The sequence below is a fragment of the Felis catus genome, chromosome D1, assembly GCF_018350175.1.
Source record: "Felis catus isolate Fca126 chromosome D1, F.catus_Fca126_mat1.0, whole genome shotgun sequence".
NCBI lineage: Eukaryota > Metazoa > Chordata > Mammalia > Carnivora > Felidae > Felis > Felis catus.
This window is the reverse complement of record NC_058377.1, coordinates 40415833-40487921: the sequence shown is the minus strand read 5'-3', so window position 1 is coordinate 40487921 and position 72089 is coordinate 40415833. Positions and strand designations below refer to the sequence as shown.

The following is a 72089-nucleotide window of genomic DNA, read 5'->3' as shown; positions in this document are numbered from 1 at the left end:
GAGCCGAAGTCGGACGCTTAACCGACTGAGCCACCCAGGCGCCCTCTTTTGCTTTTTCTAATAAATAATTCCCTTCGTAACGGTTTTTAAGTAGTGTAAGCGGAGAAAGGAAGAGTAACAGCCAAAACAAACCCTCCAAAGCAACACAACTAAACAACTTCAGGAGGGGAAGAGAGGGCCCGTCACCTTGAAGAACTGCTCGGCCAAGGTCAAAGCCACTCTTGGGCCTTCTGAGGGTGCTCTGACCCCTTCTTGGTCTGGAGGGACACTTCTGATCATCTGGCTGGTGCAATGGGAGCCAAATGAGGGTCCCCTCCCTGCTCCCACCCAATAACTACTACAGAAGGAGGCAGCCCTCAGCACTGTGGCTCCTCCTGCTTCCTGTGGAGCAGCCGGGAGGACTTATCATAGGCCATGACCCTGGGAGCAGGATGACGCAAGATGATGCTGGGGCCCTAATTTAAAGCTGAAGACATGGGGCACCTGGGTGTCTCAGTTGGTTGAGCATCTGACTTTGGCTCAGATCATGATCTCATGACTCTTGAGTTCGAGCCCCACGTTGGGCTCTGTGCTGACAGCTAGGAACCTGGAGCCTGCTTCGGATTCTGTGTCTCCCTCTCTCTCTGCCCCTCTCCCACTCTCTCTCTGTCTCTCTCTCTCTCAAAAATAAACACACACACAAAAAAAGCTGAAGACAATCAGGGTTCTTGCGGGGATCATTAAAACAGGTTTTGTGTATGTGTGTGAGGACCGAAGTGTTGAAGCTCCTTCTCCCCACTCTCTTTTCCTAAATCTCACTAAACTAACAATCTGATCAACCCTAATGATAGCTACTCTTCCTCCCTACATTTAGTGATCACTGTCTTTGTGCCAGGCACAGTTAAGTCATTTCCTTACATTAATTCATTTTGTCATCATAACGACTTTGTGAGGTGGGTATCATTATCTTTATTTCTCATATAATAATGCTAGCCTACATGTATCTGAATCTTCCCATCTGCCAGGCACTGTGCAAAGGACGCGTGTTATACATCTCACTCGCCATAACACAAAGGAGGAAACATACTCAGAGAAGTGAAGTACCTTCTCCCAGGTCTTACAAGCATCCGGATCGGGCCTGAGATGTCCAGCAGGTTCCCTGGAAAGGCTCACATCCTGGGACTTCTCGGCCATCGCAGGCCAAAATGAAGGTGCCCAGGAGGCCTCCCCATGGGCATTTTCCTCATGGGCTTTGTGCAAATATAACTCACATATCATCGATTTCATCCACTGACAGCATACGATTCCAAGGCTGTGAGTATATTCACAGAGTGATGAAACCATCCGTTCAGTCAATTTTAGAGCATTTGCATTTCCCCAAAATAAACCTCTCATACCTTAGTCATCGTCCCCCCCCCCCTCCCCCTGCCCAGGGTTCTCCATCCCCACAAATCAGGGCAACTGCTACTTTCTTTTCTGTGAGTTTGCCTGTCCTGGATACTTCATACTAGAGGAAATCATACAATATGTGACTTTTTATAAATAGCGACAAATGGTAACGAACAATGACAAAAGTTTAGGCACCAAAGAACAAGACATCCTTAATGTTTGCAGAACTGACATGAATTTTTATTTTAAATCCCATTTTACCAAAGCTGGCTGAAAACTTTCATCAACCTAAAAAAAAATTGTTTTTTACATTTATTCATTTTTGAGAGACAGAGAGAGACAGAGCACAAGCCGGGGAGGGGCAGAGAGAGAGGGAGACAGAATCTGAAGCAGGCTCCAGGCTCCGAGCTGTCAGCACAGAGCCCGAAGCGGGGCTAGAACTCACAAACCGCAAGATCATGACCTGAGCCACCCAGACGCCCCGCTTTCATCAACTTTAAAGTACACACCCTTCACGTGGAAATCTTGTTAAAATGAAGATTCCAATTCAGTAGATCTGGGGCGGAACCTGAGATTCCGCATTTCTAGTAAGCTCTCAGGCGATGCTGCCGTGACGGCTGGCCCACAGCTGGAGATGTGAGGACCCACAGGGGTTCTGGTCTCAGATGACTAGCCCTGAATCCATTTTCTCCACAGACACCGCAGTCTACACCTATTATAGAGCAAGGACTCCAGAGAAGAACTGAGGGCTGACCAAACAGCTTCTGCACAACAAAAGACAGAGACCACATAGAGAAGGGAGAAAGAGACGTGCCAGGTGAGGAAGAGAACCAGCCCCTGACACGCTAACTGCAGTGGAAAAAGATAGTACTGAGGGTCTGGGAGTAGATTCGTCCATCCTCAAAAAAAGATGAGCTTTGAAAGGGCAACTAGAATACAAAGAACCGGCTCCCCCAAACAGTGGGGGGCCTGCTAGAACTCTCTATAGGGCAGGAGGGGCTGGCGAGCGCCAGGTTTCTGCTCCCTTTCGACCTTAAAACATGAATTGGAGCAGGGTTCCAGGGCCCCTCACCCCGGAACCAGCCCTGATGCCCTGGGGCACAGAAAAAGCAACTAGGATATAGAGGAACTAGCCCCAGAATCCTGCCAGTGGCTGGGGAGCGGCTAGAACTCTCTGTGGGGTGGAGGCACCGGCGAACTCCACGGTTTACATTCCCCCTCCACCTGGAGAGCAGGACGGGAGCAGGGTTCCAGGCACCAGAGCCCCTGCTGCCTCAGTGGGCCCCAGGCCCCCGGCCCGCCCCAGCTCACCCCATGCCACCAAGGTGACTTCAGCACAGTGTACATCCGGACACCCCTGCTCAGTACTCACTACAGCTCCAGCGGTTGCACCAAGGTGACAAGTGCAAAGCACCTGCACACTCCAGGCCCACACCTCCTGGGCGCCAGCTGCCCCCACAGGGTGCCTGCCTTCTGCACAAAGCACCCTCAGGAACCCTGGTCGGTGGCTGCCACAGTTCCAGCCACCCCACAAGGGCACGCTTTCTGCTGAGCACCCCTGGCCCGCACCCACTGCAGCTTGAGCTGTCCTGCCAGGGTGCCCTCTGTGCAGAGGGGAGTCCCACACAGGCATGGGCTCCCCATTATCAACAATCGATGAACCTGCGTTGCCACATCGCCATCACACAAAGTCCATGTTTACATTACTGTTCACGCTCTGTGTTGTGCGTTCTGTGGGTTTTGCAACTGTGTAAAGGACATGTATCCGTCATTATGATATCATGCAAGGTTAAATATCCTCTGAGCTCTGCCTATTCATCTCCCCCAACCCCCAGACCCTGGCAACCACTGATCTTTTTACTGTCTCCATAGTTTGGCCTTTTCCAGAATGTCACATGGTTGAAATCCCACAGTGTATAGCCTTTCAGACTGGCTTCTTTCACTTAGTGACATGCATTTAAAGTTTCTCCATGTCTTTTCATGGCTTGACAGCTCATTTCTTTTTGTTGTTATTGTTGTTGTTGTTAAGTTTATTTATTTTGAGAGAGAGAGAGAGAGAGAGAGAGAGAGTTGGGGAGGGGCAGAGAGACAGGGAGAGAGAGAATCCCAAGAGAATCCCATTCCCAATGCAGGGCTCGAACTCATGAACCATGAGATCATGACCTGAGCCTAAGCCCAGAGCTGGACGTGTAACCAACTTACCCACCCAGGTGCCCATTTTAGTGCCAAACAATCCCCCATTGTCTGCATGTTCCACAGGTTCTTTATCTATTCCCCTACTGGCAGACATCTTGGTTGCAAGTTTTGGCATTTTTCATGTCTATAACTGTACGTGCACATCCAGAAGAGAAAGAAATACAATGGCTGCTGCTGTGGGGAGCGCTGAGAAGTGGGGAGAGGGACCCTGGGGGAGTTCCCATGGGGTATCTCTGTGCTGTCGGTGGAGTCAGAGGCACGTCTGCCTGAGAGACACAAACAGACAATTCAGTTCGGTTCTGGTCACAGGAGAGGGGGCTCCTTTTCCAGCATATCTCGTTCTTGCTCTTCCTGCTGGATGACATACCCACCCATCCCCGCCTCCCGCAAGTGACAGAAACCATGGGAAGAAGGAGGGTCCGGAGAATCAGTTCCTCACGCAGGCTGCAAGAACTTGGTCTTTACTGGCCTCCTTGACCCTCCTAGTGAGAACAACGGGTTGATGAGTAATAGTGAAGCTTTCTTCATCACAGCTGGGCTCAGTTTTCCAAAAGTAGAAATGGCTCCCCATTAGTTCCCTGGCAAGTAGGTGAGTCGTAGAGCTGTGAAGGAAAGGAGATTGTTTCTCAAAAGTTTCCCACCTCCGGGGGCCTGGGTGGCTCAGTCGGTTAAGAGTCCGACTCTTGGTTTTGGCTCAGGTCATGCTCTTGAGGCTTCATGGATTCAAGCCCCACATCAGGCTCTGTGCTGGCAGAGTGGAGCCTGCTTGAGATGCCCCCCCCCCCGGCCCACCCCCACTTGTACTGTCTCTGTCTCTTTCAAAATAAATAAATAAACTTAAAAAACGTTTCCCACCTCTCTCTCTGTTTCACCTCTTGGTACAGCTGCCTAGGACTCAGAAACCACATCTTTATCCTTCCCCAGGACCTTCTATCAAAATGTCCAATGTCTTCTGGATTTTACCTGGGTGTTAGAAAAGAATTAATTGGTTTACCAGTCATTGATGAACCTCTAAGTCCCTCTAAGAAGTTAGAGTTTTTAGAGAGGATATTTAACAATCCAGAAAAATCTTAAATGTTTTTTTTTTTTTTTCAACTTGTTATGTCTCCTTTCTTTTAGCCCTTTGGTCAACAAACATTCTGAGTACCTACCATACGCTAAGGTACTCTAGGTGCTAAGAATATACATAGGTGCATATGTAGGGGCAAGATGCAAATCTTGTCAAAACAGATCAGTCTGGAAGAGAAGGTAGTGGTGGGATTCAGGCAGTGGAAATTAAGGTGAGAAGGTTTGGAGTTCTGTTTTGGTACAATTCCACAGTTGTGGCAAAGCGAATAAACTTTTGTCTGAACTCTAAAAAGAACTTCATGTATCTTGTGACCTTGTATGTCGGGAAAGCAGGAGACGGGGCTGCTTAGATATTGATGCCTTTAGGATATCCAAGTCCAAGAAGTAAGCATTTCCCACCTCTGCCTTCCCCACTTGGCTTTCTCACCAGCTGAGCTAAAAAATTGTGCCTTGATCTTAGCCCTACAGCCCTCCCACTCATGTGTGAAGTCTAAGGAAGTTCTGCTTACAATCTTATTTAACAGTAGGATTTTTAAGAGTATTAAATGAAAGAAGATAATGCTACTTAGCATGGTTCTGGGCACATAGTAAGGGCATAAATAAAAGCTGGCTGAGCAAGCTACTGTTTGAAAATTAGGGGCCCCTGGGTTAAGGGGCACAGCGGGTTAAGTGTCTGACCTTGGTTCAGGTCATGATCTCACCATTCGTGAGTCCTAGCCCTGCATCGGGCTCTGTGCTGACAGCTCAGAGCCCAGAGCCTGCTTCAGATTCTGTGTCTCGCTCTCTCTCTGCCCCGCTCCCCACCTTCTCAAAAATAAATAAACATTAAAAATTAAAAAAAAAAAAAGAAAAGAAAATTAAAATGCATGGGACTTGCATTGCAGACATAAGAATAAATTCCTAAAGCAAGTAAGTCAACTGCATGTCAATAGTTTAAGGAAACTGCTTCTCAGACGCCCCTGAATGTCCTCTTACTCTACTTGCGTTAAACCAGACCGGCTCGCCTTCCCAGTCATCTTCCTGGGCTTCTATGGCTTGACTCACTGACATGGGAGAGCATGCTTTTTTATTACAGGGGGACATAAGTGATGGGAATAATTCATATCTTTAAAAAAAATCCCCATTTTCATTTGCTACAGTGTATGCTCTTTGTAAGCAAAACATATTTACCACATTTGCATTTCGTTAATAGTTACTGAATTTCTACTTGTTGCCTTAGATAACCAGAATGAAGTGATATTTACAATATCATCCTCATGGTTATTAAAACGTACCTGTTTTATGTGTTTAAAAAAAAAAACTAAATACAAGCTATGAAAGAGATGTGATTTCCCAGAGGGGAGTGTGGGGGAAAGATGAGTGAAATAGATAATGGGGATTAAGGAGGGCACTGGTCCTGGTGAGTATTGGGTGATGTATAGAATCGTTGAATTGTACACCTGAAACTAATATAACATTGTGTGTTACCTATACCGGAATTAAAATTAAAATGAAAGAAAGAGATGTGATTTCTTTCTGTGTACTTTCAGCAAATAGGTTCTTTATTCTGCCTTCCATAATTGTGCCAAGGCAGCATTATAGTTTTTATTACCGTATAGAAAACCTTAAGATTTTGGAAGGAGTGAGAAATTACTGAATATCCTTTCAATGAAAGGCTGAAGGCTCCAGAATTAATTCCATATAGAGGTGACTCTATCTAGGCTTTTACAACTCTGTAGAGGTAGAAGTTAACTTAGTAGCCAACTGACAGCACAGCAAAAATTCCTGTCTACAAGAATGTAAATTCATGTAAATATCCACTGGAATAAAACTGACTATTGCTCTATGCGTAAAACGAGTTTTGCAATTCATTTCAACATTTATTTGCTGCATTATAATTTGTGCATACAATGAGTTAAAATCTTTGACACATGTTCGTTTTCTCTCTGAAAGTCATGATTCCTATTAATTCTTGAAAATTACCCTTTGACGTCCCGTTTAATCTGCACAAATTTTCAGTTAGTAATTGTACTGAATTGTGAATTCAGCAAATTAGTAAGATGTGGAATAGAAATGTGACCTTTTGCCGTTTTGGTTGGCATAGTAAGACAGGCAGGAAATATTTAGAACTTGAAAGCTGGAAGATGCCGGCCTAAAATCCAACCCAAGTAGTAACAAGTTCCTTTCACCCAAATTTCCAGTTTATTTGATAGTAATTCATGGGCTTGTCTGTTCCGCCTGTTGAGAGTGGTTCACAGGTAAGTAGGCAGCAATTGTCATGGGGAGCCAGAAAGAGTTTACATAACAAAAAGCCACTCGAATGTGAGTGAGATTTCAGTGAGTAAATAAGTACAAGACGTTGTGTGGGGGGGAGGGGGGACACAAAAATCAACTATAAGGTAAGCTTGGGTAAAAAAACATTTCATGGCAAATCGCAAAATGGCTTTTACCATACAAAAAGATTTATTGCGCTTCAAAAAAGAAGACCACAAAAGGCTGACCAGGTTCTCACCAGATTTACAGCAAGCTCTACTCTGATAAGCTGATGGTGGTCAGTGTCCAGAGGAGATATTTCCTAGAGCAGTAGAGCACACTGGAGAGGTTGCCAAGCAAGGTTCAATGCAGAAATCTCGCTGTAACACAGCCCATCACAGTATGTCGGCCAGAATGAGGGAACAGGAAGTATTTATTGAATGAAGAACAAATGAACAACCTGGTGACCATCCTCAGAAGTCGGAGCCTCATGATCAGATCTGCAAGCCATGGCACGCATCGACCATGGTTTGGAAGGCTATGGGCTTCATGCATCCACCCACGTCTGCTAATTTCCAGGGTAGTGGTGATAACGCGATATGAGTTTGCTTAAAAGTGCTGAGGTTATTGTAGTGTTTTGCTATTTGCATTTTCCCTATGGATAAACGTAAGAGTATGGCGACTATAATGAGGTGGCCTCATTATAGTTTTAAAAGAGGAATGTCTTGCTCAAAAAAGTCTGATATTATTATTATTTCTTCAAATACTCTGAGCCCCACTCTTCCTCCTTTCCTTTTGGGTCTCTGTTATACAAATGTTAAATCTATTGTTCCACCAGCCTCTGAAGTTCTTGTTCACTTCTTTTCCATCTCTTTTCTTTCCATTGTGCAGATTCGTCATTTCTGTTCTATCATCACGTTCCCTGATTCTTTCCTCTGTCGTATTCATTCTGCTATTGAGTCCATCCAGTGAGTTTTCCAAACGTTAGTTATTATGTTTTTCTGTTCTAAAATTTCCATTTTGTTCCCCTGTACTTTCTATTTCTTTGCTGAGGCTGTTTTCGCTATTGTTTCAAGCATGGTCATAATTGCTTATTTTATGGCAGCTGGTTAAAAGTCCGTGTTAGCTAATGCCAACAGCTGTAATATCTCAGTGTGGCATGTGTTGACTGTCTTTTCTAACTCAAGGTGAGATGGTTCTTGGTTTGACAAGGGATTTTTGTTGCATCCGAGACAGTTTGGATATTATGTTGTGAGATCCTGGATCTGTTTTTCTTTTTTGCAGGCAGTCGTCGTGTTTAGGTGTAGCAGACAGGTCTAGATGGGGCTGGAAGTTCAGTTCCCTGTTCGGTCCCAGTAATACCTCCTGGTGAAACTGCAGCATCAACTCTCACTGCCTCATTGCCTTTGGCAAAGGGTGGAGGTTCTGCTCCCCATTGGGCCTTTCTGATGGGGGTGGGGGTGGAGGGATCTAGAATGTTAACTAGCTGTACCTTGTTGAGTCTCAGGTTCCCTGGTGGGGAAAGCAGAGTGCCTTTGGGTAAATTCTGTTATATCTCTTATTTTTTCACTTGTATTTCCCATTTTCTTATACTCTTTTGCTTCATGATCTGGGAGATTTACTTGACTTTAGCAATCCTTCTGATGAATTACTTTATTTCAGCAATAATTTTTAATTTATTTTGTTCTTTGTCATTTTCCACAACATCTTATTCTCAGTTTGTGGCAGCAGTATTTTATCAAGTCTTCCTAAATAACACTGACTAGATTTTTTTTAAGTATAATCTGTTCTCAGAATTAGGTCTATTTCTTCTGGGCTCATTCCCCCCCACCCCACCTGTTTGCTTATGTTGGCCTTCCTCTTCCATCTTGATGTTTTCCTCATTTGCCTGATGATTGGTTGTCCACTCATATTTAAGAATGATTATTGGAGGTAGATGGGGTGAGTTTCTTTGCCACTGTATAGGAGATCCATTTTTCTAATAAGTGTCTCCTTATTATTCTAATAAGTGTCTCCTGGTAGCTCTGTGTATGTGGCCAGGGCATTTGAGAAGGACAGTAACCTGAGAAATGACCTGAGAAGATTGACTTTTGGGTTCTTGGGAAAGAATCTGGCTATTTGGCTTGCTCACCAAGTACCAGAATGAAGAGGACTAGACTCGGCAACAATATCCCTTCCAGGGAGTTTCTTCTATTTATTTAAGAAAATTCTTTCTCTATCTTTCTTTCTGTGTGTGTGTCTATGCATACGTATGTGTGTGTGTGTGTGTGTGTGTGTATCCTAGATGCGGTAGCCAGATTGAAATAACATAGAAATTCTCATTGCAAAACTAACTTTGTACTCTTCTCTGGAGGTCTTAATTAGCAATAAAATGTTACAAAAATCTTAATTGTCTAAATAATCCTCGAATTTAGGGAGATGTGGGACTGTTTGGTCTTCCCTTGTTATAGCCAAAAAGATTTTCGGCATATGTTTTCAAGGATCTGAACTTTGGTTCAGAATGTCCTTAATAATGAAAACCCTTTAAGATTTTAAGAAGTAATTAACTCAATCCTCTTGCTCTGGGCTGAAATCTTTAAACCTTTTGTGGACATTTTAAGATTATGCATTCCCTCTCCCAGTAAAACATTTCCATACCTATTACACTATTGGGAATTTCTCTTTTACATCTGACCTGCTCCACTTTGAGCCTGTCTCCTTTCTTTTGTCTCTTGACATTTTTAGGGAGGGTAGAACAGCCTGGAAGCATTCACATAATTACCTAAAGAAGTTACTACTTCATTGTCTGACTTTTGAAAAATGCCAAAAGCTATTATCATTAAAGTTGAATAATGTCATAAGATGATAATTAATTTGATCCTTAACCGTTCAGTGTCATTTCCCTCCACAAAGAAGCAATCAAATATAATATGTACTATATTAGTTGGGAGCATGGGGTTTCATGTTGGTCAGACCTGGGTTTTCATCCTGGCTTCACCACTTACTAGCATTGTCTCCTGAGGTTACTCGCTTAACTGTCTTAGGACTCAGTTTCCTCTTTTGTGACGTGGGATAGTAATGCTGTCTCGCTTATATGGCTGTGAGATTTAAACACATATTGCCTATAAAAAGGGCCCCACACATAGCAGGTACCCCAAAACTATGTATTTTTCGTTTCTTAACTACAGTAGACCCATTTTATTAAAACTGAGCAATGAAATATTGTATAATTGGTAATTACCCTTATGAATTAGCTACGAGAGAATTTGTCATTCTCGTTGCTCCCCGTGGCCAAATTTGAAAGCAATAAAGGGGATTTTGCTTATATATTTATTTGAAAAAATATTTCTTTAAATCCGGAAGCAGAGAGAATGCGTTGAATGTCTCTCTAAAGTTTAAGCAATTTTTATTCTCAATTACTTCTGGCTTTGCTCATTTCACAGAAGTCAAGTGACCTTAAGTCTTACTGTGCCTCACTGTGAAAGACCTTCAGACAGTGACGCTTGTGGGGGGCAACTGTCAGCTACCATTGGCAAAATGGTTATCAGAAGTAATTTGGATAATTCTAGAATATGTTTTTCTCCGCATTGGACGTCCACTAATGGAGTCCAGTAGAGACGCAAAGTAGCTGTAGAGAGCTGGCAAGCAAGATATAAATCCAAGGGATGAGACAGCACTATAGTCAGACTGTCAAAGGACACCAATTCTCAGGGGTGAGAAGCTATTGGAAGCAAGGACGAGGCTCTCCATCTCTTTCCGCTAGTCCCACTCTGTTAGGCTACCTAGCTTGGACACCAAAGGATGACACTGGAACCTTTCAGAAATAAAGGAATATAATCGGCATAAACAAAAAGTGATCACACAATGACCTCTCACATTTGTTGTTCCTGCAATTGTGAGCAGATAACTAAGCTAAAAAGTCTACTAAAAGATTGTTAGGGGACACAAGATTATTCTAAAATTTGTATGGAAAAGTAAAGGCACTAAAATAGCTAAAACAATTTTGTACAAGAGAAATAAAGTTGTAGAAATCAGTATATCAAGTTTCAAGACGTATTCTTTTTTCTTTTTTTAAACATTTATTTATTTTTGAGAGAGCACAAGGGCAGAGAGAGGAGGAGAGAGGACCCGAAGTGGGCCCTGTGCTGACAGTCTGACAGCAGCGAGTCTAATGTAGGGCTCGAACTCATGACCCCGAGATCATGAACTGAACCAAAGTTGGACGCTCAACTGACTGAGCCACCCGGGCGCCCCTCAAGATATATTCTATAGCTGCAATAGTCAGGACAATGCGTGTGTTAGTGGAGGAATAGACTCATAGATTAGTGGAACAGAATAGAGAGCCCAGACATACACCTACAGATAACCCCAAGTGATTTTTAGCAAAGGTGCAAACGCAATTCAGTGGAGGAAATATAGGCTTTTTATGAAATGGTACCAGAGCAATTGAACATCCATGGAGGGGGGAAAGGAACCTTGACCTTAGTCACACCTTAGGCAAAAACTAACTCAACATGGATCATGGACTTAAACGTAAAATATAAAAATATGAAACTTTTTTTTTAAAGTAGGAGAACGTCCTTAGGGTTTAGGTCTAGGCAAGGAGTTCCTGGATCTGAAACCAGAAGCGTGATCTATAAAAGAAAAGATTCTTAAATAGGACTTCATCAAAATAAAAACTCTGCTCTGCAAAATACTCTGTTATAGGATGAAAAAGCAACATAGAGTCTGGGGAAAAAAATAGGTGCAAACCACCTAGGGTTAATCTGTGACTTGGTGGGGTCTGCACTCTGTTAGCTTTTTTCTTGGTTTGGTAGTTTTTTTGTTTTTACCTATTATCTCCAGAGCCTTTTATTCTCATACTGTTCTAAACTGTGCTTTTTACTTAAAAATATGAAGCCTTTGGTATTTACTTATATCATAATTACATATTTAATGCTCTTGTAATTTCAGGAAATTATTTCTCCTTAAGCAAGCATGGAGATTCAAAATGGCAAGTTTAATTATTGACTATATCTTTTTAATGAAAAATGATAGCGTGTTCCATTCAGGAGTTGTCGGTACTGCAGTATCATTCTCTACCTCTGCTCCGCCATTCACCAAATGTTTCTTACTACACTGCTGTGTTCAGAAGGGACTTTTAAAATTAGTTCAGTGGCTGCATTCCATGGATGATGCTCGCTTGGTTCTGACCCCTAAAGTTTCAAGAGAAAAGGTACATGGTAAATTTCAGAAGTGAAATATAATTCCATATTCTCCCCGTTGCTGATGTTTCTTCTCTCTTTGTGTGAATGGGAAAAGCTGAACAGACTGAATTCCTTTCACCTTTTTTATAACAGCAGTTAATCTTCCATCATTGCCTCCTTTTAGGTTCCCATGTTGAGGCCCCTCAGTCCTGATCGCAGTGCTAATGAGATCAGCAGCCCAGCTGTTTCCATGTCTCGTATGAGTCAATTATCTCCATTAAGGGAATGGGGAGGAATGTGTGAGAAGAAATTTTGTCCTAAATGTGCAGCTTGCATATGTGATTCTCTCTGATGTCGATCACCGAGCTGAAAATGACAATGTGTGGATAGCTCAGTCCAAAAACATGGCTACCAACTTCTCCATCTTCTTTACCAAGATACCTGTTAGAACAGCAGAGTGTGACTGTGCTTTCTCAGGTGTCCGCAGTTTAACCCAATTTGAAATCCTTAAACTCAGAATTGCTTGAATGCATTGTGCTGCATTTTAAAAGTTCACATGCTTTCTGGATCTTATAGCATAATTGTTTTGGTTTGTTTGTTTGTTAGTGTAAAATACTACTTTCTGTTACTCATCTCCAGCTGAGACTTGCTAGATGCTTACCAATCTCATTTCATCTTTCTGGGCATACAGAATGCCTCTACAGTAAAACCTTGGATTAAAAGTAACTTGTTCTGCAAGTGTTCCGCAAGAGAGCAAACATTTCCAATAAATTTTAACTTGATAAATGAGCGATAGCTTGCAATATGAGTAGTACGTGATGCTGAACATCACATGATCACAACTGAGCCAGTGATTCTTCTCTCTCTCTCACTGTGGGATTGTGGGTGATCGTCTCTCATGCTTAGGTCGTGGTGTTTGGCAGAAATCAGTAATTTTTCAGAATGCTGGAAGGTGCCCACAACTGGCACTAGTGTATTTTTTGTCCCTTCAAAGCACCTATGGACAGTCCTTTGCTTTTTTGTACAAGAGTAAGCTTGGGAATGCTTTGCTTTATTGTAGGTCAGACTGACTGCTGATATAGACCTTTTCCTCTGCTGCCTTATTGACAGTTACATTAAATACAGTATATGACAAGAGTTTATTAATACTGTGCTGTGGTCAACATCTATGCGAATATATACAATGGCCCCCGTGCAGAAAGAGATTCCAATGAGCCAATAGATAACAGCGATTCCATTAGTGATAGTGAAAATCGTCCTACACAATAACCCTCCTCTCTCTGGTCTCCCTCACACCAGCCATGAAGGTTTGCAAAGGTAAGTGCAGGTCAATTTGCTTATTTTTCTTTATATTTTGTATTTTCTTTATTATTTTGTATTATATTACAGTATTGTAATCATTTTTACATGAATATTTTTGGGTTGTGGAACGAATCATCTGAGTTTCCATTTTTTTTTTTGATGGGGAAATTCACTTTGATACACAAGTACTTTGGATTACAAGCATGTTTCTGGAACGAATTATGCTCTCCAATCAAGGTTTTACTGTATTTCCAAGCCTTTGCAATGAGTAACATAGGGCCAATTGATTAGGTTCTGGGCGATGGGATGTGGGTGGCAGTGATATTACGCCTCTTGTAGGCCTGGCCACAAAACTCCATACACAGTAGCCCATGCTTTTTTCTTTCCCTTCCAGGGTTACCATGGAGGTTATGTGTTTAGTACAGTAGTGACACAAGATGTAATCAGCCAGGATCCCAGTATCTCCACCTGGAGGAGAGGGGCCCAATGTACAACACTTCGTGACTTGGGCAAGAAATAAACTTTTATCATGTGAAGTCACTAAGACTTAGGGGTGGTTTGTTATAGCAGCTGTATTACTTGTACTGACTAATGCACCATCAGAGCAATATTTTCCTACTAGCTGTACTCCTCAAGATGTAGTTTCATGGACTCAATTTTGAAACGGACTGATTATCATATTTAGTATCTAGATCACCTCTCTCTTCTTTCTTGCTGTCATAATATTTCTAGACCTCAGGCTCACAAAAATATGTGGATACCAAAAATAGTTGTCCTTTTATTTTTTTTCCCCTCAAAGTTCAGTGAGCTCTATTAGGGTAATCATGAGAGAAGATGTCCAGAATACTGTCCAAAAATGCAATATCGGGGGCCCAGTTTGGGTTGAAATTTTGGCAGGCAAATCTTCCTGCCAAGAGGAAAATCTGTGTATCATTTGGCAGATTTAAAGGGTTTCTGACCTGTTGTCATCCTGCTAGTGTCTTCGTTTTTATTGAGAATGGTTACCAATGATGCAATTTATCTTACGCTAATATGATCATTTCCATACGTTATATACTTGTCCCCTCTTGTTCACGAGTTCACTTTCCAGTGTTTCAGTCACCCACAATCTAGCATGATCTGGAAGCAGGTGACCCTCCGGACATATGGTCAGAAGGTCAGAGTAGCCTAGCACTACATCACCATGCCCACGTCGCTCACCTCATCTCAACACAAAGGCATCATCACAAGAAGGGTAAGTACAGTACAATAAAATCTTTTGGGAGAGAGAGAGAACCTACATTCACATAAATTTTATTACAGTATTTTGTTGTAATTGTTCTATTTTACCATTAGTTATTGTTAATCTTTTACTGTGTCTATCTTATAAGTTAAACTTTATCATGTATGTGCACATATAGAAAAAAAAACAGTATATATAGGGTTCATTACTTTTCACGGTTTCAGGCATCCATTGGGGTCTTGCAATGTATCTTCCATGGATAAGGAGTGGGGAAACTATTGTATTTTAAGAGTCTTAAAAGATTCAATCCTCAGGGGCATCTGGGGGGCTCGGTCAGTTAAACGTCCGACTCTTGATTTCAGCCCAGGTCGGGATTTCATGGTGGTGAGATCGAGCCCCTGTTGGGCTCCGTGCTGGGTATAAAAAGCCTCCTTGGGCTCTGCCCTGCCCCTGCTTGCATGCGCACTCTCTCTTTTGCTCTCTCAAAATGCATAAGTAAACTTAAAAGAAAAAAGATCCAATCATCTCCATATTGGTCTTTATCAAATTCAAATCCTAGGATTTGTAACACTCCCTCCCTTGTACCAGTTCTCAATATTTGTTTCCAATTTTCCATGGCCTTGGCAAGAAAAAAACCCCTTGAGGATTCTCTTTTGTCACTGTCAGGCTTTACGTACCTTAGACAATTCCCTCGGCCACTCATTCTACCAACAATCTCTCACCAGAGTTTCTCAAATTTTTGTTATCCCCAAACTACTTAATGGTTTCCTCAGTGTACTCTTGGGCCATTAATTCTAAGTGAATAGAAAGACACAGAAGTATTTAAATTATAAAAGCGGAACATAATATTAATGGTAAAAATAATTGCTTCATGTCAGTGGAAGAGGGATGATCTCATTGCTAACCTTTCACTAAGCTTTGGCTCAATTAATTCAAACATTAACTTCTATATGCGGTATGTTTCTTCACTGTCTCCATTGCTACTAAATTGGAGGATTCAAATTAAAATTATAGATGATGGGGAATTTCAGCAAGTGTGTGATGGCCCCATCTGATAATTCTGGATATTCACGTCAAATATGCACCCAGAACTAATAGAGAGATTTAATAAGTGGTGCCTTGAAAACTCTTACGTCCACAGGGGCATCAAAACCTGGCAGTTTGGGTCCAGTTATGGGGAGTGACAAATAAATTCCTAATCCACTCTTTGCATTGCATTCTGTTGAACAATTCTTTATGTCTTCTTGCAGCATCCTGATGTGGCTTTTCAACATACCTAAGATTTCTTCGCTTTCTTTTTTCTAGTGAGAAAGCGACCGAGACATTTGTACCGCAGCTTGTTTTTTGTTTTAATCCTGACACTGTATCTTCATCATTGAAAACTGGCAACAATTCATCCCTGCAGTGATAGATTCAGGCTTGTCAGGATAATGGAGGATATCCCTGAAAGAGCCCACATATTTGAAATGATAGAAATAGTCATCGTTGGCATTAACGATGTCATGAAAGAATTTCCCCATCCCATAGTTCACAGCTCCTGGGAGCACATGTCCCTCTGCCAGCCAGCATTTGTCAGTAGGGAAAAGCAGTGTCTTGATTTATAGATTTATCTATTCCTTGGCAGAATGGGCTAAAAATATGCACAGGCAATAACTACAAGCTGATCATACTATAATTGTCACTATTTCCTTAAACATAAAATTGCAATCAGGAGGCTCTATGGTAGATGGCTAATTAACTTCTGAAAACCAAGCAAGGGTATGGATTTGCATTTAGAGGCCACTCTTCTAATCTTGTAAGAATCTGGGCCTCTGTCAGAATTGAGCACAATACATGTCCAGTCTATATAATGGCTCCCAAATAACTTAAAAATCCCTTCTCCTGTGTGGCTTTTCTGTATTGTAATAACCAAAAGTCACTGAGCACGTCCTTCATATAGGTACTACACAGCATTAGCTGAACGGTGAAATCGCTCCTGGAATACCTGTTTGATGAGGACCTTCCACATCATACACCACTGATATTATGTGATTTCCAACACTTTTGTTATTTACTTATTTATTTATTTACTTATTTATTTCTCTGTTTGTTTAGAGAGTGTGCAAGTGGAGGAGAGGGGCAGAGGGAGAGAGAGCATCTTAAGTAGGCTCCACACTCATACAAGCATATCCTAAAGAAGGCGACCTGAATTATATGAGAGTAATCTTGAGGCCTCTTGTCTTTTCCTAGTGGCAAAATCCATCTATTTCGTACTGAAAATTCTGATGGTAGTCCTAGAGCAGACTCTGCTTTCTGTGCAAATAATAGACATGGGTGAGGTCTCATGAAAGACACTGTATGGAACAATGGATCTTCAGTTAATTCCAATTTCCAGATAGCCATTGCTTCTTATTTTCACTTTTCATTTCTAGCTATTTCTACAAAACAATCGTCTTAACAGTCCCTTTCCCCAACACTTATAGATTCCCACTCACTTTTTTTCTTTTATTTTCAAATTTTTATTTAAATTCTAGTTAGTTAACATACAGTGCAATATTGGTTTCAGGAGTAGAATTCAGGAATTCATCACTTACATACAACACCCAGTGCTCATCAGAACAAGCACTCTCCTTAATGCCCATCGCCCATCTAGCCCATCCCCTACCCACATCTCTCCATCAACCCTGAGTTTGTTCTCAATCTTTAAGAGTCTCTTATGGTTTGTTTTCCTCTCTCTCTCTCTCTTTTTCCCTCCTCCCATATGCTCATCTGTTTTGTTTCTTAAATTCCACATGAGTGAAATCACATGGTATTTTTCCTTTGCTAACTGACTTATTTCACTTAGCGTAATACACTCTAGCTCCATCCACATTGTTACAAATGGCAAGATTTCATTATTTTGATGGCTGAGTCATATATATGCATATATATATATATATATATATATATATATATATATATGCATGCTACATCTTCTTTATCCATTCATCAGTCAATGGACATTTGGACTCTCTCCATAGTTTGGCTACTGTTGATAATGCTGCCACAAACATTGGGATGCATGAACCCCTTTGTAGATTCCCATTCTTGATTTTTACTGGGGTCTACTTATGGCATATATTGTGACGTGCTTGACAATAGATAGCTTCTCAGAATAGCCAAAGAATACTCTCCTTTGTGAGACGATCCCCAAAAACTACTGAATGCATGACTCTTCTACAAGCACGGAACTTTTAGGCATCAAAAGTTCAGGAAAGTACTCTCAGATATCAAGACTAGATGTCATACGTTAGACAGATACTTCTTTTTATACTTTTTTAGACAGAAATGGACCACTTGCATTGTAGGTCATATGTAATTTTTTAAACAATGGGTAGAAAGTGTAACCTATGATTTTTTTCCTACAAAACTCAATATGTTCATGTATAACATGAAGACATCAAAGCTTGTGGGGAAGAGTTTTCAGCTTTTTCTTTCTTATTAGACTTCACGTGGTCTACCAGGAGGTCTTGAATATGTTAAGGTTTGACAGATTCATAGGATTTTCTATAAGACACTCGGAATTGGGGGTCTTTGCTTATAATATTGCAGCCTGCTGTGTTAGCATACAGAAGAGGGTTGGCTACAGTCATTAAACAAATAGGCATGGGGTACAGGGGACAGTATAACAAGTGTGACTTTGCCCCTGTGCTTGGAGATGTTATTATGTGCCAGAGCTCTAATATGGGCTTTTTGTTGTTATTTTTTCAATTCATACATTCATTCAACAAATATTTTTTAGGCATCTACGATGTGCCCAGCCCTCCTCTAGGCACTGGATTTTCAGTAGTGAAGACAACTGACAAAATCACCTCCTTCGTGGAGCTTATCCTCTCTATGGGTGGACAGAGAAGCCAAACAATGAACATATGTAGCATCCTTGTAGAACTCCCAGTGTAGTGGAGAGACACAGAAACTGGATGGTCAAACCATGTGGAAAGTGTGATAATAAACCCAAGGTCATTTGCTAGCGTGAAAGAAGACACAACTCACTCTGAACAGGGGAGAGGAGAGGATGGAGAGGAAGGCTCGCTGATAGAAGGGATGTGTCAACTGAGCCTTACCAATAGCTAAGGGTTGCCCAGAAAAACACAGGGGTGGAAGTAGAAGGAAATCATAGCGTGATGTGATGGACTTGTGCAGGTGGAAACCGAATATGCGCTGTTTGTGGGGCAACCAGCATGTGGGCGTTACTGTAACTTGTAGGGGAGGCAGGGAGTGAGACCTGCCGGTGAGCCACGTTAAGGAGTGTGGTCTTTGTATAGCTGAGCTTGGGGAAGGAGAGAAGATTTAAAGTAGGAGAGTGGCGATATCCAATTTCCTAGTACCTATTCTTTTGCCCTTTAGAGCACTGTGAAAAGCTGGAGCTATAAAGATACAGGAGACCCTGTGGCTCTGTGATCTGAAGGCACTCCTTCTACAGTTTAGTTTTTTGTCTGCCTTCTTGTTCAGCTCTAGACCTGCTCAGCCTGATCCACACTCGACCCCCCTTTCCTCTCCGCTTAGTGCAAGTTAGGCAGGGTGTGTGTAGGGGGCAGGGTGAGTTCTGGGTCCAGTTCTCATCCTTTAGCCCAGATCAAGATCCAGGAGGGAGGGAAATGAAATTACTCCCTAATTCCTTGGCGAGACTAATGTATCAGCTTTCGTTTGAGGAGCATTCTGTCATCTGGTACCAATGAGTCCTGTGCTTCATGGCACCAGAAAACTCTGAAGACCAGAAGACCTGATTCCCTCCTACCATTTTAAGCCTTCAAACAAATCTACACTTAAAAGGAAACTTCAAATCAAACCAGTCCTTTGACATGTGAACCCCACCAATTTATGTGCAAAATTTTGAGGCCATATTGCATATGTTAGAACCACCATTCTAAATCTTTTGCATTAAAAAAAAAAAACTAAAATTAATTTTACGAAGTGGTCATATTTGATGTTTTCCTTCAGCAAGTAGCCCATGGGGCTTTTCGTTGCATTTATATCTCTCTGTACCTTGTTCTATCTCTACCGTATGTTTATTGTCTTTGTCCTGTTCCTTCTGTTGCTGGCTAAGAGCATGTACTCCTCCTAAGGTTTTACAACTTTATTCCTCTTTATTTCTCTCACAGTCCTTCCTTTACTATTCATTTTAAAATAGTAACCCATCTTTTTTCCTAACACTATGATCCCAATTTCTGTGTATCTCGTCTCAGTTCAAAAGCATTATTTTTACAGAGCTGCAATTAAAAATTAATTTTATGTATGTATTCTTTCCAAAATTATTCATCTTTGGTATGACAATAGTGTAATTAATACAATCTGCATTGTATTCTAGGTGAATATATCACAATTTATGATTTCCTTATTATTGACCATTCAGGTTGTTTCCAAGTTCTCACGACTAAAGCGTAATGCTGCTGCTGTCTCTCTTCTGATGAAATATGGCCTGCCCTTACATTAGGTTCACAAGAGCAGGATTATTATTAAAGGTATAAATATCTTCATGATCTTTGATATGGTGAGTTGGCATAATGCAAGCAAAGAGTATTAAAAGTGTGAGTGATACATATTCTTGACCTAAGAGAATGGGACATTAAACCACGGAGGCAGCATCGCCAGACTGTTCATTCTGTGTTCACTCTGTAGGAAGCTCAGGTCATGGTTTGAGTATGTTCATTTTTCATCAACTTCTGCTCTCAAACCTTGGAGGCACATAATATCAGCTTCCAACGCTGAAGATCACACATGACAAAGATTTAACCACAAAGACCGATTAAAATGTTATGAAAATACGAGCGCCATTTTCAGCTTATGACACTTGTCAATATCACTTAACCTTATAAAAGCCAAATTCATTTAAAAAGGCATTTGCAAGCAAAATAATTGTATTTTATTGAAAATTCAGAAGTTACAGTACTTAAAGACAGTTTTCTTCATATAATAAAGAAAAATAAGTTAAAAGAAAAAGAACTCAAGTGCAACGATAACTTAAAGTTTTCAAACTAACAAAATCATTTTGAAAAACAAAAATCCACAGCTTAATTTATTCACGATATAAGCATGTAATTTCCTATCTGTTATCAAGAAAACTCTAATGGAATAATTTCTGGAGTGATCTTTCAATGAATGCATTATCTTTCTGGACCCAATTTAAATGGTATATTCATATTAGTATCTAATTCACATAGATTACTGGTGTGTGTGTGTGTGTGTGTGTGTGTACATAAGGACTAGCTAATTTTAATACGAAATTTTAAGAATGAGAGTTGTCACTTATCAGAGGGCAATAAATAGCATTTCTAGTCATTTCTTAAGCATGTTTTCCTATCTTCTAGGTGGAAATCAGCCACTTTCATTAAGGCATTTAGCCGAGTGAGCACTAGTGGCATAAACAAGATAGTCCATAAGAAGGCATCACTTATTACAGTTGGCCACGTCATGTTAGGAAGTGTCTTATTCCACCTTTTAGATCAAAGTTCTCAAATTTTCTTATGAAGGAGAAGGCTAGGTAATCCAAAATGAACAAAATACTCATTAAAAAAAAAATTCATTTTACATGATCAACGGTATTTTCACCGATTTTTTTTATTTCTCAACAGAAAATAATCATTGAGCCACGGGTATGATTTTAAAATTATTTCCATTATCTTTATTCTGTACACTGTCCTTTTTAAATAAAGAACTGAGGTGAAAACCTAATGTGGCTGTATACTATCATACACAAATGTACCTCAGATGCTGGGCTGACATCTACAGTGACCAAGTGCCCCAGGTAAGCTAGAGGCAGACCTGCACTTCGCCACAGCTAGAAATGGCACTAATGTGGAACTTTAATTAATAGTCCGGTTAATATTTTTATAGTGCTTTGCGGTTAGACAGCTTTCCTGTAACTATTCTGAAAATACTGAATGAAATTAGGCCCTGTTAGGAAATTTACAACATGCACATTGCATAAAATGCCTATAAAAATGTTAATTTAAGTGCACTGCTTAGGTGGGAGGCAGAAATGGTTTTAATAAAGGAGAATCCAGCAAGGACAGAATTAAAACATGATGGGGCATGTGCTAACACATCGCACTCTTTTATTTGATAACATAATACCAATTGGTCTTTACCTAGGGAAAACAAACCCTAATTCTTATTTAATTGTGCAGAAATCTGACCATGTGGGGAAAAGAAGAGCCTCCGATACGAAAGGTCTGAAAGCCAGCGTTCTGACAAGTGGACTCTGGAGCTGGGAAAACCCTTTTGAATGTAGGGTGCTGATGATGACTGGCTTCGAGCAGAGGTCAGCAGAGGTGGGTAAAGCTCTCCTCTCTCTCCCCTGCCTCAGTGGTGGGAAGGCCTCTCAGGCACCCGACTCACTTTCAGAGAGGAGGGTTTTTTACTGCAGTGGCGGGTGAAATGCTGAAGTCGCCCTAGCCATCATGTAACGGACCTAGACATCAAGTACACAATTTGACAGGTGCAACCACTCTCATTTTTCCAGGCCCCCAAATAAAAGCAACAGCTGTTCTAATCAAAATATCTTCTCCAAAAATCTTTTGAAACGTTGTTAAGTTGTTAAACTAAATTTTCAGAGGAAAAATATGACACTGATTTTTTCGCAAAAAATATGCTTCATCAAAAATCCTTAAAGAAGAGTGCATATATCCTTTACATCTAAATAGTTTCTTGTTAAGAATTGGGACTAGTCTCTCCCTTTTTAGCCCCTCTTTCACCATCTCGACTTTCCTCTCATATTTAAAGTGTTGATCACTTAGTGAACTAAGTACTGGATGTCGATTCAGCACTCGCTACAATAAGGAAGCCTGGCTGATAATGCACTCAACATTCTGTTCATGCTAAAATTCATTTATTGCTATAATCAACTATTCGAAATTCACTGAATTTGATGAATAAGGAAAATAAACAGGTCAAAGTATAAAAATAAAATTTCATGCATAGACTAGAAATATCTGAAGATACCTGGCAAAAAGTAATAGTGCTTTCTATTAAATAATGGTTTCAAGTCATTTTATACCAAGTTATACATTTCTTTAAAAAAAAAACCCTAATTTATTCTTAGAAACACAACTCTGTAACAGTTTCAATGACGATTACTTTTCCTGTAACTTCTTCCACATTCTCTCAGTGTGACTGAAAGCTCAACATAATAGATTTGATACAAAAGTGTCACAAAAAATTATCGGTGATATCTAATGTAAATGTTTTAAAAAAGTTTGATTCTTATGAATTTGTACAAAAATAAAGCTTCTGAGACTCTGTCAGAATTGTACTTGATGACTCATTAATGATGTAAAGCAAAAAAATACTTGAGCTAAGTTCACATTTACATATAAAAATATAGAATACATATACTACAGTGATCTTGACGATATCTTGTAGTATTACAAATTACCAGCCTGATTAAAAATGTTTTAATGTATGAATTTTTAAAAAAAATCAAGATTCCTAATGTTTTAAACTTAAAAGTTTTCATCCATGTCAACTGAGCTTGTTTTCATTAATAACTGGGCTTGACAAATATGAATACAAGGTATTTCTCTGCAAGAAACCTGGAGTATCTCAATATTTAGTAGACAGTCTATTATTGCCTTGATTTTTCCTCAGTATAAATTTATGTTTTTTGTTAATTCTGCCCATTCAGACTGACAAAAGGCTCTAATCAGGAAAGCCACAGGCTGGAAATAATACACAAATCCTGTATTTTGTCAGATACCTATTTTCTGCCATTAAGAAAAACGGTGCCTACAATCCCTAGAAAGAGAAGAAATAATGAGAGTTCCAGCCATAGACAGAATGGCTGGGCACCTCCAACTCACCAGCAGTTAAACCAGAAAGTGCTTTCTGTTCTCTAAAACAAACAAACAAACAAACAAACACTTTCTTTCTCTTGTTTAGGTTTATGTACCGGTAAGGCATCCTTTTTAGAGTTCTCTGATTTTATGCTCAGGTCACATATATTACTAAAAGATCACCGGCTTTCTGAGCTTTAAAATATAATTATGTAGATGCAACACTAAAGGCTAAGCTGAACATACTTTATTTTTCTTGGATGTGATGTGAAAAATAAAAAATCTTGGACTGGGGTAAAAAGATCAGATTCTCTTGATCTCAAAGCTAAGCGGTCTTGACCAAGTTACTTACCCTTTCTGGACATCAAGGGCATTGTGTTGGATAACCCTTAAAGTCTCTTCCAAATGTGACTGAGACACTAAATCAGGATCTCCACAGCACCTCATAATTTTCATTGTGCAGGTCAACTACCATCATAGAATGATGTAGAACAATTCTGGTTTAGGGATTTCTGATGCTTACATTAGAGTTTTCTATCCTTGCAAGGGTGATTCGTAAGTATTTGGCTTTCTAATAAAAACACAATTGAGATATTTTTACATTAGACACAAAGTACACTTTGACATTCACCGAGATGGTCTGAAGATTTTTGTGAACTATGTCCTTCTCTGATTCTCTTATTGTTGGAACTTTGTTCTCTCCTCAGTTGGGTGGGGAAAGAGGAGCATGGGCGTAAAAGAGAATCTTGGTTAGAGTATTTCTGATTGAATGAAGAATAATGGAAGTCTTTTTATTCTTTAATTCTTCTACATTTTAATTTATAGTATTTTCAAAACTAACATTTTTTGAAATTATTACTAATACTCAAAACAAAGAATCCGTCATGGTTTACCACTACTGGTAAAGAATTACAGTTTACTACTGAAATGTCATTATTGTGCCCAAAGAGAGTTTGGCTCTAATTTTAGACATATGGCAATGGACTCTACCAGTTCTTATTTTAATAATTTTCAGAACTGAGACAAAAGGAGAAGACTCATAATTCTGCTTCCACTATTTCAACCCAGACATAAAGCATGTTGAATTCAAATTTAGAGGAGGACTTTGTGGAGTGCCAGCTCTAGCTTTGGGAGTAGGATAAATAATTTCTTCAACTGTTACATATGTACCTAAGAAGAAACCAACAACACCAGTGAATGCTATAGAAATATTTTTCAGGATCATCCATATATTGTAGTGTTCCTTAGAAAATGTAAGAATTTCAACCAAAGGTGGCAGGATCAGAGCCAATGTGCTGCTGCTCACAGCTCCAACGAAGGAAATCACAATGTCTAAACGAGGGATCAGAATTGCTCCAGCACCTAGAAAATGAAAATACATATTTTCTTTATTTAAATATATACTGCTTAAATGAGCACTAAATGTAGATACATAAAACCTTGGATTGCAAGTAACTTGTTCTGCGAGTGTTCTGCAAGACAAGCAAACATTTCTAGTAAATTTTAACTTGATAAACGGGCGACGTCTTGCAATACGAGTAGTACATGACACGGAATGTCACATGATCCCAACCGAGCCAATGGTTCCTCAAATTCACTTTGATATACAAGTGCTTTGGATGACAAGCATGTTTCCAGAATGCATTACGCTCGCAAACCAAGGTTTTACTGTATTTTCAATACTTCAAAATTAATGCAAGTAGGCACTAACTAAATTGCTGCCTATTGAAGACTCTGTCAAACACACAAGGAAACCAAAACAGTGAGTGACATTTCTTGAACTGTGACTTTTCAACAGATTTTCTTACGTAAACAACTTTCATAACTTTTCTACTCTACTTTCTTTTATAACTTCTCTAAATTATTTCAAAATGAAAAATGAAAACAAAATAATGTACTACTACTACTGTCGACAGGATTTTCTTCCAAACTATTGGCAAATTTCTGAAAGTTCTGATCTTGCACTTTCTTGACCTCACTTACCCTCATCATAACAAAGGTATCAACAGAAGGTCTGTAAAAACTAAGACCCCTACTCCTGCTTCAAAATGTCCTAAAATGGTTCACTGAACGGCTTGCTGAGGGTCTGGAGCAGCTAGACAACGGAGTCTGCTCACACGTACCCCGTGACAGCCACGTCAGCCCTGCCACCACGGAGGACTCCACCCCAGAGTCCCAGCCTTGAGGACCCCATCGAGGTCTGTGCCGGCTCTCCCTAACCTGTCTCCTAAAGCTACCATTTTTTTTATCCCTCTCTTTTTATTTTTAAGTTTATGTACTTTTGCTTTCCTCATTTCTAGTCTCTGTCTCCTGCCGACCTTTCTGTGGTGTGTATATAATTTAACTTGGGCTCTTTGCAATGAAGTCTTCAGGGTGCAGCCTACTAGTTTCTCCACTTCTTAATTTTTAGGTTATGGGTGTTTTTTTTTTTTCCTTCCCCTATTCTTTTTGTGGCTCTCAATGTTTTCCAGGAGGACATGGGATTAGTTTGGAACTACTAGGTTTCTCGGAAATATCTGTTATTTCCTATTTAAATTCTTTTGAAAGCTAAAACCAAAAATTATTTTGAAATTATAAACCTAGCCTCACACCTAGAGGACTGAAGTGTAGCAAAGTTTCTTAAATAAGATAAATGACTTGGAAGAAGTTGAAACTCTAAACTGGAAATGCTTCATAGAGTAGATTCCCTGTGGAACGGACGCTTGCTACATTCTCTTAACATTTTTCTCAAGGGCACTATAAGCATAACTCCCAAACACAATTAGGACCTCGCAAATTTCAGTGACTACATCCGTTTCATGGAGACACATTTCTACCTATTTATAGCAGACAGCAGTATAACAGACTGGCTGGATAAGCATGATCAGAACAGAGCCATCTGAAGAGGCTTTCTTTTTGGAATTCATCTTTCCTCATTAATGTTTTTCAATAATCCAGCTGTTACTACGAAAAATCAAGTGAAACATGGCTGAAAAAGCATGTGGATGAACACTATAGGTTTTTAAAATCTATTCAGACATTTATCAAACACTTTTGATCATGAAATTTATCAACTAGCTGAAGTCATCCTTTAAATGTTATATAATTGGGGCGCCTGGGTGGCACAGTCGGTTAAGCGTCCAACTCTTGATCTCGGCTCAGGTCATGATCTCACAGTTGGTGAGTTTAAGCCCCACATCGGGCTCTGTGCTGATGGCATAGAGCCTGCTTGGGATTCTGTCTCTCCTTCTCTCTGCCCCTCTCCGCTGGTTTGTTCCCTCCCTCTCTCTCTCAAAATAAATAAACTTAAAATAAATGTTATATGATCAGTGGATACACGCTAGTAAAAAATGGCTTGAAGTTTTATTTTATAATGCTATTAGTAGACAAGGAAGATAAATATGTACACTTTAGGCAAAATCAATATATAAACACTCAAAATCACAGAAACAAAGGATAGTCTAGAATATGGGCAATTTATTCATTACAAATATTTACTATAGGATTACTGTAAATAGGCTGCCCTATGTCCTTTATAGACAGGTATTATGAGTAGATCTATTAAAAACCAATTAAGCTTATTCACTATTTGCCAAAACTACAGTATAGAGAAAAAGAAAGTATCTTTAAGGCACAAAGTTTCCTCTCATAAAAAAAAAAAAAATCCTATTTTAAGTCCATTCTTGACAACTGTAGGGTGAAAAAAGTTGTATCAGAGAAAAAAACAAAATACTTGATATTTAACAACAAAACTGTAAGAAATATTCCAGCACATAAATTTTAATCACACAAATAATTAATGGTACTCCCCAGATACCTCCTGACTCTAAGATAGAATATGAGGTTACGAAATCGTATCTTTCCTCACCTGAAGTGGCACCTAACTTAAATGAAAGATTTTAGTGTATCTTCTCTAGTATTCTACAAATTAGTAAGATTTCTATTTTTTGGTGCTTTGTAGTCATAATCTCCTAAAACCAGAAAGCATGCTCCCAAAGCCAAAAACTTTCCAAAATAAAAATAGTAGAAAGATCAATGAATTGGATAACAAAAACAAATAGTATTTAGCATATTTTACAGATTCAAGTCAAACATGGAATCAAAACATTGGTCTCCATGTTCATTACAATTCAAAACTTAACAGGTTCTTTCTATAGATGTGCTCTTAAAGTAAAAAGTATCTGTTGTAGTCGATGGTGGCCACTGGCCAGCTTCTACTCACTCTTCTCCCTCACCTGTGAGATGCCTCTATAGCAAGTAAGGTGCCTACAGGAAACAGCTAGGATGAGTCTGACCCATCTTTCCAAGCTTTTGAGTTCCATAAGAAGATACTTTGGAATGATGCTTCAAATGCTAAATAGAGCCTTGGACAAACCAATGCAACCCAAGCTGATAAGCCCACTACTTTGAAGGCCAATCCTACAAACCCAGATTCGGTACTTGGAAAGGATTATGGAACACTGATAGGTTATTCAATTTTCAAAGCACCTCCAGCTGAGCCTCCACTCTCACTGCTAGTGGTGAACAGCCTGCTCTGTGGACACGATGAGGTCCCAACAGCTGTGTACACATTCATCAGCGAGGAGCCTGCCCCAAAAGCTTGTCAAGTGCTCTAGAGAACAGATGAAAAACAGTCCTGCCATGAATATCAACTGGCCTTTACCAGGATGTGCCTAAGACTCAAATGAAGTTCAGCGTCCAATGATGTGTCCCAATGAAGTAGAAGGGAACACTGCCTGGTCTGTGTTCTCTTTGTCCGAAGACAAATATAACCCTCATATACCGTTCAATAGCTTTCACTATTTTTAACTAAAAGACAGAAGCAGGAAAGAAAACTGGCAACTCTCTGTGCCATGAACTCAGCTCTTGAGAAAAAGCCCGTGGCTTCTGGGAATAAAGTCATGGTAGCGGATATGCAGTGTGCTCTGTGCTTCAGCAGACGGGCAGCTTCCACATAACAATGGCAGCCAATGTGCAGAAACGGATGGAGTTCTCAAAATATCAGAAGTGTTAAATCCCGTTAATGTTTTCCTCAAGCTCCTTCAAGTGAACTTCAGTAATTTTTTTTTTTTTAACGTTCATTTATTTTTGAGACAGAGAGAGGGAGACACAGAATCCAAAACAGGCTCTAGGCTCTGAGCTGTCAGCATAGGGCCCGACGCGGGGCTCGAACTCATGGACCGCGAGATCATGACCTGAGCCGAAGTCGGCCGCTTAACCGACTGAGCCACCCAGGCGCCCCGAACCTCAGTAATTTTAAAAGGAGATATACTCTCAGAACTTATAGTCTTACATCTATATTAAAAGGACTTTTACTGAAATCAGTCTTTTTACGTAGTAGTCAAAATATCAATAAAAACAATGTGTAAGAAATATTTCAAATGTCTTAAAATAATTTTTTCCTACTGAATGTTTTATTAGTCATTGGAGTAAGGGCTTACTGAATTCATTCCTCAGCGTGATTTTTGATGATTATTGTTGATACAATTCACTTAAATGATTACTTTGGAAAACAGGTTTCATCTCTTCTTCCCAGCTTTGCTTCTTCTTTACATCTAGGCATAAGATCCACCCCAAATTGCTCACTGCAATTTATAGAGTTGCCTCGAATTTCTAGCTCTCTCGTTTCTCTCACCTTGAATGGGCCAAGATGGTTTCCTTCCACAGAAAGCTGACCCATTTCTAATGGGTCATTCTAGGTCTACGCAATCCCATTAGTTAGTTCAGTGTTATGGTCATCTTATATTTGTGGTTACAATAATAATGGTGACAATAATAAATGCTGGCTACTTTATTAATATTCTTGAACTCTATAAAAATGCCATTAAGGAAATCTTATCTTCATTTCAAAGTTGAGGAAAGACGGGTTTAAAGATGCTATGTAACTTGCCTAAAGACACGAGCAGGTGAGTGGTAGGTTTCAACCATCAGATCAGTATGACCCCAAAACTCATGCTATTTCTAGTATATCACTGTACCACAATCAAGTTTCTTTTCCACAGGTCTCCATTTTTAATGCTTTCTGGTGGAGGCATTTTACATTGTGAAACCTTAATACAAGATTATATATTCCTTCAAACAATATAAATTAGCCACTGAAATAATTAAAGACCAAAAGAAAATAAAACCCATTTCTATAGGTAGTCTTAGAGAATCAAACTGTTAAATACACAAAAGTTAGTTGAAATAAAAAACCTGAGGAAAATGAAAACCAATGTAAAATGTGTATGAACAATATAATGAGTCCCTTATGCATCTGATTTAGATATATTTTAATCACCATTGATGTAGTTTTCAAAATAATAATCTGAGTAGTTCTTTTAAGTATGATAGGATCTGGTTTGTGTTTTTCTTATATAGTGGTAGAACAACAGAATTTTAACCCAAAAAGTATCTCAGCGAGGTGAATGAATTGTTTTTAACATATTAAAAAATATAACTTAAGTAGCTTAATTATAAGCAATTCAACAAGAAAAATTATGATATAAATATGTAGTAATACTTACATGTAATACTAACCAAGAGGGACCTTACTGCAAATTCACAAATTTGTTTCCATTTAGCATGAAATTTGGATGTGATCACAGGGATGATGATCTCTGCCGGAACATAGAACTGAATTGAATATGTCACAAAGATGCCAAAGGAATATAGAATTTTCACTGATTGATATAACCTGTTAAAAGAATATTTCAAAATTCAGTTGATTCTTTTCCCCTCAGATTTACTGAGGTATAAGTGACAAAACTGTAATATGTATAAAGTGTAAAACATGACTTAAGTATACATTGTGAAAAGAGTCCCGTAATTGAGTTCATCAACACATCCGTCACCTCACATGTTTGTCTTTTTTCTTTCTTTTTGGTGAGAACACTTCGGTTCTACTCAGCAAATTTCAGTTAAACGCTACAGTATTATCAACTATAGTTACCACATTATACATCAGATCCTTAGAACTTCTTCATCTTACAAGTAAAAGTTTGCACCCTTTTGTCAGACTCTTTTTCCCTATCCACCACCCCCTAGGAATCTGGCTTTCTTCCTTTTACCTTTAATGTTAGATAGGTAAGAAATTAACACAAACGTAGGCCAGTATCTTACTAATTAAATGCTTTTTTATCAAAAAAAAAAAAAGCTAGCTGATCTCTACTAAATTTCTAGATGACGTATGGACAGTTCATTTTGACAAGCCTAGAGAGCTTGAATGTGGCAATGCAAAGATTTCAGAATATTGCTGGAAATATTTCATTTTAGGCTAAGCCAATGTTTAAAAAAATTTTTTTAACATTTATTTTTGAGAGAAAGACACAGAGTGCAAGCTGGGGAGGGCCAGGGAGAGAGGGAGACACACAATCCAAAGCAGGCTCCAGGCTCTGAGCTGTCAGCACAGAGCTCGACGTGGGGCCCAAACTCCCAAACCGTGAGAACATGACCTGAGCCAAAGTCAGCCACTTAATCGACTGAGCCACCCAGGCGCCCCGAAGCCAATGTTTTAAAGGCTAGGCTGAGTCTCATGAAGAGCTAATGTCTTTTCTTAACTTTCTTTTAAAAACTGAGCATACTGTTTGTCTTTTTATTGATCTATATACAGAAGAAAAACTTCACATTGAACTTTGAGTTATGCTTCTCCTTGCTTAAAAATCTTGGTATGTATGTCATTAGTTGCAGAAATGTCATCATTCTTAGGTCCACAAGGAGGGCATCTAAATGGTTTCAACTTGCAAAGTCCTCTAGATTACACAGGAATTCCACCTATATAAAAGTTATATTAATAGGGAAATAGAGTTATTAGGCTGGGTTGACGCCCAGTGCTTCAAAACAGCACCGCAAGTTTTAGTTTTAGAAGTATCTTTAGAATTTCTACATGGTAGATGGTGTCTTGTCAAAATCAGTATACATGTCCCTATAGAGACTTTGGTTAACTACCTTTTGTCTGGACAAAGAACACTTTTTAAATGTTGATAATGGCACACAGAGAAAACTAGAATCATAGGACTCAGAACATTATAGAATCTACTCTCTTAGGTTACACATAATAAAATTATGTGTTGTGGTTTTTTGAAATTTTGAATATTTTGCAACAATTAAAATTAAAAAAAAAAAAACAATTGCTCTTGTATTCTTTAAAGAAAACAAACAAACTGGAGAGGAGACCATGGATGGAAAGTGCCGCAGCATTAACACACGTCCTCTTTAGGCAGAAACATCATTGATAGCCCCGATCTTCCCTTTAGAGCTCTGCTTTCCCACCTGCAAGGCCTATGCACAGGGAAGAGTGTTTCTTCCTTAGGAGAAAAAATACAATCATTTTAAAGGGATATAAAATATTCCACTTTTGGTACAGAAAGTCCTAAATATTAATTAGGCTTTAAGCTTATTTCTGATGTCTTAAGACTTATAGTAAAGATTATCAACAGTTCTCTAAACTGTGGCCAAGCAAGAGGGAATTCATAAGTCTCCTTCTATAATATATGCATCATAGGAAGTAAGAGGAAAGAAAAACAGCTGAGTAGGAATAGCTTTGAAAATACTGCAAACAACATAATTAAAGGAAGAAGGAACTCCTTAGGGCTAGCAACAACAAAATCTTAATATTAAATGCTTTCAGGATATATTTCTCAGCTTGAGGCTTGAGATTTAAATATAAACGGTCAAATTACTGCAATGTACAGAATAAAGACTCCTGCTTCATTTACTCTGATATATAATTATAGACAATTAAATAAATATTCTTACCAGTTTATTATTAGAACATTCCTTTTGTCTAATAATCTTTTAACTTATATGTTTTTAACAATATATTTTAAAATACATCTATGCATATAGGTATAATTACTTTTCTATTGATTTAAAACAAGTTATACAGGCTAAGGATCTGGTTATTATTAATGCCAGTCAATAATACTGATTATATGCAAATATTATCATTTGGTATTACACAGAGTACACATGGGAAGTAAAATGATATGAATCTTTTAAAGGCTAGTATACTTCCAATTATCAACCACAGAAGAGTAATACAGAAATAAGAGTGCTTGAGGGGCGCCTGGGTGGCGCAGTCGGTTAAGCGTCCGACTTCAGCCAGGTCACAATCTCGCGGTCCGTGAGTTCGAGCCCCGCGTCGGGCTCTGGGCTGATGGCTCGGAGCCTGGAGCCTGTTTCCGATTCTGTGTCTCCCTCTCTCTCTGCCCCTCCCCCGTTCATGCTCTGTCTCTCTCTGTCCCAAAAATAAATAAACGTTGAAAAAAAATTTTTTTTAAAAAAAGAAATAAGAGTGCTTAAGAAAAGCACTGCAGTCTTTTAAAATCAATTGTTCCGTTTTTACTTCTTTTCTGTTTTAAGAATCTACTAGTTTCTGTTTGACATCTATATTTTCAATCACCCTAAACTTTTTCTCTCATCATCTTTTCTACAGATATTACCAACCTTTGTTCTTAATTTGGTTGTAAGCAGGCATCTATGTACTAAGTTTTAGAAATGAAGAGTTGAAAGAACAATCTACTCTTAAACTATATGTCCAAAGGACAAAAAACTTTCTTAAAGTTATAGGAAGTCGTTTTGAAGATACAGAAGAATGTAAACAACTTTTAAATAACATTTAATGCACATTAAAAATTACCATGAAACTCACTGCCAAAGTTCTTGAAAGTTAGAGACCATGTTTTATTCTTCTCTGTATATTCTTAGCAGGTGGCAGATACTCATTAAGTAAATATTAATAGTAAAAAATGGGTATGGATAGGTAATTCTTAGAAACTATATCTATTAAATATCACAAAAATACTTCAAAGAATAAAATAATTCTTGCTTGAAAAAAACACTATACTGGTAGCAAAGAAATTTAATATCTCAGTAAAAAACATAAGTGTGTGTTTTAAATAATTACTTTGCAGTCAATATATGAAATCTATGAAATCAGATTATGGGGCAACTAAATGTTCCAATGAAAACATTAGTTTTAAAAGCACAGCATTTCAAAATTTGCAATGCTTCTACTCTTTTCCCCACATTGGCTAATAAATCAAAACTCACCCTAAATTTACAGATACGAATATCTTAAAATTTTTGAAAAGCCAACCTGGGATATAAGCTGCCAACTGACTGTCTTTCTCTCAAGGCTGACTACAAAGCTACTCCTGGGATGACTATGATAATTCACTTTCCATCCCAGACCCTTGGTGATACTCAGGTTAAGAATCTGAGCTTGGTTCTGGGGCGCCTGGGTGGCTCAGTCAGTTGAGTGTCCGACTTCGGCTCAGGTCATGGTCTCACTGTCCGTGGGTTCAAGCCCTGCATTGGACTCTGTGCTGACAGCTCAGAGTCTGGAGCCTGCTTCGGATTCTGTGTCTCCCTCTCTCTCTGTCCTTCACTCGCTTGTGTTCTGTCCCTCTCTCTGTCTCTCAAAAATAAATAAACATTAAAAAATATTAAAAAAAAAAAAAGAATCTGAGCTTAGTTCTGTTAAGAAGAGACAAGTCTGAGGACTAGCTACAACCCTTACCAAGAACCTCACCTCATGCTAAGCTGAAAACTAAGACAAGGGTTATTTACTCTTCACAACTAGATTGAATAATGTAAACCACTCAACTTTTAGAGCATATTCACTAAACTAAGTATCACGAGGAAGAGATTTTTCATCTGTTCACCACTAGTTCCTGGAACAATACCTAGTACATAAAAGGCATACAATTAAGTATCTGTGAGATGCCCTTCATTTTGAATTTAATATAATTAATAACAGTCATTCTGATGAGGAAAGTCAGAGGCAGTTTGGGCAGGCCAGGATTCCCAGTTACAGGCAACTTTAATATTGCAAAAAGATAATTAAATTTGTCACAGAATGTTGACACCCATTAAAACAAAAGTGTAATGAGGAAAAAAAAAAGAATTTGTGAGGGAGAGGTCAGAGGGATTAGTCTAGGATATATGAATCTTATTTTTCCAGTTTTCTTAAATTTATTTCTCTTACTGCTTTTTTATCGTGCCCTTTGGTGAGTCCATTCCTGCCTAAATATTTTCACTGTAGGTAACAAGCTCCTCAGAGTTCAAACCGTTGATTGCCTGGTAGGATCCATTAAGACATGGCTTGATTACCTGCCATTACTTGTCAGCTTTATTTCCCAGAATATTCATGTTCATAGCTTGGGTATGCTGCAAACATGGGCTTAGACTTGGGGTTTGTTCTGTTTGGGGAGGAAAATGAAGTACCAGTTCAATTATCTTAATAAATCAAAATGCCTGCCTTATGCCTTCCCTGTTCTTTTTTTTTTTTAATTTTTTTTTTCAACGTTTATTTATTTTTGGGACAGAGAGAGACAGAGCATGAACGGGGGAAGGGCAGAGAGAGAGGGAGACACAGAATCGGAAACAGGCTCCAGGCTCTGAGCCATCAGCCCAGAGCCCGACGCGGGGCTCGAACTCACAGACCGCGAGATCGTGACCTGGCTGAAGTCGGACGCTTAACCGACCGCACCACCCAGGCGCCCCATGCCTTCCCTGTTCTTATATGGTTCTTCTGTATTTTTTAAAAATGTTTATTTATTTAGTTTTGAGAGAGAGAGAGAGAGAGAGAGAGAACGAACATGAACAGGGGAAGGGCAGAGAGAAAGAGAGAGAGAGAATCCTAAGCAGGTTCCACTCTGTTGGCACAGAGCCTGATAAGGGGCTCGATCTCACAAACTCTGAGATCATGGCCTGAGCTGAAATCAAGAGTTGGATGATTAACCTACTGAGCCACCCAGGTGCCCCAATTATTCTTCTCTATTTTTTTAACTGAATTTTTCCTATCCAGTACATGCTTCAGAAAGAACGCCACATGCGGGACAGCAGAAGCACCTTACTGCTTCTCAATATTTGTTTGTATGAAAACCTAATACCCTTGATATTTAGTGGAAGTGCTATGTGTGCTGAATGAATAACATGTGAATTTATTCTAGGCCAGGATTTTTCAAAGTCTAATCAGGAACCATTAAAGGGGCTATGATATCAATTGGGTGAGTTGAGTTGTGAATATGTTTTTTCCTAATATATAGACTGGAATAGAGAATATCAGGGGACACTGTATGCAGAAAATATGTGTTTTTATTTAGCCTTATACTTATTTCAGTTATTTACATGTGTGTGGGTGGTGTGTACCACAAAAACGCATATACACACAGACGCACATACACTTATTTCTATGATGGTTTTTCTATAAAACATTTTCCTTTCTTACTATAGGTTCTAGTTTGAAAAGTTAAAAAGCCACCAACTGGAACCAAATAAGAAGGCACGGTAACTGTGCTGGGGAAAAAGTGAAGGGGTATGGAACAGACCTCGTGTTTCAGGCTAGTAAAAAGCAAGCAACATAACAAAAGTGAACAAAGGAAACCACAACAAAAAGAAAGATGTTTGTTCCTATTATGTATATACCATCACTCAGAAGGACACAGTAAGACAGAACCCACATAAATACTCTGTGCTATTTTAAGTCCTCTTGTGAACTTGTTCTACCACCATTGATGCTCAAATCTCCACACCTTCCCTTACAACATTGACTAGAAATCTTCACCTGATGGCTTACATTCCAGAAATTGCTATTAGAGGAGGTAGAGAAACATGTAATCTAGGAAGATTTTACAATGAATATGGCATCCATGCTCCAACATAAATACTGTTTGTCTGCCAAATTCCACATTCCAGTATTTTCTTCAGGCTAATTTCATGCACACTTTTCCTATTTAGGACCTCCTTGATGGTAAGAAGAGTCTATAAGTTAAAGTAGTACATAGCAATTTATGTCAACCCCTGGGACCACGGTGTGAAGAACAGAATCTACATAAAGTGATATGAAAAATTCTTCATATCGATCCAGACAAAAAGAAACATCCTTTTATGGCCTGTGTAATGTTATCATGGTGACTTCATTTGTATAGTGTTTTTAAATCAAAAGGTTATTTCCTCTTGGTTATTTTGCTTGCAACTGCACTGTGCCTTTGCTCTTCAGAGGACACATTCCTTCCTGGGTGGCAGTGTGCTGGGGGTTCTCAGAGGATGGGCTAAACACAGTGGGTCGCTCTGAAGTACCAGTTTCAAAGGTTTTTTTGAGGGAGAACTATTTTTACAAAAAGCAACATCAAGATTATGATTATGTAAACAGAGCAGGAGCTGATACTATGCTTGAGGCAGGCTACTTGGGCAAGTCTAGTCTCAAGACTCCCAAGGGAACACTTTTGTCTTTTCCTCTCCACTGTTAATTGGGTTACGTTAGTGGAAGTCTTGGAAATACACTGCTAAAACATCACTCAACTAGGACTAGTAGTGGTGCCTTGGTTATATTATCAGGTAACATGGGAAATGCTATTAAACCTAGATTCCTATTTAGCAATCATTTACCAAGGGCCTCTTAAATGCTGAGCAATGTGCTAGATCACGGAGATACATCATCAGCCTAAAAGATGAAGGGTTCCTGCCCTTACAGTGCTTATATTTTAGCTCAATTATCATCTCTAAGACACATTCTTTGCTTAAAAATCTAAATGCGATCCACTGAACAATACAACTCATAACTAGTTTTAAAAGATGTCACCTCAAACAATAAATAGTTAATAACCTGGAACCTCTCTAATTCATACTTTCTTTATCCCGGGGCTGCTTTCTAATGCAATATTTTCTTGTAGGAATACCCATTATGAATTCTGACAATGTTAAGTCACATGACATCAAAAGCCCTTTACAGCTCCTCATAGCTAGCAGCTACGGGTTCCCTAGGCTCTTATGACAGCCATCCGCTTTTATACCAACAGTAATGAGTACACTGCACATTCTCGGACTTCCTAGGCCTGTATCGTCCTAAGCACAGGGAAGGAAAGGAAAAGACTCATACAGAGCACAACAAGAAAAAAATCTTAGATATAATCCCATGATCATTCCGGTCCAAACTCCTCCTTTTACAGAAGACTATCACTATAACAAGACAAGCATCTCCTCAGCAGTCTTTCTCAGTCTTGGCTATTATCTTAACTGTCCCAGCTGCAGAGACCATAACGAAATGGACAGTAGGCCACACAAGGCTTAGCTCCACAAGGAGAAGGAACTACCTAACACAAGTTCTCTAAAGGTGAATAGCATATCTTCACTTGCTTTCTGTTTTCTCCCAGATCTTTGTTTCTTAGAATACGTGTAACTAGCCTTTCTTCTAAATGAAAAGTGGGTGACTTAGCTAAGCTTTCTTGAAGAGAAATGATGATGCAATGGTCCCTTTTTAATCAAGACTTGCAACTAATTCTGTTCTAAGGGTAAAGCCATAGCAATTAGGGATAAGGTGAGAGCAGGAAGGGGATGTGGAAAAAGGGAAGGATTAAATAGAACTATTGAAGGGACAGTATCGCTCCCACAGGATTTAGTGAATACCAGAAGCATTCCCTACTCATCTTTCCCACTGTTCCTTCACCATGCTCTTAACTCTCTGGGGACAGGAACATCTGAACTTGATGTGCGTGCTCCCACTTCAGTCCCTTCTCTCTGGGAAGAATTCTGAGATTGTTTCCACCTATATTTTAGTTTCAACATTGAAAGTCGCCAGTTTTATTTATAAAAATTCTTAACAGTTATTTATCTTTTTTTGAGAGAGAGAGAGCGAGCAAGCATAAGCAGGGGAGAGGCACAGAGAGGGAGACAGAAGATCTGAAGCAGGTTCTGCGCCATGAGCACAGGGCCTGATGTGAGGCTCGCACTCTCGATCATGAGACCATGACCTGAGCTGAAATCATGAGTCAACCACTTAACTGACTAAGCCACCCAGGCACCCCTGTATAAAATCATTCTTAAGATTTATTCTAAATATTATTCTAAGTGCGGAAAGATATCACTGTTTTCATTATATGGTATCTGAAAAGAGGACCTATGATACCATAATTTTTAGCCTGATTCTTATATTAAGCTGTTTAAGCTGCTAGTCCATATTAAATTGTTACAAAAAGAGGCGTATTTGGAGGAAACAAAATTATATAATCAACTATAATGTAGGTTAATGAAATAAATGCTTAAAATTATATATCTTGTTTGTAGTCCTGTCTCTAGCCTGAAACAAACGTATAACATTTGAAACAACATGCTTCCATCTTGAAATACATTTATAAAATGGGTCATGGCTAAAGCAGAACTATAATTTTAAAAAATAAACACACTGCATGTGTGTCCCTCGCGCAGCCTGGGAACTATTCTAGGTATATTCTTTCTACCACAAATGGCTTCCTATATGCATTTGGTCTTACAACATTTTCAACTCCAATAAAAATCCAGGACTTGTCTACTGAATGGTAGACAAACTCCCAAACTACAAACAGAAAGCCAGAGTATACAATATTTTAAAACATTTCGGGTTTCACAGACTTCTATCCAAGCAGCCTGAGCAGTGTGACATTAATTAAATCAGCAATTTAAAATTTATTCTTTGTATTTATCAAAACTAAGGAGTTATCTTCCATTTTATAAATAAGGGTACAGGTCTACATGGTCATCACTAGCAATAGCTTTTAAAATCTCCAGGGACCAATCTCTGGAAGAAGGAAAAATCCTACATAATTCTTCATTTTGCAGAATACAGTTCTAATATTAAGATATTAAGATGCACCATATTATATTTTTATAATGTGTCCTACTTATGCTCTGAAAGGACTTGGGGTATGTACAAGATTAAAGCTTACCAGTAAAATAGTGAGGGTCATAAGTGATGGGTTATTTTATCAGGAACCCAGAGTGTTGGATTTTTTGGCATCAAGACATGTATTACAATTTCTATTATAGTGAGTCCATATTAAAAGATCCATATTTTACTTTGATATTTTACTCAAATTTGGGATATCCTATAATTTTTAATCTTTTCAAAGAATCTCAAAAGGACCTATAAAATACTAGATGGTCTCTGAAGATTGTGAAATCACAATAAAATAAGAAATCACAAATAAGGTTATACAGATAAGGAATCACAAAAAAATTTTAAATGTTTAAACCATAAATCCAAAAATACATCTTTGTATTTATACATTTATACATACATATATATATAATTATATATATTATAATTGGTAAGCTATATTTATAGAGTATACAAGCTAGGATTAACAAAATCAGGTCTACCTACCACACATCCTGGGGAAGATTTAAAGTTATGCTGCCTTTAATTTCATCACGGAAACACATATATCCTAAAGTAGCTAATGTTACATACAAAGTTGTAACAATTCCCATGCCAATATTCAATGCTTGGGGGAAGCGTTTTGATTCTTTCATTTGATTTTCCAGTGGAAGGACCTACAAAGAGAATGTAGGTAATACAAGTCATTTAAAATGATCTGTCTTATATATACACAAGTATTCATATATACTTGTCTTATATATACACAAGTATTCTGTCTTATATATACACAAATTAATCTTTCTATAGTTTATATGCAAATTTTATTTCCTTTTAAAAAACACAAATTACTGAATATTTTTCTTGGTGTTATATATATTATTTACACTACAGATTTTTAAATCCTTAAAAAGGTCTGAAATCAGCTCTTACTAAGCAAACCTGTCAGGTTTTTGTAAGTAACTTCTTATTTTGGAATAACTTCAGATTTACAAAAAAGTTGCAAAGACAAACAAAAAACTCCCATACACCCCTGACCAGTTTCCCCTAATGTTAACATTTTATACTACATTTTATACTACATTTAAAGTACATTTGTTACAACTAAGAACCAACATTGGTACATTATTAAACTCCAAATTTTTATTTGGATTTCATTAGTTTTTCCACTAATGTCCTTTTTCTGTTCCAGGGTCCCTTCCAGGATGTCACATTGCATTTTGTCACCATATCTCCTGTCTCCTTAGTCTTCTCTTAACTGTGATGGATTCTCAATCCTTTATCATTGTTCATCATCCTGACAGTTTTGAGGAGTACTGATTAGATATTTGGTATAATTTCTCTCTACTGGGGCTTGTCTGATGTTGCCTGATGTTTGTACACTGGGATTATAGATTTTAGAATAAGATACCACAGAAGTGAAATGCCCTTCTCATCACACATACTATCAACATGATTTATCACTGGTGAAATTCACTTTGATCACTTGGTTACGGCAGTGTTTGCCAGGTTTCTCTGCTTGTAAACGTCTTTTCTTCTTTCTCATCATACTCTGCTTGTTGGAAGCTAAGTCACTAAATGCGGCCCATAATTCAGGGACTGGGGGGGATTAAGCTACACCTCCCGGAGAGGAATACCTACATAAGTGATTTGGGAATCCCTCTATGTACAAATTTACTTAATTGCTCATTTATACTAGTATGCATTCATGTATATTGTCTTATGCTTTGGGTATGAATCCAAAGCATTTATTTATTTTGTTGCTCATATTGTTCTAGCTTTGGTCATCGTGAATCCCATTAGGTTCTCGTATTCCTTGTAGTCCTCTGACATGCCTCTGTTCTTTTGTTTTTTGAGCACTTCCATACTTTTTGGCACTACAAAACGCTCCAGACTCATCTTGAATTTCCTGGTTTCAGCCCCAGAATCAGCCATTTCTCCAAAGAAATTTCGTTCTTTTGTTGTAGAATGGTACTTAGAAATCAAGATCTGGGTGCTGAGTGGGCTTGTAGTGACTGTGTATCTCTGCTAATAGGACTTCTTATCTGATGGTACTAGGAAATACATGTGTGCATACTAACCTATGTATATTCATGTCATAAATGCTTCTGTATCCATGTGTATCTACTGTGTGTCAATTTTGTGAGATGAGTAAGTTATGTTTATTATGTAAAAAAACCTTTAAAAAAAAAAGAAAAAAAAGGCTAATTGAAGAGTTAAGCTACTTTAGGCAATTCTTCAGAGGTTCTGGCCAGGTGATCTGATCATACAGTAAAAGACACTAAGAAATAATAACAGCAATTATTTACCAAGTACTTACGATTTACCATTTTTTAATTGAGATAAAATTGGCATAGAACATTATATTAGTTTCAGATGTACAACATAATAATTTGATATTTGTATACACTGCAAAATGATCACCACATGTCTAGTTATCATCCATCATCATACAAAATTACAATTTTTTTTATAATGAGAACTTTAAAGATTTATTCTCTTGGCAACTTTCAAATATGCAATAAAGTATTACTGCCTATAGTTGCCATGCAAAATTTACAAACCTTTAGCTAGACTCACCAGTTAAAAAAGAGAGCACAAATAAAATCAGAAATGAAAGAGAAGTTACAACTGATACTACAGAAATACAAAGGGTCATAAGAGACTACAATGGACAATTATATGCCAATAAACTGAAGTAGGATAAATTCCTTGAAATATATAATTCCAAGACTGAATCATGAAGACATAGAAAATCTGAATAGAAAGATTACTAATAAGGAGACTGAATCAGTAATCAAAAAAACTTCTAACAAACAAAAGTCCAGGACCAGATGACTTCACAAGCGAATTCTACCGAACATTCAAATAAGATTTAATACCTATCCTTCTCAACTTCTTCCAGAAAACTGAAGAGGAGGGAACACTTCCAAACTCACTTTACGAGGCCAGCATTACCCTAATATCAAAACTAGACAAGGACACCAAAAAAAAAAAAAAAAAAAGAAAAGAAAAGAAAAAGAAAGAAAGAAAATTATAAGCAATATCCCTGATGAACACAGATGTAAAAGTCCTCAACAAAATATCAGCAAACCAAATTCAATAATACATTAAAAGGATCATATGCCACAATCAAGTGGGATTTATTCCCGGGATGCAAGGAGGATTCAGCATCTACAAATGAATCAACATGATACACCAAATTAACAAAATGAAGGAAAAAAATCAAATGACCATCACCACAGATGCACAAAAAGCATCTATAAAATTCAATATCCATTCATGATAAAAACACTCTACAAAGTATGTACACAGGCAACATTACTCAACATAATAAAGGCCACATATGACAGGCCCACAGCTAGTACCGACTCAACAATAAAAAGCTGAAACTTCTCTTCTAAGATCAGGAAAAGTCAAGGATGGCCATGCTCACCCTTCTGTTCACTTTAAGAGCTCCTTCAATTCCAAATGACAACCCTGCCAGGTAGAGTACTCCCGGTTATAAGTTTTTGGTTTGTTTGGTTTTTTTTCCTTTCAGCACTTTGAATATATCATGCCACTACCTTCTGTTCTGCAAAGTTTCTGCTGAAAATCAGCTAACAGCCTTATGGGGGTTCCCTTGTACGTAACAAGTTGTTTTTCTCTTGCTGCTTTAAAAATTCTCTCTTTAACTTTTGACATTTTAATTACAATGTGTCTCTGTATGGGTCTCTTTGGGTTCATCTTATTTGGAACTATCTGTAGACCTGCATGTCTGTTTCCTTCTCCAGGTTAGGGAATTTTCCAGCCGTTACTTCCTTGTTATTTTTTATGCCTTTTTTCTCTCTCCTCCTTCGAGGATTCCTATAATGCAAATGTTATTCTCCCAGATGTTATCCCACAGCTTCCTTAAACTTTACGTTTTCAAAGTTGTTTTTTTTTTTTTATTTTGCCTGCTCCGTCTGGGTGAATTGCATTGCCTTGTCGTCGAGGTCACTGATGAGTTCTGCTTCATCTGGTCTGCTGCTAAACCCCTCTAGTATATTTTGCAGCTCAGTTAGCACGTTCTTCAGCTTTGTGACTTCTGTTCGGCACTTATATTTTCTCTCTTTGTTGAAGTTGTCACTGTGTCAATCCATTCTTCTCCCAAATTCCATCAGCATCTTTATGACCATGACTTTAAACTCTTACCCACTAATAGATTACTTCTATTTCAGTAAGGTCTTTTTCAGAAGTTCTGTCTTGTTCCTTCATTTGGAACACATTCCTCCATCTCATTTTTCCTGACTTTTTGTGTTTGTTTCTGTGTATTAACTGAAACAGCTACATCTCCCAGTCCTGAAGGAGTGACCTTGTGTAGGAGGTGAACTTCATCATTCAACCTTGACCTAGGTCTTGGCTGTCACCTTTGTGACTGTCTAAGCAGCCTGATTTAATCTTGAGAAGTTACAGTTGTTGAGGGCGTGCCAAGACCTGCCAGTGTTCCAGTGTGGGGATTTTAGTCAGTACTAAATTTCAGAACAGTTGAAAGCCAGATTCCTGGGCAGCAGCGTTTAAAGTATGGAAATATACAGTCTGTAGGGCTATAATTGTTAACCCTGCTGGCCTCTAGAGTAGGAGATCTGGAGGGGTCCCCTGGATAACAGTTGCAAAAATTGAGGCTTCAGACAACACTCTAAGCTCCTTTCTGGGAGGTACCACCAGGCTGTAGCAAGGCCAAGGGAGAGCACAAGACGGTGTCTCCCTGTGTTCCCTCAGAGTGCTTTGGTAGCCTCAAGATGCATGGCAAACCTGAAGCCTGTCCCTCAGGTTAAAGCTTCAGAACTTGTAAATAAGCCTTTTTTGCTGACAAACTGGAGTACATTTCAGTCAACTGTCTGTACAGCACCCTGGGCATGGCAGCCTGCCAAGAACAGTCTTTCCCATTGTTACAGTCCCATGGGGCCCTGGAACATAAAACCTCCTAGCCACCAGGGCCAGGGATCAAGGGGTGTCCCCTGTGTGGACTACACTTGCCCACAGCCTTAGTATGGCAGGGGAATAGCACTGGGGGCAGGGCACACCCACCATTGTTAGCAAGGCAGAGGGAGGCTGCTGTGTTTTTGAGTGTCCTCCTGCGCCAGCATCACAGAGGGAGCCTGCCAAAATGGTGCCCACCAGTGCCTCCATCCCCAGAGAAAGTCCCAACATGTCCCTGCCTCTCCAGAAGATTCTTTAAGATTCACAAATAAAATCTCCTCCACATACAGCCTAGGCACTTTTCAAACTGCAGCTTTTATGCTAGGTTCTGGGGCAAGTGAGTCCATATGCGAGCCCTTTAAAAAGGAGTTTCTCAGATCCTACAGTCCTCTGGATCCCACAGATGTAAGCCCCACTGGGGACTTGTCTCTGCAGTGCAGGTCTGAAGGGTTGGGATGCCTGATGTGGGTCACAAACCCCTTGCTCTTCAGATAAAAGCTCCCTATATTGGGTTGCTGCACTGGGGATGGGGTTTTTGGTGAAACCTCATCTCTGTCTCCCTCATCTGTCTTGATGGGGCCCTTTTATCCTCTGTTGTGGAGGAACTCTTCAGCTAGCATTCAGTTCTTCTTCAGGGGGATTATTCCATACGTGGCTGTTGACGTGGTGTGTCCTTGGGAAGGGGGGAGTTCCGGATCTTCCTACACTGCCATCTTGGACCAGCCCCTGCCAGGTATTTTTCTAGATGCTTTGAATGCAGCATCTCATGTGGTCCTCAAAATAACACTATGAGATAATAACTCTAGTAATATCTCCACTTTTGAGGTGATAGGTCCATATGGGAATATTAACTGGTTAACAGAAGAGAGAATAATTTGGATGCTGTAAAGATCATCCAGACCTGAAATAAAGGGCTACGGTCAAGAATGGTGCCGGTGTGGCTGGAAAAGGAGAAAGGGAAGGAAATTCACATTTAGATAGGCTCCTTCACATTAGACAGCATTTGGGTGTTTCAAATGCATTTTCATTTATGGGGAAACAGGAAAGAAAAACAGACATGCCTTCATTACTGATGGGATGGGGGAACCAGGGGCAAAGTGAAAGGAACTGTTCCAATGTTTCAAGCTTGAGCAACTCTACAAAAAAAAAAAAACCTGAAAGTAACAGGACATGAGAAAGTGAAGCTGGTTTTAGATAAGACAGTCTATGTAGTACTCTGGAGTTGCTGAACTTAAGCTGTCAGAGGAACAACTTAACTGGAAATGTCCAATAGTTAACTAGAGCTTGCTGGTTAAAGACATAAGTGAAAACCTGCAGTTATTTCTGTAACAGTTGATAAGTGGAACTGTAAGAATATGTGAGAATTCTCTAAAGGAGAATTCAGAGAGACAAGGAACGCAAGCAAAATGCTGTAAAATTGTCTTGTAGATCTATTTCATCTGTAGTTCGCATAGATGTATAAGTGGTTTTGCTCCTCTACCAAACCATCTGACAATGGAACATAAGCTGCAGAGCAGAAAGCAATCTTCTATTTTCCCCAAATCTACACATTTCAGGCTTTAAATAGACTGGAAGCATCTTGAATGGAAATATTTAAGACCTTAGAATCCTCAGGGTACTTGTATTTCTTGGTATTAGCTTTATGATATTATCATTTCTCAAAACAAATATGACATGTGCAAATCTAAAGGGAGAATTTATATTTGATTCTTCTATGTAATGGCAACTTTGTAACAATTTCAATCCACTTCAAATCATCTAGTCTATAAAATATGATGTTTGGGGCTTGTCTGAATGTAACTTGGGCTTGGCAGAGTAGATGGAATACAGATAAAACAAAGTCGGCCATGAGTTGGTTTTTAAAGCTGGGTGATGCTTATACAAGAGTTCATCATACTATTCTCAAGATTTTATATCAGGCTTGAAATTTTCCTTAATAAAACATTAAAAATCATCTAAACTAAACTATAATTCAAGTCTACCCTATCAAACTGCAAATAGTGTTCTGGTAATGAAGGAAATAGAAACAAAAAAGAAAAGTGCATTTTAAATGTAGCTTGACTACATAAATCTTTGTGTTAACTTAAAATTTTTATGAACAATAATGAAGAACAAATCCTTACCACTCCTATGCCTTCAAAAGCAAACACAGCAGTACCAAAAAAAAGTGGGTATTTTTTCCAACCAGCCACTATTGGAAGATTGTGGGGATTTGGCATATTCTGGAGAAAGAAAAAAAAAAACAAGAGAAGTTACATCTTTACTTATTTTAAACAATGTAAAACGAAAGCGTGACATCATATACTTCTGAGCTTCACAGTAACAAATTTATGTTATAAAAGTGAATAATTCTTTCAATAAACACTTTAAGCACCTATGTTAAATGTAGCCAAGCTGTTAGAATTTCACTGCCAAAAGCCATTGTTTCCCTCATGCCCACACATTCCATCTGAGCTCAATGCTCCCGATTACCTGTTTCCACCTTCAAGTCCCAGGCTGTTCACACTGGGTATGGCTCCTGGCACAACAGGAAATAACATAAGCAAACTCAGTCTGAACTGAGTGCCATATAGTCAGTTATCAACCACTGCTCACGGTGTCCAGTGAAATTCATTTTCTACTCTGTTTTGCTCTTTCCATCTCCAAGTCACCTGGTTCCTGATTTTGGCTTTCTACCTCATAACTCTGCTGCTTCCTCGTAAAGGTCTCCTTGATGCAGTGTCTTACACTTTAACCAGCCAGTTGCCATTACTCTTATTATTCGTACATACTCCTTGACCCTGGCTTTGATTACTCAGCCCCGACCCACAGCCTTGTTCCAACTTTTGCCATCCGGAGACTCACAAACTGTACATCTTGTTCAAGATCTCTGGTTCCACAACGACTATATCTTCCAGCTATCCCAAGTCTGCTTCCTACTCTGTTTACCACCCTGTGTTCTCTGCCCTCCTTAATTGGAAGTGGAATTCAAGGTCAAGAAAAGAGGATGAAAAAAATAACCTGAAGTGTAAAAGCACATGGATAATTTGGGTAATAAAGAGGTCTAGAATATCAGAAGCGTAGGGAGACTTGTGTGAAATAATGGTTATCCATGATGGAAAATACAAGTTATGGTCAAAATGAAAGGGATATTTAAGTGTTTGGGTCATCTGAGAATACCTGTTATTCAAGACTCACACTGTTCCCTCTACCTAAGGAACTACCTTTTCTGCTCCACTAATTCTTACATGTTCAGGTAAGGGGTCGTGAACTACAGCCTTATGAGATGTTCCTGCCTGTTCCCTTCCATCTTATGTACAATAAGAAAATGTCTACAGGTTTTAGAATTCAGGGCAGGGGGAATGAAACAGACCCATCATAACAGAGTTTGTGACAAACTGCCAATGGAGGTTTTAGGACAATTGCAACAGCAATATACAAAATGGATTGGCTCAGGAAAGACTAGAGCAGGCATTCTTGACCTTTTCTGAGTCCTCAGCCCCTTAGAGATGAAAGCTATACACTGCTCAGTAGAATAATGCATATATACATACAGAGATGCTAAATCTTGCAAATAATTTTAAGGGATTTGCAGATCCCCTGAATCCCATCAACCAATGTTTTTTTAAGGATAGTCCTTGTAGGGTTAGGATCCTCAGACTTCAGACAATGAAATCAGCTGAGGTTGCATACTTCAGACAGACAGACTACAGATTAGTAGAGTGGCAGTGAATGGAAGTGGTGGCAGCAAAAACAGGTTCAGAAGTCAAAGAAAATTATAAAACTACATCTCGAGACTGGTTCAAATCTTATAAGAATAAAGAAAACACTAGTGAGTTCTTTGTTCCCTGTTACACAGTGTACTGAGGCACTCCTAAATCTTACAACTCAATAGGGTAGGTATCACTATCTTCTGCAGCAGTGTCACAAAGCCCAGAAACAGATTTACCAAGATTCAAAACCAAGCCTGAAGACAAAGCCTGCGCTCTGTGTCACACACTTTGCCAGCTGAGCAGGAGCCCCAAGTTTACTGATTATCTCCTGTGTGCCACATGACGAAGTAGGGGTCTTCACACATCATTACTTTTACCTCCAAAGTGAACAAAGAATTAGTTATAAGAACCACAGGTTAAAAACGGTTAAAAACATGTTATACTTACCCTAACGACATACTGATAAATTATCACAAGACTGACAGCCATGGAAAGGTTGGCGAGGAATGAAAGCACAAACAGATTCTTTAGCTCACGAATGAAGACCAAAAGAATTATAAATGGAAGAAAGCAAAGCATATATATCCTTAGGTCAATACTTCTTCTCTCACATGGATTTGATGAATTGGTACTATTCAAAAGTAACACTTTACTCTCCAGGAATCCTTCATGAACCTACATAGGATTACCAGGAGAATAAGGAAGAGGGGGAGAAAAAAACTTTCATCAACTTATAAGTGACAAAATATCAAGAAATTACCTATACACTCTATGATAATTCCTTTACAATAAATGTTTATATTTTTTCAAGATATTGTAGCTTCCTAGAAATACATATTTATCAAATTTAAGGATAATTAAAATAGGATAATTCTTCTTTGCAAAACAACTTCTTTTATCATACTGTAATAATAAAGTTCACTAGAAAATTATGAGGATGAATTTACCAATTTATTTTGAAGCTTTGTGCTCATGATTCCAGCAAAGGCTCAACCTGCTTCTGAGATAATCAAAAGTGGATGTATACTTGCCTAGAATGACCATATTCTACTCCAGATATCCTACTCTGACTTACTCTCTTCAGAGAAGGTAACAAGCTCATATACCTCTTAGAAATGTACAGTAGTCAAGATAAAGTTTAGAAATCATAGCCTAACTTTAAAGCTGTTTTATAAAACAACTGTTTATAAATTATCATCACTATCAAAGGGTTGCCTGGCTGGCTCAGGCAGTTAGAGCGTGTGACTCTTGATCTTGGGGTTGAGTTCAGGTTCCATGTTGGGTATAGAGATTACTTAAAAATAAAATCTTTTAAATAAATAAATAATCATCACTATCAATACATGCATGGCCATGTGCTAGATGTAGATAAATTTTTGCTAGAGCAAAAAACTTCAATAAATCAACTTTACCTTCAAATTAATTCAGCCACTTCTATATACCAACATTCAGTGTTCAAGAGTTACAGTAATTTGTAGGTTCCACATATTAAAACTTGTCTCATTCAATTAATCACATAATCCAACTTACTAAAACAAAAATGAAATTATACAGGACTCTACAAACACTCTTACAAACTCACAGCAGAGGTATATAATATTATAATTTAAATGCTAGGGAAAATCTATTTGCCCACAAACACTCTACACCCTCCTTTGAACACAATGACATTATCAAGTCTCTAGATACTTAAATTCTTAAGAACAAGATCCTATAATAATAATAGGGAACATTTTTTGAGTACTGAACTAAATATATACAACATCTCATCTAATCCTCAAAACAACTGTCTGAGATGGGTAGTAGTATTAATGTCAACTTATAGTTGAGGAAACTGAGGTTTAAAGAAGGGCCTTAAAAAAAACCTTACATAATATCAAGCCAGTAAGTGGTAGTTCTAGGATCCAAACCCGGCGGGAGACACTAGAATTTAGCTTATGACCACTGCATGTTAACTGGACCAAAATACTGCAATTTGGAAAGGGGAGGCCCCTTGCTCAACTAGCCACCTGCCCTCTACTTTGACATCTCTCTCTCTAAATATAATAAGTATTCAGAGGCCCATAAGTCAGAAGTTTAGAACAAAATTATAATATGATTAACAATTCAACTGTTTCCTATATACTATATAGAAACAAAATTATATAGAAGTATAATTCTATACTTCTAATTTGTGATAAACAATGTTTAGTATCACTACAAATGTACACATCACCTTAAACTGCAGGCAATGTATTTACTAGTTTTAAGTTAGATAGGCAATTTGTAACTTGTACTGGACTAACAAACTCTCAGGTTATACCATGAACCATTTAAGAAATGCATACCTCACATTTATCTTGTAATTGGCCATCAAAACTTTGTATTTTAATTTTTTTTTTTTTTTTTTTTGAGAGAGACAGAGAGAGAGAGAGAGAGAGCGCGCAAGCAGGGGAGGAGCAGAGAGAGAGGGAGACACAGAACCCAAAACAGGCTCTAGGCTCTGAGCTGTCAGCACAGAACGTGATGCGGGCCTCAAACCCACAAACCATGAGACCATGACCTGACCCAAAGTCAGTCGCTCAATCAACTGAGCCACCCAGGCGCCCCCACAACTTTCTATTTGAGGATCTGAAATTAGAAGCAAAATTGGTAATTCACATTACTTGGCTTTTAAAAACATATTTTATTTGTTGACTCGTTTTCCCAGTAACAAAATTATTTATAGCCAAATGCTTCTGTATCAAAGAAGTACCACCCATAATCAGATTAGATAATGATCAACATTAAGCTCTAACAAGGATACCTGGCAAGAGAAAATCAGTTATATAACCAATTTTAAAAAGGGTTGTTTGAATGGTGAGATGGTTGGGAACATGAAATTAATTCTACCACAAATATCTCATAATAATTTAGTATTCTTTGCCAGAAAAATGATTATAAAAATCATCAGGATTAAAAAATAAAATAAAGTGTAGATACATACCCAGAGCAAGATTCAGGTAAACATTTGAGTCCTTTGGTGCCCTCTAGAGACAGATATTGGCTATCTAATAGGACTTCCTATGATCTCACATGTTTACCAAAATGCAAAACACTGAAATAAATATTATAAAATAAAATTACTAAATTCAGTTGTTTCCATTTAAAGCTTAAATTTACTAAAATCTACTACTTATTAATTTTCAATGATTCAGTAATTTAATGGTTAAAATTCCAAAGGTAGATTATGTTCTTCAGCAAAGTTAAAATACAAAATTAAAAAGCCTTAACACCCTATATTCGTATACTGCTTTACATTTTGCAAAGGCTTTCACAAACCTTTTGTCACCTGAGCCTCATGATAAGTTTAGGAGGAACAATGGGAGATTTTGTTATTATTCCCATTTTACATATAAGGAAACTGAGGCTTGACCAGGGATAAGGAGATCTTGCCCAATGTGTGATTTAAAACTGAGAGAGAAGCAATTTGAATGTGGATATTCTGTCTTTAAAATACACGGTCTTAAGTATCACTCTATCTTTTTTTCTCTTAATATCCCTTCCTCACTCTTCATTCCCAAAAACACTACTTTATCTACCTGAAATGTTCTAGAGTATCTTTGAGTAGGAACAGAGGGGAGCTACAATAACCACGACGGATTAAATCATTGGAGGCACTATCCATTCATTTTCTCCTGCCAATTGTCCACAATGACTTAATGGGACCAAAAAAAGTCCTGTGGCAGTCAGAGTAGGAGGTTCACACATCTGTATGGCAACTAACCCCTTACTTCTCTGATCTGTTAAAATATTGCAACTTTGATTTTATGTAGATTAATGTGGTAATAAACTTACAGTTTTTAACTCTAACAATAGTAATTGGTAACGTATAATCAACCAGTGTGTCTACTCTTGGAGACTGCTATAAAATGTGAGAGAACAGATCTGCAGAGAGTGAAAATCTCTGATGCTACTGTCTCAATAACCATCTGTCTGCTCTGCTGAGGTGAAGTGTTCACCATTGCTTTCAACTTTTCTCAAGTCTGCGTATCTTTTACCATGTTGCTTTTTATAACTCAAAGGACTTTCATTGTTCCATCTATAGCAGGCATTCTTCTCCCAGAGAGTCACTTTTTCTGCCTGGTCTTCTTAGAACATGTACAAATGAGTTAAATTCTTCCATTCAACTTTGGAAGCAACTGATAATATTTCATAGGAGAAAGTCACCAACCCTAAGCTTATAGACATTTATTGTATGCATTTACATACTCTATGTCATATGCACACACACGCACAACTAAAATCAGACAAGGTCCTGTCCAGTGATGAACAATTAATGTAATGGGTGGCACCAGTGTGTCATAGACCTAGTTCTCAGTTTAATCTGCATGACTTAGGGCACACTGCTCATGCTTTTTGAGATTTAGTTTACACATTCAAAAAATGAGCATTGTACATGACAGAGTAGTGGTAAAAACTAAATGAAAAACTAAATGAAAAATGCAATACTTTATTAATATAAGATTATTAGGCATTGCTAGCATTATTCTTAAATTCACATCAAGTTTGTGGTGGCTCTCTTAGAACATAAAAGAAAAGATACATGACTACCACATTGTATAATCCTGGAAAAGGATCATTTTTCATCATATTCTACATAAATGACTGGTAAGATGGTATGTCTTATCAGTTCTTGACAACAGATAGTCTCTTGACTGAGTTAGTAGTCAAAAGAATATGCAACTTGTGGAATTAAATACTTGTAAGTCAAAAGCACACTGTCTATAATGAGTAATGCTAACGAAAGCATCTACTCTCCTATTTGTAAGGAAGGGTTGACTCCGTGAGCCTTTCCAACATTAAAAATCTAAGCTAGGGGCTTTAGCAAATTATGGCCCAAACACCAGATCCAGCCTACCACCTAAATTCTTGAAATAAAGTTTTATTGGAATATTGCCATATATATTTGTTACTATCATTATTGTCTATGGCTAAGTCAAGAAGACCATATGACCTGCAAAACTGGAAATACTTATTATCTGCACCTTTCCAGAAAATTTGTCATTCCTGGTCTAAATATAAAATGAAGCATACTTTATACTTGAAAAAGTGAGTCAAATATATACTTATATATCTACATATAGGTTCTTCAGAAAACATATTCATATCATTTTGCATTAAAATACCTACAAGTACTGTATCTTATATGTAAGATGTCTACTATTGTACAATGCACATATGGATAGTTAACAAATGTTATTGATTAAAATAATGATTAAAGCAGAACAGGGTGTAATGTACTAGTTACAAGTTAAAGTGCATAAAGAAATGTATTTTGGCGCTGTTTTGATAGGGGAGCTTTTTTATTTCAGTGCTTTGCATGTTTGTTCAAATTGACAGTCTCTACCAAGACTGCAAACCACTTCCTTTAAAAGTGAACCCTTAAAATATGGAGAGAATTACAGAACACTACACATTTTTGGACATGGTATCTATTTAGACAATAGCAATAATTACTGGATTTTAGTAATGCCCTCTTTTTACTTCACTTTTTAGGTTGCTGGCTAAACCATATATGTTTACTTATAAAAAAATCAATTTAAAAATATGCTTCCAAAACATCTGTGTATCTGCTTTTGAGGCCTAAATTTCAAGTATGTAAGAATCAGTCAAATTATGTCCGGTTCTGATCTGACATAACAAACATTACTGATATACAATGGCAAGAAAAGTAAAATCAACAACAGCAGCAGAAAATCCAACTTACAAAAAAGAAGACTAAAGGAAAATTTACAAAGGAACATGCTTTATGAAAGCAACACATTTTCATATTCACCATGGTTTACTCAAAGGAAATATGATGCCAAAACTATGGAATGGGAAGAAACTGATCTCCATAACTGAAGAGAAATACTTACTTGTTTTACATTTTCAGCTAAGAAGACAATATAAACACTACAGAATCCCAGCTGTGTTATCACCAGAAAAAAGTCAACCACACTCCTGAAAAGAGATACCCACAAATAAGTATCAATAAGAGCTGCTGATATATTATTTTTCTCTTTTTAAACTATTTGAAAACATTTTATCATAGCTTATATTCTTGTCATTTCCTTAAATAAAATAAGTAAATAAAATTTATTTCCTCAAAGACCACACATTTGCTATCAGTATGTGAACTAGTGAAGTATTACTCACCAAAAGGATGTTCCATTCAGCTAAAAGGCCAACATTTCCCTATCATTTATTTCTGAAATTCAACAGTCTGAGTATATGCTTATAAAATGATTTCATGAAAAAATTTCATCTTTTAGATCAAGCCTATCTCCTCTACTTCTTGAGCCTTTTCTGATTAACCCAGTGTATTTCCCAGCTCTCTTGGCTTCATGTCATTTGCAAATGTTATGAGTGAGCATGCTCTCCACTATCCAAATCACTAAAAAGAACATGAAATGGGAGAGGACTGGGGGTGTGGCCCTAAATCATAAACCAAAGACTTATCCAGTAGCTTAGCTCTGAGTAAGCTCCAGTAGTATCTCTTAATGAGATAACTTAAAATTCCAGCTACAGGGGCACCTGGGTGGCTCAGTCGGTTAAGCACCTGACTCTTGATTCCGGCTCAGGTCATGATCTCAGGGTTCATGAGATGGAGCTCTCCGTCGGGCTCCGCACTAACAGGGGTGCAAGCTGCTTGGGATTCTCTCTGTCCCTCTCCCTCTCCCACTCGTGATCTCTCTCAAAATAAATGAACAAACATTAAAGAGAGAGAGAGAGAGAGAGAGAGAGAGAGAGAGAGAGAGAGAGAGAATATTCCAGCTACATAAAATAGTGTACAGAAATGAGAAAGGGATGCCACCAGTTAAATTTGCATAGTTTGGGTATTGTGTTTAATCAAGTTATAAATCTGCCTGCATATTATTAATATGCAGCCCATACGTCTCTATTTTGTCCAGGGGATGATGAGTAACTACAATAGCATTCACCTACTCATTCATTGTAGTCTTTGCTTGACAATCAATGTCAAGCTGTCAAACAATCTGGTCTACAAGTCTACAGACCTTCCTTCTCTCATTTGAAATTGGATGGGTCCTTGCTTATTTTCATTCTTGCCATAACTATAGCTCTCATGGTTCTTCAGGGATCTCCTTATTGTAAAGAATCTTACTACCCTGAAATGAATTCAAGTTTCTTCTTTCTGATGAATTACGTTTAATTATGTTTAAGTATTCCCTTAAGATCTTTTCATCCACCTTGGATTTTAGCATCTTACCAACAATCATTCCAGCCACATCTACATGAAAGTCATTCTTCTTGACAGAAAAAATAGACAAAGCTGTCTCTACTCTGGGGCAGAAGAAGGAAGAAGATAGGATTCTGGGGCAAATCCTAGGGCTTTTAGTCTGCTTTCCTCCTTCTTCTACTTGGCATATCAAGAACTCTGAGAAGCTCATAAATAAACCGAACTTCCTGCAAATTCCCAGAAAGGTCATATTTAACCATAAACTCTACTAGCACTCCACTGTTCTTTTCCTTCTTTTAATTTCCACAGCACATATCATTTGTACCACTGTCAGCATTTTGTTGATTACCTATGCCTATTTTTCCAGTCCTGTTTTCAGCTGGCTTTGATCAGCCATGTCTACCAATGATGAAGTTACATTTAAATGATAAGATAGCAAAATAAGATTATGCTAAAATACACACTTCAAATGTTCTATGAGCATGAAAGCCAAACACCACAATTTTATCTAAAATAATGAGACTGCAACATTTTTCTTGCTTTTTTTCCTTTCCCCCCAAAAAATATTAACATGACTATATCATAGGTTAGCCAGATGCTTTATAAATATCATTTTATTTAAAATACTATGATAATCCTGGGGCGCCTGGGTGGCTCAGTCAGCTAAGCATCTGACTTCGGCTCAGGTCATGATCTCACGGCTGTGGGTTCGAGCCCCTCATTGGGCTCTGTGCAGGCAGCTCAGAGCCTGGAGCCTGCTTCAGATTCTGTGTCTCCCTCTCTCTCTGCCCTTCCCCTGCTCACACTCTGTGTCTCTCTCCTTCAAAAATAAATAAACATTAAAAAAAATATTTTAAATACTATGATAATCCTATGAAGTAAGTATCACCATAAAGTCATCTGATAACGTGAAAACTAAAACAAAATGACAAATCATTTGACTCAGTTCATAAAACTGAAAAATGGCAGAGTTGAGATTTGAACCCAAGCCTGTCTAACTCTAAAGATTATGTTTATCCCCCCAGCTTTATCACGCTTCTGTTCACGTATCCTGTCAACTTAAAACACTTGAAAAGTAATGTGATTTTGATAACCAGATACTAGAAACATAGTAAGTTCTTACCGTCCCCATGCTGCTTGCTTCTGAAGACAACTCCAAGGACTTACTTCCATAGCAAAACTCACAGTGTCACTATAACCCAATGTTGACTTTTTAAACCTGCAATTTAAGGACGTATATGCACATGAAAAAGGCAAATTTTAAGTTGGTCCCTAAATCCAACCCTTGAAAAGAACATCGAATACATAGAAAATAATAAATGTAAGGGTATACAATAACAGAGGAGCTTTTGAGATTTCAAGATCTGCACACCCTAAGATATGTCTCATGAAATTTTAAGTCTTTTTACTAATATATTAGCTTTTATCTACTGTTAAAGTTTATAAATTTGGAAAAGTCATATGACATAAATATTTGTGCTTCACTGATTTAAATATTTAAATTACCTAAAAACATCAACTACATTGTTCAAGCCTAAATTATTCATTCTTAAAAGAGCATTATTTTATGCATCTGCACAGGGCTTTACAACATATTTACACATAAACTATCTTATCTAATACTTAGCCCCATGAGGTAGCTATTATTTCCCTATGTTCTCTTTCCCACTTTTTTATAAGTATCATTATTATTTAAAGACGATAAATGACTTGCTCAAAGTTTTAAGAACATTTAACAACAACAACAAAAAGAGTTAAAATCAGAATATTAGTTTATTAGAAAAGGCAATATTTTTAAAAAAGTCCACTGTGCAGTAGAAGCATTTCATGATACAAAAATAAAGAAAAAGAATATTATTTTATTGACTACCAACCCACATATCAGCAAAGAACACCAAAGGCACTATACCCTAAAATGAAATCCAAACAAATTAAGGACCATTACTCTATAACTAAAAGTAGTGCTGGGGCCTCCATTTCCTGCAGGTCTTTCCTGATTTTTTTTTTATTCATATGAAAAGAAATCATTCCATTTCACTACTCAGGTTATCATTTAAGAGGAATAAATATATTCTGACCAGATTTCAATCACAGCAAATATCTTTTTACATATTTATTATTTTAGACTTGTCTATATAACAGGTTAGAGAAAATCAATTATTAGTTGTAAAGCACAGTTAAGACTATCTAATGTTTTAAATCAATACATAGCTTTAAAATAAGTAAAATACACTTAACAAATTTACATTTACCTCTGACACAGAAAGTGACTGCACCGTACCAAAATGTGCATACAGTGAACAGAAATAATTCCTATAAATACGAGGCTGATTGGTCCAAGCTGTGGGGGGAAAATGTATAAGGTTTAAATATTTAAGTTTAACAGAAATTAAATTGCCTTATAAGCAATGAGCCAATGGCCTACTCTTTTGTGGAAACAAATTTTGTTGGGCAAAATAATTAGTCATTTGCATAAAGGGAAATTCATAAACTTGATACTGAAAGAATTTCAGCAATACTTACAACAAGGACATAGGACTTCATCTCATCAGCTTGCCTATCCAAACCCATGAATACAGAGTATAGCTATGCAATAAGCTAGGATAGCATACAACATCACAGTTAACCTCAGATGGTTAAGTCTACGACCATCTGTCCCACCATTATAATTAAATTCAACTATGAATCACTATCTGAATGACCAGAAAGCACTATGCCAATCTGGGATGGTGCTTGTTGAGCACTTACTTTGTGTGAGGAAGTATGCCAAGAAAAAGATTATTTAAGAAAGTGGTACATAAAAAATCACAAGTATTTGTTTACTAAAATCAAAGTAATGCCTGGGTTATAGAGAACCCAACAAAATATTGTCAAAACTTATTTTTATAATCAGAAATTTATACGTCTCTCTAAATTAGGGTGGACAACATCAACTGCAGGGAAAGGTGGCAGTTAAAACTGTTCTTAGAAAACTGGTAAGGGTTTAAGACTCTGAAAAAAGGTTAAGTATAATTCCATTACTTCATAGGTGAATTCTCCCTTCCTGAGAGTCTCTGCAATTACAATAATTGGTTATAATAATACTTTGCATATTTGTTTTCAAAACATATTGTTATTCCTTTTCTTAACTGTTAACTCTTTAAATCTGAAAACGAGATTTCATTCTCCATTTTAAAAACTATAAAATTTCACCAATACAAACAAGCTACTCTATAAATACATCTCTTGATATGAGTACACTGCTTAAATCTCTGAAAAATCCAAAAGAATAATAAGATGTAACCATACTTGGAAAAATCAAATACTATTTTAGGATCTTTCTGTCAAATGCTATAAATAAATAATTAAGCAGAGATTAAAAGAGTAATTAATTCTCATTTTTTATTAAATGTTACTATTATTGTTCACCCAATATTATCAATACAAACTCACTGTCACCTGAACAGGTTATGTGTGAACAGGCCAGAAGTTAGCCTGCAATTTTTGCTGTAATCAAGACTGAGAACTGTAATTTAGCTAGAGGTCACAAAGAGAAGTCTTACCACTATGCCTGCGTTTTTTATTGCCAGTGGAAGCCCTAAAAGGCCAGTTCCAATATTTCCTTTAAGAAGATGCATAAGAGTTTGCACAAACCTGAAAAGTAAAAGTTGTAAGATTTAAACATTTTAGGAAAAAAGCTAATAAAAATCACATGATCATTGTTTTAGCATTGGAAGGGAACCGAAAATTAATCTAGGCAAAGAATCAAATAGCACTCCACTCAACCAGAAGTTGAATTGGCCAGAGATCATATTTGGTTCAAGTCCTACCTTTGCCATTTAAAAGTAGAACATGGAAAATTATTATGGAGATTAAATTAGATATTTGAGTGAAAAATATTTTTGTACATATTAAAGAAATACAGAAAAGGTAATTTTCTCCTAAGATTCTTTGCTGCTATGACATTCAGAACAATACCAAAGATTATATATGGCTAGGCTGATAAGACAAAGCAATTTATTGACACTGACTACTGTCATCATGGTATATGTGATCTATGATTATCAACCTAACAGGGGCTTAATTAAAAGAAAAATCACACAAGTTTTAAAACTATGCGTATCATCAGGTAAGATAAATACTAATTAACATTTAGACACCGAGTACTCCCTAAGGTATTTCACCTAAGTTTCCAGGAGGCATTTGAAGGAAGTCTCTTGACCAAGAAAAAATAAACTAGGAAGAATAGCCCAAATTTCAAACGTATAAAACAAACATGCTTGCCTAATTTTTTTTTAGTTCATACTGTTCTTTTATGATCACTTAAAATGTAACTTTGCTTAACAGTTAAATTACTATTGCTGTAAGAACTTACTCAAATCTATTAATGATGACAAAATAACAAAAAAGAGTTCTAAAAGGTTCCACTGCTTTCTTACCACCACTTTGTTTCACACCATTAACTCAGCATAAAAAAAGTGTTTACTACCCCTCACCGCCTAATTCGTAACTCCTAACTATTTCAGAAGCCACTGCTCTTAAAATTTCTATTCCTTTCAATCAGATCTCCCTTCTTGCAGGATGCATAGCATTTAATAAGTATTGCGGCAGGGGCGCGTGGGTGGCTCAGTAGGTTAAGCGTCCGACTTCAGCTCAGGTCACGATCTCACGGTCCAGTCCGTGAGTTCGAGCCCCGCGTCGGGCTCTGGGCTGATGGCTCAGAGCCTGGAGCCTGCTTCCGATTCTGTGTCTCCCTCTCTCTCTGCCCCTCCCCCGTTCATGCTCTGCCTCTGTCTCAAAAATAAATAAACGTTAAAAAAAATTAAAATAAAAATATAAGTATTGCGGCAATACACATCAATTGCAGCAATTCCCACACATGGCTCCGTATTTTAGATGTATTTCTTCTTCCCCAAACAGACTATAAACACCTTGAGGGTGGGGACAATATCTGACTCATCCGTGTGTCTTCTGTAGTATCTAGAAAAGTGCTTTACCTATAGATTACAAAATAGACACTGAATGAAAAGGACACATATAACCCGTAATACTTACGAAATACCCTCTTGATCATCAAGCTGGTAATGCTTCTGAACAGGCAGCAGCTCTTGCTCGTGCTCTTCATCTGATGTCCCATCAAAATTCTGCTCATTTATTAAGGGCCTCATTACATCCATATCTTTAAAAAGAAAAGCAAAGTGCTTCACTATGATTTTAAAAACTGAGTTAAAGTGGTAATAAATGAATTTTTAAAACACGGACATACCGCTTGTACTCATCCTTACTATTTCCACTCTGAGTTAATTCACATAAATACTTTTGAGTTTTAGTATATTTAAAAAACAACTAGACTTATTTGCTGGATATTGTTTGGACTAAGCAGTGCAGAGTGAAAAGCTTAAGTATTCAATGCAAAACTTTTTCTGCTTTGTCCACATGAGGTTTATAGCAAATGATCCCAGAACTATGAGATGAAAAAAAATGTAAATAATCAAATGATTTTGTGTCTCTTGTCTTCAAATCATACTGTATCATAAATAGCAATCACATTTTTAAATACTTTAAGTTATAAAGCCATTCCAATTTTTAAAATTTAGTATCAAAATGTTCTCTTATATCTAACAGTTTTTAGCATGACTGAGGATGACAACTCTAGAACAAGATTGTTTAAATAAAGTTTATTTATTTATTCTGAGAGAGAGGGAAAGAGAGCATGTACATGCACACACAGGAGAGGCGGGAGAGGGAGAGACAGGGAGAATTCCAAGCAGGCTCCCTGTGCTGTCAGCGCAGAGCCTGACGCAGGGCTGGAACTCACAGACCATGAGATTATGACCTGAGCTGAAATCAAGAGTCAGACACTTTGAGCCACCCAGATGCCCCTGAAGTATAGGATATTTAAAAGAAATGAAAAGTTGCTCCCTTCAAATAAACACAATAAACCTATGAAACAGAGAACTGGGGTAACATAAATAATTTAGTTAGGAATGACGGTCATATAATTTTTTTAAGTTTTTTTATTTTGGAATAATTTAAAACTTACATTAAATTTGCAAGAATGGTACCAAAAAAAAAAAAAACCCTCCTATGTATCCTTTCCAGACTTACCAATTTTTAACATTTTGCCATGTTTGCCTTTTGTTGCTCAAATGTTTATCACTTTTTATGAACTGAGAGCAGGTTACATATATCAAAGCCCCTTACCCTAAAGTTAGCATGTATTCTCTAGGAACAAGAAGATGTTCTTGAATATTCACATTACAGTTATTAAACTCAGTTTAATATTGGTGCAATACTTTAAAGACTTAAATATACAATTGGTAATATTAAATGCTTGCTGTCCGTCCTCTGCCAAAGTGTTCTCAATCATTCCTTGGCTGGAAGAAGTTCATTCTTTTGTGGACTGTGTATCACAATGACCCGTAAGATTTGAGAAAACACAAATTGATGTACCTCACCCCAAAGCTGCTGATTCAGCAGGCCTGGGGTGGGTCTGAGAATATGCATTTCTAAGTTCCCAGGTGATTCTGAAGTTTCTGGTCTGGGAACCACACTTTGAGAACCACTGCTCTACTACATTCTCTAGGAAGAGCTCCTGGATACAGTATTTCCTAAGTTCTAGCATGCTTTAAACTGCTGTTCCACAGCCTTGCTATGAAGGACAGCTTGACAGAACACCTCTGGCTTACACTTTATATCTTTGAGTTTCTTGAAAATGCTGCTCCACTCTTGCCTTGCTTTATAGGCTACTCTAGAGAAGTCTGATGACAAACTAATTTTCTGAGCCATTACATACTTTGCCCCTTTTGCTTGAGGTCCTGAGGAATTTTGCCTTTAAGATCTAATGGTTTTACTATGATATGTCTTCAGTTTAAGCATTTTGAGTCAATTTTCCCAGGGACACAGTGGGCTTTTTTGATTATGTAGATTTTGGCTTTCTTATTTCTGGACATTTTTCTTGGATTAATATCTGTTTAGTTCAAATATTTTGTTTTTCTTCTTTAGAGATTCCAATTATATGTCAAATCTCCTTTGCCGGTCTTCCATTTCAACCACTTCTTCTTTGATCATTTTGATGTCTTTAACTCATTTAAATTCTTCTTTGAAATTCAATGACTCTATTAAATTTTCATTTCAATATGTTCTCCCTTGGACACCTTGTACTCTATTATTTATTTATGATTTTTCCTACTGCTATGCATTTCATGGACAGGGATCCTAATTTGAAAGTAGTGCCTTCTGTTAGCAGGATGAAGTTCAGTTTATGTAATGGATGATGTTCACTGACTGGGGTTATAGGGAGCAACTGGTATCTTTCTGGTTCTCTTTCATTTCTGCAGGATATTCAGTCCCCTACTTGCCCCCCTGCCCCTTACTTCCTTCTTTTTTTTTCACCTCCAGGTATCAGAGGGACATCTGGATTGCTCCTTTTATCTCCTTCTCCTCCAGAAGCAATGTTTTGCCAAGGTTACTATACTTCTAGACCTCCTAATCCCCTCTCCTCTTTTCCAGAGATTCTAAAGAACCCTCCCCACTTTCAATGCTTGCAGCAGCAACAGGTACTCTGAATTTTGCTGTTTATTTTTCTGCTTATAGAAAATTTGAGGTTTGTGGTATCTTGGTCTCCTACTAATGCTTAAAGAGTAACTTCATGAATGGTTTACGTGTGCTCGTTTTTGAATTAACAGGTTTTTAAGGGAGGACACGTAGAGAGATTAGGATTTAGGCAGCCTTCATTATCCCAGTACCAAATGGAACTCATTACAACAGTTTTTCATAAGAGTAAAGTTATACTTTAAGATACTGGAAGATGCGTTAGCTTTGTAATATATATTTTTGTAATACATTTTGAAATCAGGAAGTATCACTTTGTTCTTCTTTTTCAAGATAGTTTTGGGTATTGGGGATTTTTTTGTAATGAAAATAGTATGATATTGGCATAAAGCTAGGCTTATAGACCACTGAAACTAAATGGAGAACCCAGAAATAAATCTATGTATATATGGTCAACTGATCTTTGGCAATGGTGCCAGGAATACACAATGGGGGAAATCTCTTCAACAAATAGTCGTGGGAAAACTGAATATCCACATGCACAAGAAGGAAAGTGGATCTTTATCCACATGCACAAGAAGGAAAGTGGATCTTTATCTCAATCCATACACAAAAATCAATTTAAAATATATTAAAGACTTAAATACTTGAAAAAGCCTCAGACATTGGTTTTGGCAATGATTTCATGGGTATGACACCAGAAGCACAGGCAACAAAAGCAAAAATAGGCAAGAGGGCCTACATCAAACTAAAAAGATTCTATACAAGAAAAGAAGCAATCAACATAGTGAAAAGCCAACCTACAGAATGGGAAAGAATATTTGCCAACTTTGCAAACTATATATTTGATAAAGGCTAATTTCCACAATATATAAGAAACTCCTACAACTCAAGAGCAAAAAACCTAGTGATCAGATTAGTAAATTGGTTAAAGATCTGAACAAAGATGATACACAAATGGCCAATGGATTCATGAAAAGATGTTCAATGTCACTAATCATCAGAAAAATGAAAATTAAAACCACAATGAATGTCAATTTACACCTATTAGGGTGGTCATTATAAAAACAAATAAAAAGGTGGGGCACCGGGATGGCTTAGTAGGTTAAGCATCCAACTCTTGATTTCAGCTCAAGTCATGATATCATGTTTCATTGGACTGACCTCCACATCGGGCTCTGTGCTGACAGCATGGAGCCTGATTGGGATTCTCTTCCTCTCTCTCTCTCTCTCTCTCTCTCTGTCTCTCTCTCCCCCTCCGCCGTCCCTGCTCATGCTCATTCTCTCTCTCAAAATAAACTTAAAAAAAAAAAAGGCAACAAATATTGGTGAGGATGTGGCAAAACTGGAACCCTTCTACACAGTTGGTAGGAATGCAAAATGTTATAGTTGTGAAGGAAAACAGTACAGAGATTCCTCAAAAAATTAAAAACGGAAGTACCGTATGACTCAGTCCCACTTCTGAGAATTTACCCATAAGCACTGAAATCAGGAGCTTGAAGAGATGTTAATACTCCCGTGCTCAGGTTAGTGCTACTCACAACAGCCAGCATGTGGAAACAACATGCACTGACAGAGAAATGGATAAAGAAAATAGGATATATACACACAATGGAATATTATTTAGCCTTAAAAAAGAAACTCTTTAATATGCAAAACATGGATGAACCTTGAAGACATTATGCTAAATGAAATAGGCTAGTCACAGTTCAAGTACCACCCAATTCCACCTATTTATGGAATCGAACTCATAGAAACAAAGACTAGAGTGGTAGTTGCCAGCCAGTGTGGAGGGGAAAACAGGGAGTTGCTAACCAACATGTATGAAATTTCAGTTATGCAAGGTAAGTAAGTTCTAGAGACCTGACATGCAACATTGTGCCTATGGATTACAATACTATACTGTACACTTAAAAATCTGTTAAGAGGACAGATCTCATGGTAAATGTTTATATAACATAATTAAAAAAAAGATATTGGAAAGTGCTTGAAAATAGCCTACTCTTCAGTAATTTAAATATTCCTCCTCTAATAATGTTACTAGTATGTGTAAAATAAAATCAATGAATTAGTAAACATTCTAAATGCATGGAATCTAAATTAATGAGGATTTTCTATAATAGGAATACCCTAACTTTGCCTTTGGGTAGTTTTTCTAACCCTTCAATCTTCAGGACATTCTCCATAGACTATTTTGCAGGATTTCCTAGTTTCTTGTTCTTCAGTATCAAAAGTGGCTCAGCTTAAACCTGTGCACAGTGAAAATTTAAGTAAATTAAGTGTTTCTCAGTATTAGAGAGCTAATGCTGGGATACCTACCACATCACTTTACTCTGATATCTATTAATATTATAAACTATGTTCATCTTTTGTTTGAACAGATCCTATATCTTTTCTGTTATACTCTATACAAAGTAAATTAACACTTTATCTTGTAAAACCACAGTATTAGTTTGTTAGGGCTGGTATAACAAGGTACTACACAGTGGGTGGCTTAAAAAACCAGAAATTTATGGGGCGCCTGGGTGGCGCAGTCGGTTAAGTGTCCGACTTCGGCCAGGTCACGATCTCGCGGTCCGTGAGTTCGAGCCCCGCGTCAGGCTCTGGGCTGATGGCTCGGAGCCTGGAGCCTGTTTCGGATTCTGTGTCTCCCTCTCTCTCTCTGCCCCTCCCCCGTTCATGCTCTGTCTCTCTCTGTCCCAAAAATAAATAATAAAACGTTGAAAAAAAAAAAAAAACCAGAAATTTATTATCAATTCTGGAGGCTAGAAGTCCAAAATCAAGGTGTTGGCATGGCTGGTTCCTACTGAGGGCTAGGAGAGAGGGATCTGTTCCAGGCTGTTCTCCTTGGCTTATAGATGGCTATCTTCAAGTTCATAGGGTATTTTCCCTGTATGCATGTCTGTGTCCTAATTTCCCCTTATTATAAGGATACAAGTCATACTGGATTAGTGGACCACCCTACTCCAGTGTGGCCTTTATCTTAACTAATTACATTTACAATGATCCTACTGCCAAGTAAGGTCACATTCTGTGGTACTAAAGGGTTAGGACTTCAATATATGAATTTAATTGACAACAATCATCATTATTCATTGCATTATCTTTAAACAGAAACGTGTTAATATTTTCATTCCAAAATTTACTCCATTGCTCTTGCTGACTCTTAAGTTCATTTGCATTTTTATTCATTCAGCTATTCAAATTGTCATTATTTGAACCAATTTCTTTCTGCCACAGGATGTACTATACATTTTGTGCATTACTAAGTACACTATTTAAGTTCTCTATAAAGACAGTTATCACTGCTAATATTTCAAACACTGAACAATCTATTATTTGAAGCATACCTCCCAAGAGATCATAGCAGCAATGTAAAGTCAGAAAAAAATTTTCTCACAACTTGCAAGTTTACTTTTAATGGCATCATCAGATCACTTTTTAGTATCTTTTAGTTAAACCTGAATATCTAGAGTTGTTAATATAATCTATAAGTACTCTACTAGTTCTATCATTCACAGAATCAAGTTTTTAAAATAGGATTACAATGTACAGTCAAATTCCCAACTAAAAGTTAGTTGGGCTCACAATTAGTCTTAACGAATTTATACTGCATAGCAACTGTCTTATTTAATTTTGTTTAACACTGTAATGCCTTGTAGTTTAAACTTTTCCCTCATTCTTAAATTCATTATTTCTCAATTTTATGTGGTCTAGGAAACATTAAATATGAGTTACTGTGAAAATAACTTTTCATATATATTTCTTTGCTTTAAATCCATTTGTCTGAACCCTCACCTTTAAAACCTTAATAAAAATTTAATTATCTCAGGAAGCTTCTCAAATAACAGTGAGATTAAGAAGAGCTATTTTTTTAAAACTGAAACTATTTGAGATAAAATTATTCTTAACAGTGTTAGCAATTTAAGAAGTACACATTTCTAAATTGTTTCTCATCTACCATTAAGGCAATATGATACATTATTAGTTAAATAACCATATGCTTAAACGTATTTTATTTTTAAAAGCTACACTTAAAAATATAACTCCGTAAGACCTTCTCTGCAGTTTCAGCCTGTATTATTTAGGTAACATTACATAGTAAGAAATATGTATTTGTTAAACTAAGTAAACTAAGAGTAGGTGAAGCAGTCAGGTTTTAGGGCCGATTACATTATCATGATTTTGAATCATGATTTGTTTGTATGAAGTTTGAAAGATACAAGATAGTTACTGAATCTAAAGAACACATTAAAATGCCTTCTGATTGAATGTGCTCATAAAAGAGGTTGCAATCCTTTTTAATTCAGTTTCACAAATATTAACACCCAATATGTGTCGGTATTATTAGATGCTGGGAATTAAGCAATTACTAAAACTAACAAAAATTCTTGCCCTCATGGAACTCAAATTCTAGTGAAGGAAAGAGACAATAAATAAGTAAAATAGAGAGTATGCTAGTGTTAAATGTTAAGAAGGAAAATAGGGATTGGGAGGGACAGTCTATGGTTTTAGATAGGACAGCCGAATTAGGCCTCACTGAGAAAGTAGGGTTTTAAAGAAGAACTGAAGGAGGAGGGGGCGGTGAACAATGTGGTTATCTGGGGGAAGAGCAATTAGGCAGTGGAAACAGCAAAGACAAAGGCTCTGAGGATGTAGAGAGCCTGGTGTGTTCAGGAGAAGGAGGCCAGAGTGAGCAGAGAGGGCAGAGCAAGGGGGGAGTAAGCGAGATCAGAGGTAACAGAGGTAACAGATGGTACACAGCCTTGCAGACCATCCTGAGTGACATGAAAGCCACCTAAAGCAGCGTTGTACAACAGAAATATAACATGAGCCACAAACATAATTTAAATGCTCTAGTATTCACATTTTTGAAAAAGGAAACTGTAACAGACAAAATTAATCTTAATAATATATCTTATGTGAGCCGATATATTCAAAATACTATCATTTGAAAATGCAATCAACAAAAAAATTACTAACAAGATACTTTACATTTTATTTTTCATACTAAGTCTTGGAAATCCAGTGTGCGTTTTACACGTACATCATATTTTAATTTGACAAACAACATTTCAAATATACGTACGGCTGCAGATTATCACACTGGACAACACAGCAACAGAGTTTGGTGCAGGGGAGAGACCTGATCTGATTTATACTTTAACCAGGGTTCCTGTGGGCCTACCTTCTCATGTGTAAAATGAGAGCAGTAACTTCTCCCTCACAGGGGTTTTATGATAATGAGATGAGGTACCATTTATGAAGCACAGAACCTAGTTCTTGGCACAGAGGTAGTCAGTAAACACTAGTGTTCCTCCCCTTCCTACATAATGATATATTAGAAGCAATCATGCTGCACAGGATTTTAAATGTAAATTTCTGACAAGAAATTTATTAATTAATTTACTATCAACAATTAATCATTTTGAGCATTTATGAGGTGCAAACTGTGTGTAGGCAAAATGTGTTATGCTGGCCAGAAGGAAATAGAGACTAGCAGAAGAAACAAGTACTTAAAAACCTAACACGGTCACGGTAAATGCTTTAACAAAGTTTAGAAGGGTATGGAGTAAATCAGAACACTCAAACAACATAATTAAAAGTTACAAAATTACAATTTATATTATAATTTACTATTATTTGCCAATGTCCTGCTGTAATTTTTGGCCAAGTACCGAACTGGACAGTTCTAAAAAGTGCTATGTGATTACTCTAGGTAAGAGTTAACAACGCCTTATAAAATAAAACACTATTAAGCAATGGATAGCAAACTACCTAAACACAGTTATTTCTATTTACAAATGGAAAAACCATATGAATAAGAAACACCAGCTTCATTCAATATTATACATGATACATAATATACCGTATGTATACATGAATAGGGCAGAAAATAGGAACATTCTTAAATTAGGCAGTACTTGTATATCTTTTATACTGCCCAGACAATTGTTTCAACCTCAATTTCTTAACCTAAAAATTGACCTAAATTTCTAGTTGTAGTCAGAATTAAAGAAAATCACATTAATTTACCAATATATCTTGAAACCTTAAAAATGTTTATCCTTTCACCTAGTAATTCCACTTCTGACAAGCCAGTATATAGAAAAAAAGGATTTCTGCACAAAGATGTTGAATGAAACATTATTTATGTTGAAAATTTGGAAACAACCTAAATGTGCAACAATCAGGAAATTGCTAAATTAACTACAGGACCTCCACTTTATAAAGCATTACACTGACATTAAATTATAGTTTTGAAGTCTGAGTAAAACAGGGAAAAGTATATCATGCTGAGTGTGAAAAAGCTGGCTAATCACAGTATGAATTCAATGATGTTTTAAAAAGTTAATTTAAAATGAAAGCAAGGAAACATATCAAAAATGGGGAATAAGTTAAGGATAGAGATGGCCAATGGGATCATGAGTGCTTTTTACTGTCTTCCTCTGGAAAATGTAGAAAAGAAATAAGAAGAGAGTAATAAACTAGCATTTCTTTTATAATAGCAAAATAAATCACTTTTATTTGGACAATGGACAAACTAAAAATAGAAATAACTTCTTTTAATATAACATAATGTGGTCTTCTAAATCTATAAACTACTATCTATGCAATATGGGAATAGTAACTGTCTTATTCATTTCTGAAGTGGTGAAAATATGCACAGCAAGAAACCTTCCACAGTTGTCCACTGCCTATGAAATGAAGTGTAGACCTTAAGCTGTACAAATGGCTACTTACATACCTTAAGAAAATCTGTGTCTTAACATCTCTACCAGTGCCTTTTACATAGACATCCAATTTTTAAAATCTGGTCATTGTAGAAAATAATATTTTGTCATTGTAGAACATCAGAAAATATATACATAAGCAATATTTTTAAATTAAAATTACCTCACTAGCCAGAAACAACCACTCGTAACATTTTAGAGTGCAAATACATGCAGTCACTCCTGTATGTTCTCCTTCAGTCCCATGGCTTTTACTACCATCTAAATGCTGATGACTTCCAAATTTATATCTCCAGACCAGATCTCTCACTAGGTCTAGACATAAATCTAATTGCCTACCTACTTAACATCTGCTTGAGTATCCTCACAACATGGCAGCTGGCTTCCCCCCTAGTGAATGATCCAGGAAAGAGAGAGCAAGGCACAATGCCTTTTCAGACCTGGCTTGGAAGTCACATATTATCACTTCCACCATCATCTGTCCGTTGGAAGCAAGTTAGTAAATACAATCCACACTCCAAGAGAAGGAAATTAAGTCCTCCTCTTGAAGAGACAAACATCAAAGAATCTGGAGACATTCTATAAAACCACCATAACATCTGAGTTGATGGCAATTTCATTCTTCCAAATACTCAGATCCCTGGAGTCATCCCTGTTTCCTGTTTCACTCTCAACCTTCATCTAATCTGTTAGGAAATCATTCTGCTTATACTTTCGAGTATATCCAGAGTGTAACCATTTCTCTCCAAGCCCACGGCTACAACCATACTTCTGGAAAGGACATATCCATCTCTTTCCTGAATTTCAGAAAAGAAGAGTGAGATCAAGCCCCACGTCCACACTGGGAGTACAGAGCTTGCTTGGGATTCTCTCTCTCCTCTCTCTCTGCCCCTCCTCCATGCACACACACACCCTCTCTTTCTCAAAATAAAAAAATAAACATTTAAAACATGTATGTGGCAAACATCGTCCCATATTACTTTTAATGGCCTATTCAGTATATGGCTATATCGCAATTTATCCAAACAATTTCCTTTAATTGGACATTTAGATAGTTACCAGATTTTCTCATCTATAAATAACGTAGTGAACATTTCCTGACATAAGTATTTGTTACATGACTTATTTCTCTGGGAAATATTTCTAGAAGTAAAATTGCTGGGTCAAAGGATATGTGCATTTTTAACGATAATTACATTACACTGTTCTTACCATCAACGCATGAGAATGCCCATTTCCCCACATCCTAAGGCGTTATTGGTGAATTTAAAACAGACAAACTGGGTTTGTATCTGGGTTATGCCTTTAATTAACTTAAAATTACTGTACCTATAAAATGGGGATAATAGCATCTACCTCACCCAATTGTCTTGAAGGTTAAAGGAAACAGTGCGTATGTATAGCACTTAGCACACGGCTTGACACAAAGTAAACAATCAATAAAATGCTAAGTTTATTTCTACCATTATTAGGACTTGAAAGAAATCACTTGCAAAGTGCCCTGCCCATTATTACAGGAACACCAACCTATTAATTACTATAATGAAGTGTTTCTTTAAAGCTCAACTTAAAAAAAAAAAATCATTCAGCATCGAATTAAAACTATTCCTAAATATAATTCGTACAACTACAGGAAAAAATGACAAGACTACCCTGACCCTTGCTTTTGTTTTCCTTGTGACAGCAGGAAACCATAAACAGTGTTGTACTTGCCCTGTCGCCAAGGAGATAAGAGACCAGAGGAAAACAGGAAAACAAACTTTGGCAATCCAGCTGGCTACAGGTCTCTCCTGTCCAGTTAGGTGAACTCGGCGCGCTCGCCACTCCTCGGTGGCACCCGGTAAATTAAGGATTCACCTAGGACTCAGAACGGGGCTGCTGCGATCGCAAAGCCTTAAAGCATCGCTGGGGGAAACGCGGAGAGTCACCGCGCAGGCTCTCGCTTGCCATTGACGTGTTTACACAACGCAGCCCACCCCCAACACGCGCGCGCGCGCGCGCGCACACACACACACACACACACACACACACACACACACACACACACACACACACACAAACACATATACCCACACACGCACGCCCATTTGACGCCCTTGGTAGGTAGGCCGGGCTTTTCGCCGGCCCAGCTCCCTGCGCCGGTGCCATCCCGGGGTCAGTCACCTCCCCGAGCCTCAGCTCATCGCACGTTCCGCGGAGGTTTGCTCTGCCGGGTTTTCAATTCATACCCGTGCCAGACCCATGACCCCAAGAGCCCCCGACCATTCCAGGAAAGCCACCCGCGACTCTCCAAGGCCACGCGCGTGCGGATGAGCGGCAGCCGCGGCCCGGCGCCAGCTCCCGCCTCCCCGGCCGAGGCCGAGCGCCGGCCCGGAGCCCGGGCGCATCCCGAGGGCACGCGGCCTCCGCCCCCGCCGGCACGCAGCACCCACCGAGCTCCTCGCGCCCAGCCGCCTCGGCCGCCGCCGGCGCCGCCGCTTCCATCTCTCGGGGGTCTCCAGGACGCCGCTCCCCCGCCGCTGCGTGGCCGGAGACAGGCGGAGGCCTTCCCGGCCGAGCGCGACCCACGCCCAGCGCCCGCCTCCCGGCCCCCAGGACCCCACCCGCGCGGCGGGGAGCATGCGCAGTGACGCTGCCCGGCCCGCCGCGGTGCTGGTGCGCGAGGGGCCGTCCTGGGGCTCGTCCGGCGCTGCGGGCGAGCGGCGCTGGCGGGGGAGGACGCGAGGGAGCGGAGACCGGGCGGAAGAGGGCGGTATAACGGGACACAAGGGGCGGTTTGGAGGTCACTGGCATGGGATCTCAGAGCTGGCGGGGACCCAGGCCTGTAGTTCCCTGGAGGACTTAAAAGGTGACCACGAATTTAAATTTGAAGGGCCCATCTAATTTGCAAGGCTTCAGCATTCTGTAAGGCACCAGAGAGAATGCAGAGTAGGAGGGGATTGTCCCCTCTCCATGCTGGAGTTCTGACTTATTCCTTGGTTATCCGTCTTCCTATGCCCCTGTTTAGAGATTCAGGATGCACTCAATTTTAGGATTTAATTTAGTCAAATA

At 38.1% G+C, this 72089-nt stretch overlaps 1 protein-coding gene across 2 annotated transcripts; it reads right to left on the bottom strand.

The window, feature by feature from the left end:
• Window positions 1-20411: 20411 nt before the first annotated feature.
• SLC36A4 (solute carrier family 36 member 4) lies at window positions 20412-71764 on the bottom strand. Of its 2 annotated transcripts, XM_023239344.2 has the most exons (11): window positions 71471-71764; window positions 59806-59929; window positions 58314-58404; window positions 57024-57112; window positions 55895-55990; window positions 53450-53534; window positions 48018-48245; window positions 46002-46100; window positions 39445-39614; window positions 29828-29997; window positions 20412-24704 (listed from the first exon to the last, which is right to left on the bottom strand). In XM_023239344.2, the coding sequence occupies exons 1-11, from the start codon at window positions 71520-71522 to the stop codon at window positions 24397-24399; spliced, it is 1512 nt and encodes a 503-aa protein (XP_023095112.1). In that variant the 5' UTR covers window positions 71523-71764; the 3' UTR covers window positions 20412-24396. The 2 variants fall into 2 exon arrangements, with proteins under 2 accessions (XP_023095112.1, XP_019667211.1); XM_019811652.3 differs by lacking the exons at window positions 57024-57112; window positions 59806-59929; window positions 71471-71764 and having other exon boundaries at window positions 58314-58403.
• Between the last annotated feature and the right edge of the window lie 325 nt (window positions 71765-72089).

Coding starts and splice junctions, on each gene's coding strand:
- SLC36A4 (XM_023239344.2), bottom strand. CDS start 71,522: ATGGAAGCGGCGGCGCCGGCGGCGGCCGAGGCGGCTGGGCGCGAGGAG. Junction 53,535..55,894: donor AAGCAAGCAGCATGGGGACG/GTAAGAACTTAC, acceptor ATCTCTTTTCAG/GAGTGTGGTTGACTTTTTTC. Junction 29,998..39,444: donor AATCTTCCCCAGGATGTGTG/GTAGGTAGACCT, acceptor TTCTTTTAACAG/GTTATATCAATCAGTGAAAA.